Source organism: Lissotriton vulgaris, chromosome 4_1, assembly GCF_964263255.1.
Source record: "Lissotriton vulgaris chromosome 4_1, aLisVul1.2, whole genome shotgun sequence".
Classification (NCBI taxonomy): Eukaryota; Metazoa; Chordata; class Amphibia; order Caudata; family Salamandridae; genus Lissotriton; species Lissotriton vulgaris.
The window spans coordinates 908,960,921-909,033,009 of record NC_141691.1 but is presented as its reverse complement, the minus strand read 5'-3'; positions in this window follow the sequence as shown (position 1 = coordinate 909,033,009).

Sequence of the window (72,089 nt, the reverse complement as noted above, 5' to 3'; positions counted from 1 at the left end):
AGAATCTGTGACCTGGACCGGTATAGGTGGTGTAAAGACTGGGTTGGCTAGGCACGGAGCGTGAATTTCATTTTGGCTTGAGGCTCCACCTAGCGTAACTTGCTCAAGTTGCTCAAGTTGCTTCTCAAGATGTCAATCATTTGTTTGGAGTGCAAGCCGCTTTTGCACTGTGGCTTCCAGTATAGTTAGTGTATTAAGTTGCTTCCCCTCTTTCATGTCAGCCACTGGTGTAAGTTCCCTCGTTCTCTTATGTTCTTGCAGCCCAACCTGTCCTCTGGCATTGGAGTTGTGTACTTACAGAGCACTATCTCTGTTTGAGGTGAGAAGCTACCATGATGTGTGTATTCACTGATTTGCGCATCACCCGTGCCCTGCAGGGTGTGGTACCTGGCCCCCAGGGTGTTGTTACCTCCAGCCCTTCTTGCATCTCAGTTTTTCTGGGTGGTCCTTGTCCTTGTCCACCCTTCAAATATTTACTAGTTATAGGAATATCTACGCTTGAAGGCCGCCTCTTCCAATTTTTCGATGTAACAGAATCTTGACTTTGAATCGAGTATTGACACTCTCTTTCATGTTCCTTTGTACCTATGCACCCATGGCCCTTTGGCTTTATCTTTAGGTTTGTGTCTTCCTGCTCCTGTCTGCGTCCCTGTTCCTGCACATTTTGACTCTGTGGGCAGTCTTTTCAAGTCCCTTATTTGGCTCTTCTTTGCTTGCATGAGCTTCCTCTTCCACACTGTTCCCCTTCGCCAGGTTCAGCTGGCACATCTCTGTCCCCGCCTATGGTTGTTGCTTCAAGGGATAAGCCCTTCTAGGTTGCAGTGAAGTTGGCAGATTGCTTGTATTACGACTATTTAAAAAAGAGGCTGAGCCGACCTATTTAATAAATGAGAACTTCGTATAGATTTTAGGTTGAGAGCCAGATTTGCTCCCGGGGAATGCACTTACAGCCCCTCTAGCCTTGATATCTGATGAGGGTTTAGGACTTGTGAGCAGAGACAAAATCAAGAGAAGTTCTCCCTCCTCCTCCTCTTTCTTTCCCTCTTTTTTCCCCATACCATCTTCACTGACCTCCATTAAGTCCTTCTTGAATTTTGTGTTTGCTCTCCTGATGCCAACTGGTCCCTTGACTTCCCTTACCTCATTACTCAGCTTTTACTTTTTGTTTTTAGTTTTATTCTGTTGTTCTTTACTTCTTCTTTTCCCTTCTTTCTCTTTCTTTACCTTCCCTTATTTTTTCCTGCTCAACTCTGTGCAATATTTTCAGTCCGGCTGGTCCAGCCGACTGCGAATCCAGTAGGTGATGGTGGTGACGATGGTGAGATAAGGTGAGGACAGGAAATGGAAGATACCAAAGCTGTGAGTGGAGCGAGAGGGGCAGAAAGAGATAAGGGGAGGAACAGAGAGCAGGGCATGCTGGAAGCACTGCAAGCCGCACCTGACTTAATTGGGCCACCTCCGCGGGCTAGCTGGGCTCTTCACTCTGTGACCTCCTCTGGGGATGGTTGTGCTCTTCTCCTCACTCTCTCAAGGCCCCTATGAACTCTGCACTGCCCTTTGCACGCTGCTGCCAACTCTTCACCGACTCCTCACCGGCATCTCACCACACTGCACCACACCGCTCTACTCGGAGCACAATACTGCCTCTTGACTCCAGGTGTAATAGCCTCGGGCTTCAAGTTTTTGGTTGAGGCTGATTGCGGTGAACAAAGACACGCAGGAACCTGCCTCCATGCTCCGGCTCTCGCAGAGGAGTACTGCTCAGTTTCACTTTGGCCGGTAAGCAGTAAGCAGTGAACTGTCGCTTAGTTTCGGCTTGCTCTCACCACTTTTTCACCACTTCATCTCTCACCACGAGGCTCTCTCGGCTTAACACTGCTCCCATGGTGCTCCCAGGGTGCTTCTGTGGTGCTGCCCACACCGTCGTGCCGCACCGTCGTATCGTCTAACGCAGTGTGGTAGTATGGTTATAATGGCTATAGTTTTCAGGATGCGGCGCCAACTCGCTCCAGTGCAGCGCAGCACCTCTGCTCTGCACGCTCTGCTCTGCCTGCCTACTCTGCCTGCTGTGAACTGGAACCAGAAAGAGAAGAAAAGTCCTGTAAGTGAGATGGCCGTGGCTTTTGAGTCTCAGCCACGTCATTTGAAGGAAGTGAGTGACGTTCTCCTTGGAGGTACAGGTGGACCGGGATATGCACCACATGATGGGCGCCCGGCTCGTAAAAAGGACGAATTTAAAGACTCTCCCTGGTGCCGGAATACTATTAATTTGACATCTTAGCGAGCTGGGAGAGAGCTGTATATTTGTTTGCTCTACAAAGACACCAAAGGGTAAGCACTTACAGTGCTAGTTTTGATGAGTGGGGTGGGTCGTTTAAGCAAAGCCTGGTATCTCCATTTTGGCACGCCATTTATCTAGGTTATACTCAGCATCTTACATCCCGCTCTTTTTTTTGCACACAAACAGCTAGGCAGGATGAGAGAGCCTATCTGGAACATGTGCATTTGGGCAATGGAGGCGGGCTGTTAAATCATGGCATAGATCATAATGCAGGCCGATATTTGCGGCATGCCATATCTTGAATGTGCGTCTTATGTAATGGTTTCATTGACTTTACGCAAAGCCGTTACTGCATTTACCTAACTGATAAAAATGCCTATGCCTCATACCAATACAGCCTTATATACTCTAATCAACCGACATCCTACATCTTCTTTGCATGCACTCGGGGGTTTTGTAGCCTATGAACATGACTATGTAGTGAAAGTGTGTGATTTCACCGCTACACTAAAATAGAAACCACAATCTGAGCCCAACTCTGTGTACATTGTCTATTTTAGATATAACAAATGGAACTTTGAAGGCACTGATACACCAAGCCTGTTGATTCCTGATCACACAGTTTTTAACATCAAAGAAATTCACCCTTTGCACAGAAGGGTAAGTATCTCTAAAAGCAGATACTATTTCACTCTTTTTATAAAATCTTGATACATCATGTTTCTTATATTGCCTTACAGAACTGGTCTCAGGCATATATCTACACACCATCAGGGTGCTAAGGCGGCATCTTATTTCATACATGTTTGATATGCTTGTATCAGTGTCACATTGCTCGCCAACGACCTGATATACATAGTATGTGATCGAGGAGATTGGAGAATTCTCACCCTTACCATTATCAAGGTGACAGAATAGAAGCAAGTTGATTCTTTCTTTTCTCCTCCTTCTTATATCTGTTCTCTTCTGCTCTACTCTCATTTCAAGGTCTGGGTCGCTGTACTATCACATTATGTTTCCAATGATTGTTTATTCCACCTTTATGACAAGAAAAACAACATTAAATATCACTTGGGAGCACTGAGAATGGTGATTGGGACATTCCCGATTGAAGTATCACAGCTTGTCTCAAACTTGGGAGCAATAGTATATTGTGGCTCACTGGTTAGAGGAGGCAGACCTAGAAGCAGAGGTCAGCCCGGGACCAGGGTACAATTCCCGGCTCGGCGGGGTCTTGAGTCCTAAAATGTCCATGGACTTGACAATTCTCGCTCCGGTGCCTACTCGATTCACGGGTTCACACTCTGCGACTCTGGGCAATAGCTTGTTTAATCTCCACGACGGCCCCTCGCGGCGGGATGCCTGGCTTTCACCTTGTGGATACCCTGCCGGGGTTATCTCACAGGGGAATACCAGGACGGGTTCCCTAAGCAAGTGCTTAGAGACCGGTTGGTGATTTGCGCTATATAAATTCCTGTACATTTACATTTACATTTACATTGGATGCCATCCTTTCTAAATTATTTCTTTTTCGTAATTAAGCCAGCCCTGAGCATTTTGCAATTTTTTTTATTTATTTTCCTTTTTAAATTTACAGATAACCCCTTTTTCACAATTTGTTGACTTAATATTGATTGTATATAGTCCTGATGAAGGTGGTCGCTACTTCCACCCACCAAAATGTACATTGACCGACCATATGGGGGAAATCTTCTGAGGACAGCACATTAGTCAACATCATTGTGATTTAGTCAACCTACGTATTTTCCTGATAGTATATGTCAATTAGAGGAAACAGAAGCTCCAGAGGAATGTTTCTGTGTGTGAATGGTTTATGAGAGTGTGAGTCAATCGATTGATGAGAGAGATTGATGGATGTTTGCGTTTGGGGTTACTTATAAGAGGTTTATCTGTCAATTTTGTACATATATTTTTCGTTAGCCTGTAACATCTTTATGTTAAGAAATGTTTCTCTTTTGCCAGCTCCTTATATGTGTGTATTTTGATGTCTTTCAAAATGATTGGCAACTGAGATCAACTTCGCATGTTTAAAGAGATGAAATGTATTATATCTCTAGAAAAATACTATTAACATATGAAAAAAAACTTTTTAATAAAAAACGATACATTTTGTACTACATGTGTTTTAATGTTTCTATTATGTGATGATGTCCAGGTAAACAGCCTTATGTGGCCATTATAAAAATTATGAAGGCCTAGTAAGAGTATTGTTATACTTATTTTAGCAATGCCTCATACTCCATGTTAGCAACTGCTGGTCCCTTTGTATATAATTCTTCACAAAATACCTTGAACACTGTACGGACCTCAGGTGGTGTCTCAGCTAACCTGCCTTAAAGATTATTGATAGTGGCTACCCCCTTTCAACCACTTTTCACCTAAACTGTTGTGCTAGTCTTGCTAGAAGTTTGCCTGTAGCCTCGCCGTATTCATAGCATTCCTTTTTATGCAAAAGATTATGCCTGGCTACCTCCTTGATCCAATACAGATTGATTTTGGCATTTTAAACAGTAACCCCTGTCTGTAGTTCAGTTGTATCATGCTTTTTTGCAAACACTGTCTATGTTTCTCCTCGGTCTTCCTAAGTTCATCATTTAGGCCACGCATTGCATTCTTTTTCTGTTTCTGTAAAAATATTCCAAGCTAAGAGCCTCCCCCCTAATTCCTACTTTTAAAATTTCCTATACTTTCTTATTAGCAGCTGAGTTGTGATTAATCTGCAAAAATTGTTCTATCCAGTGGCTGATATGATTAACAAATGTTGAATCTAGCACAAGTTTTCTGTCAAAAGTGAAGGATCCACAAGATCTAGTAAATCCTGCTAGGGAAATCTTTAACCTCAATGGGTTATGGTCAAAGGAAACTCTGAGGAAAGTCTTTATCCTAACCTCTGCAGTCATGAGTCAAAGCTATAAAAAGATAATCTAGTTTTACCAGCTTATTATATGGAAATAAATAGAAGGATAAGCAAGGGTCCTGGGTACATAAATGTTGCCGAAACACCTATTAGCCTATTATCTAAAATAAATCAATTCAAAGCTCTTAATACCTTGGGTTTCCTCCCTTAATACTTGCCCCCTCCATCTGTGTATGTGACTCTTCTAAATGAATATTAAAATTCCCACAAAGTACAAGGGGTTTTGGCCAAGATGCAACTTCAACATTAAGGAAATCCAAGATCTGTGCCTCATCAATATTTGAGCCATATACCGAACATAGTATTAATTTAGTTGTGCCTATACCACATTCTGCAACCACCCAACGACCATACTTATCGACTAGTTTCCTACTCGCAGTACAGATAGCATGTTTTGTGAGGATAGCAACACCTTGACTTGACGTGCTTTGTTGGGTACAAGCTAGCACAGTATAGCCTAGTTCCGATAGTACTCTATGCTTCCCCAATGGGATATGAGTTTCTTGAATACAGACAATATTAGGCTACTTTGACGTTAAGTCCAGAACTACACTTAGTCTTTTATCCCTAACATTGAGGCCACATATATTATTAAAGCATATACAGAGAATATGCAGAGTCATCACATCTCCATCTTATTACAGCACAGACCACCCCTCCCTAATGAAGAAATCGAGGACAATTAACCCAACTGAAAACCATCTTTTGTCTGTGCTTTTTAAATTGAACATGAATTCAGAATTGTCTTGCTTGTTCCTTTTAGCAAAATGGCTTGTTTTCCCCCTGACACCCTCCCCGCAACACCCCATGCCCCCTCTACCTATCCCAACTCAATCCCTGACTCCATCGCTTTGTTGCGTGCTTATCTAGGTTCCTGATCGATACTGTGACCTTATGCCCCTATTCGGCTATAAATCCATTTATTCCCTATATTGGCATAACCGTTCAAGTGCGATTTTCTGAAAAGTCATCTCTGGCCTCACACGAACAGAGCCACATTCCAGCATGACTCTCTGCTACTTCCTTTGCGACCAATTAGTGCAATGACAGAGCAGCAGTCACTATCTGATATTCCTGGATAACACTCCGAGTTCTTCAACAAGATAAAAACTTAGCAAACCTGGAAATCCCCGCTTGCTATGTTTTGATTAGTAATGGAACTCTAATGAGCAACTGATAACTGTCACTTCCTAGTGACATCTTTAATTGACGTCTTATGTCCAGCAAACTTGCGTCAAACCCGGCACCTGTCAGGTATAAATATTACCAACGTTGCCTTAAGCAATGTGAGCTGAGAAAGATACGAGCTGCAAGTTCGTTCCCTGTTGCTGATGCTGGCTGCCTGCATGACCCTGTGTTGGTAAAAACTAGCACTCTGTCGCTGCAGCCTGCTATCCTGTGGTGGTGAAGCTGCTGATTACCATTATCGCCGCTACAGCGCGAACTATGGTGCAGTACGCTTAAGGAGCTGAAACAGCCGTCCTCTGCGAAGACATCCAGCTGATTCCAGCTGCCCGCGGACGCTGTCACCCCTCCTTCCTCGACGCGCTGAGAGAAGCCGCTGCCTTTCTCGTGCAGAGAAATCCAGTCCCGGCGCTTCCGGTTTACCCTCGCGGGTGACTGGGATATCGAGAGAGACCCCTGAAGGAGATACCAATCCTCCATCATTCTATTCAGAGGTATGGTGTTGACTAAACCCTTAGACGAGAATTCTTGAAACAAACCTTGGCAAAACCAACTTAACTTAAGCTACTTACTTACTCCCCCTTCTCACGTGTTAGGCTTAGGTCAGGCACACTGGGGTAGGCTTAGTTAGAAGCACCAGTTGAGTATGTTAGCCTAATGTATATATGACTGTATATATGTTTTATTACTTTTAAACCATTGTATGGCTAAGAAACCATATCAATGCTTTTACAGTTCTATTTCGCAATCCTTATCTTACTGTACGTACTTTTTATAATAACAGTTATTGCAATTGTGGCAATACATTTCTCTTGTACGAGAAGAAAGACTGTTCAATAAATGTTAACCCTTTATTGATAAACGCCCGTCTCTCTATTCTCTACATACTGTGAAAGTAAACTGCACTAGACTGACTGAGTGAAATCTATGTCTATTGTTTCACACGACCCTAGAGATCGACTCTTGATCTGAGGAGCAAAGTTGTCATGTTGCACGGTTGTTGGAAAGCTGAATCCCTTCTTGTCTGTGCCAAGGAAGCTGATCACTTCCTATGCAGAGAAGAAAGTTTCCAGTGACCTCTGAGCTAGTTGGTAACACAACCCAATTAAGTTTAGCATAGTCAGTGGAGGCCTGGAATATAAGCAGTTCCACGTCGATACTACTGTTTATGTTATTCCAATGCGCAGGGCCTAGTGGGAAACTAGGAACTACACTACATGGCGCCCTAACGTTTGGTAAGGCGATAAACTAACGCAAGACTTATAGAGTAACTCAGTCGTGCATATTTCACAGACCCCTTTCTCCCGTAAAATACTCCAATAGACGTCTGGAGTGGGTGAAAGGTTAAAATCCGCCCGACCTTAGTAGGAAGAGATTCCTATGTAAAGCTCTGGTTTATTCAACGTTGAAGGATACAGTGTTCCAAAATATTGTGCATCTAATCTTTGTCTCCTTGGAGACCTACTCTGCAAAAGCCTGCATTTTTTAAATGTCAGACAATGAAGAAGAAAGGGAAGCAGCTAGGCTGGCTTCCATACTAATAGAGGAGGACTCGAGTCTCCTACAGGCAGACCCGGATGCTATTATCATCCCGGTCCAGTTAAGAAGATCTATAACTTTAAAACTTATAGAACACGGACTGACACCTCAAGGTGGTACAGTAATTTTCGTGATAGAGGCTCACGAATATCGGCAGACAGAGGTATTCTATTCATGGATAAACTTTCCAGCGGTAAACGCTATAACACAAGAGTTTCACTATTACAAAATAGAGGAACCTCCGGGAGAGTACGCTCCTTTCGAGGAGGTTGAAATCCCACTTAAATTTCAAGAGCACCTGCTCTGGTTTAATGGCGCCCTAAAACACAATGATCACATAACTAGGCTCGGTCCACTAGGTAGACCAGGAGCCACGTGGCCGGTTCTAGCCAGCTACACACCACATCCTGACATTACAAGAATGTCTAGAGAAGAGCTGTTAGAACAGCTAAACACATTAATAAAAATACATAGGCAATTAGTCCAATATGTAATACGGACTGCAACAGTCCAGCCAGCTGTTAATACACCACAGCTGACCCCTCATCAGGGGAACACAAATAAAATTACACCACAGAACATACAGTCATGTCTTGGTAAAACACCCGTAAAACGGGAACAAATTCCTTTCTGGTTAGCCCAGAAAAGCACTCAAATAGAGGCAGTATTTCCTGATACTACCCCTATTGAGAAACACAGAATCTTGACCATCTGCCTTCCTATGGGAATCGCACCGCACGTGGAGGACTGAGACACTTGGGGTACAGCCTTTGCTTCCATTTACACAAAAACACACGGTGTTCCGTCTATGGCGGTAATACCAGAAGTGCTAAAACAGATTCAAAATGAATTCGGTCCAGAGCCCGCTTTAAATCTAGGTATGAAATTACTGAAAGATTTCAAGCAGGTCACGGCTATATTATTAGCCAACGTAAAAGGAGAAGCAGCATCTGTGGCGATCCGCCAGAAGTTGAAGGAAACAGATATAAAAGATCCTGTTGAGCTTGCAAAAATCATAGAAAAATGCTATGAAGAATTAGGTAGAGACAGCTTGGGTGGGAAACCAGTTAAGCCCCAACTGCTCAAAAATCCTGAAAAATTATTTATTAAAAATAATTTAAACACTCCTAAAAAGAGCTGGGATGGAAATAAACAATCCACTCCCAAGGAAAAAGTTTTCCAGTCCAGAGGAAGGTCTCCTCGACGGAGGGAAAGCACTCCGACTCGAGAACGCCAGTCTCCCCAGAGGGAGCCCTCTGAGAAAAGATATAACCTTAGAAATAGGGATAATCTGAAAAAACCTGATAGATATCAAAGTATTGATACACGTCCCTCTCGATCTTTTCCACAGAATTCGGAAAGAAGAGGACGGTCAGACCCAGGAGAGCACACCAAGTCCAAAGACAAGGAACCTGCTCAAAATAAGAAATCTCAATTTCAGAAAAAGAAGGTAGCCAGTATTAGAGTAATCAACCATGCCGAGAATACTGAGGACACAGTTGAAAAACGGGGAGTGGGCATTGACAATGTTGGACAGTGCAGCAGAAATCAGTATAGCGCGCAAGATCTTGATGAGTCATCTGGAGACAGTGGTTGCGTGCTTATCTAGGTTCCTGATCGATACTGTGACCTTATGCCCCTATTCGGCTATGAATCCATTTATTCCCTATATTGGCATAACCGTTCAAGTGCGATTTTCTGAAAAGTCATCTCTGGCCTCACACGAACAGAGCCACATTCCAGCATGACTCTCTGCTACTTCCTTTGCGACCAATTAGTGCAATGACAGAGCAGCAGTCACTATCTGATATTCCTAGATAACACTCCGAGTTCTTCAACAAGATAAAAACTTAGCAAACCTGGAAATCCCCGCTTGCTATGTTTTGATTAGTAATGGAACTCTAATGAGCAACTGATAACTGTCACTTCCTAGTGACATCTTTAATTGACGTCTTATGTCCAGCAAACTTGCGTCAAACCCGGCACCTGTCAGGTATAAATAATACCAACGTTGCCTTAAGCAATGTGAGCTGAGAAAGATACGAGCTGCGAGTTCGTTCCCTGTTGCTGATGCTGGCTGCCTGCATGACCCTGTGTTGGTAAAAACTAGCACTCTGTCGCTGCAGCCTGCTATCCTGTGGTGGTGAAGCTGCTGATTACCATTATCGCCGCTACAGCGCAAACTATGGTGCAGTACGCTTAAGGAGCTGAAACAGCCGTCCTCTGCGAAGACATCCAGCCGATTCCAGCTGCCCGCGGACGCTGTCACCCCTCCTTCCTCGACGCGCTGAGAGAAGCCGCTGCCTTTCTCGTGCAGAGAAATCCAGTCCCGGCGCTTCCGGTTTACCCTCGCGGGTGACTGGGATATCGAGAGAGACCCCTGAAGGAGATACCAATCCTCCATCATTCTATTCAGAGGTATGGTGTTGACTAAACCCTTAGACGAGAATTCTTGAAACAAACCTTGGCAAAACCAACTTAACTTAAGCTACTTACTTACTCCCCCTTCTCACGTGTTAGGCTTAGGTCAGGCACACTGGGGTAGGCTTAGTTAGAAGCACCAGTTGAGTATGTTAGCCTAATGTATATATGACTGTATATATGTTTTATTACTTTTAAACCATTGTATGGCTAAGAAACCATATCAATGCTTTTACAGTTCTATTTCGCAATCCTTATCTTACTGTACGTACTTTTTATAATAACAGTTATTGCAATTGTGGCAATACATTTCTCTTGTACGAGAAGAAAGACTGTTCAATAAATGTTAACCCTTTATTGATAAACGCCCGTCTCTCTATTCTCTACATACTGTGAAAGTAAACTGCACTAGACTGACTGAGTGAAATCTATGTCTATTGTTTCACACGACCCTAGAGATCGGCTCTTGATCTGAGGAGCAAAGTTGTCATGTTGCACGGTTGTTGGAAAGCTGAATCCCTTCTTGTCTGTGCCAAGGAAGCTGATCACTTCCTATGCAGAGAAGAAAGTTTCCAGTGACCTCTGAGCTAGTTGGTAACACAACCCAATTAAGTTTAGCATAGTCAGTGGAGGCCTGGAATATAAGCAGTTCCACGTCGATACTACTGTTTATGTTATTCCAATGCGCAGGGCCTAGTGGGAAACTAGGAACTACACTACAGCTTCCTCTCTCCTTCTATGGAGCCCCCACCATGAACCCAACCTTCAAGGCTTTTTCAATCCAAGAGATCTATTGTGATGGATTATGTTCCCAGTCAGACCCCTGTTACATATATTCGCAGTGTTTACCTGAGAAGAAAACTAAAGAAAGAAATAAGAACAAAAAATTATTACAAAATAATAAATGAATGCTCTTACCCACCCGCTTTACAAATTCATCAATACCGTTTCCCTCATCTTACTCTAAATATCTAGACATCTTGAGTCTTCAAAATGTTTTTGCCTTCGAATCAAAAGTGGAAAAATTGGCTATATCCATATATATAAATTTAAGCTCTGTGGGGTTGAGCATGAAAACTTGTGCCCCCTTATTCTGAAACGTTTGGATTAGCTGCCTAACTTGCCCTCACTTTTCTACGGTCATCTGGTAGTAATCTGGCATGAAAAAATAGTAATATCCCTTCCAGACCTTTTTCTACCTGGATGTGCCAAAAAGTATTTAAACAGATCAGCACTGCCCTACGTTTTGGAACCTCTTGGCCTGGTCGGTCATATAGTTTAAATGAGAACGATGAGCCCTCTGCACCTCACGGTCCGAAAACCATTGTGTTAAATCAGGAAAGGCATCTGTTAAGAGTTCCATGACATATTTGCGAACATCTGAATCTTTGACTTCCTCTGGATGCTCTAGTACCCTAAGATTGTTCCGACTCAGACAATTCTCCAAATCAGCCAATTTCCATTGAGTATTGTCTTTCTGAGATCTCAGCATATCTGTTACTGTTTTTTGTGCGGTTAGCTCATCTTCCAGTGTTGAGATTCGGTTCTCTTCATTGCCTATCCGTTCAGCAAATTCTGAGCATGATTTGCAATGTGACGAACAGCACTCTGAATTTTGCTGCAGGCAGTTTGGGTTCTTTGGTTCTCTGCCCTGGTCTCTTCCCTGTGTGCCATGATGCTTTGATAGATGACAGTGAGTGATACCTCTCCTGGCCTATCTTGAGCTACAGTGCTCGTCTGCTTCATTTCTTGGGGATTCCCCCCTGATAGCGTCAAGTTCGGGAGAGAATGAATAATCACATGAAAGACCACCTGTATCTTCACTTAGCTCCACCAATACAGGCGGACCATTCATCTGAACTTTTGCTGGCCCAGTGCCTTATATGGAGGTCTTTTCATCATCCAGACGTAAGCTACTTGACTCACTCCATCCACTCCTCAGTGAGTGTCCCCATGAGCTCCACTTGCACTTGTAAGACTCCTCCTCTCTAGAAGAATTGGATGGATACGATAAAGAGAATAATTTATCTCCAGAGTTTACCTCCTTCCCGCCTTTCAAACTGTCAGCTTGTTCAGCCCAGCGCTGACCCTGGCGGTCCATCCATAGGCGTCTTCGGAACCTTTTTGGCCACTGTCTTCAGAGGTGAGACCCTCACTGTAGCTGAGTAAGAGTCTTCCCTTTCCATGATAGCTTTTTTTCCCAGGCTGTTGGGGATCCAAGGGGGAACAAGACACTGCCTACAATGTTGTTGTTAATGCTCCCTCTATAGCCCCTGGGAACTCCCCAGCATTAATTAAATTAGACCCAGAAGGGTGTCTAACCACACTAATCTCTGTAACATTCTCTGTGGTAATCTCAGGCAGCAGTCTCTCATTTAACAGGGGCTACATCACTGCACGGCCAGTATACAATGGAGTATGCTTCTTAGCTAAATATTTGGCAACAAAGAAAGCACCTGGGGTAGACTTTTTCCAAACACCACAGAGTTTCTCTAGGTTATTCTCAGGTTTATTTGCAGAGTTTTCCCAGGTATGCTGTGACCCGCTTTCAGTTTTAGCCATACTCAGGGGATTTGATGAGCCGCGAGTCTTTGCTCCTTTCACAGTGTTTGGCAACATGATGATGTCTCAATATACAGTGCAGTGTACAGCTGAGTTCTGAATACAGAGAGAGCTGCAGGGAAGGCACCAGGGGTGAGCTACCCGGTAATTAATATGTAAAGTCACATGCACCCAGCACAAAGTGAATTATAGGCAGCCCAAAACATGTTAAATTAATATGCTGATGCATTGAGCAATCAGTTGGGAGAAGGCAGGAGGTCTGAGCAGGCAGAGAGTACTGCACTGCTGACTACTCGGTCGCCTTCTTGACAGCCCATTGTTACACCTTTGAAATCTTTATATATCTTTCCACTTGTGTATACCACTGCACCGGCTCGTCTTTTGGACAATTGAATGTAAATGCTTCTATATCATCTCTCTCCCAAGGAACATATATGTAGGTACCTTCAACTACTTCCCTTAACGGATATGCCTCTGCATCATTCAACTCATCCTGTTTGCTCTCTGCTTCCCTCTTTTTCTTTTCATGTTTGTTTGCCCATCAATGTTCAACTTCTCCGCATCCTTCTATCTTTGTAAGCATTTAACCAGTTCAGCAATGTGCAAAGGCATTCCTGTAATCCTCATATTTTCTTTTGTCTGATCATCCAATTCAACCCTATCACTACAATGCAAATTTATGTTGGTATTCAAGCCTATATATTATACCTTTTTGCAATCCCTGCCTATTTGTCATGTATCATAACAGCTCTAAGAGTAATCTCCGTACACAGGTAGGTCAACTCATTCCTTTGATATTGAAACAAATGACCAAACTCCAGGTAACCCTTGATTAGCTCGTCTAAGTATATTTTTAATTTAGGACTACACAATGATCTATCTTTTCTTGTCACTGATTCTTTTGGGGGTCCTGTGACTTTTACCCTTTTTTCTCTATTATCTCTTCAATCCATGCTGGTAAATATCCATCTACATTGCCAACTAAACCATTCTATACTAAGGGAGTTGTAAATACAAGGGTCCTTCCTCGATCCACTAGAGCTAGAACATTTTGTGGTGGTCTCCACAGAACTAACTGTGTGTTCTCGGTTGGAGGTACATTTCTACAACTAGTGTCATTAAGACTTGTGACCTTCTCTCAGTTTGGGGTGGTGCAATATCACTAGCACTTGAGGTGCAGCTGGAACATTATCAGTAGGAACCACAGCTGATGTTCATCTCACAACTGGTGGAGCAATTTGTAAAACCTGTATGAATGAATGCTCTTAATTTCATTTGATTCTTTATCAAATCACAGCCCGACACATAAAAATCCACTAGCCAATGGCAGCACAAAAGTACACCAACCGCCAGTCCCAGTGCAAAACACAATGATGTATGGATGTCTCCATGCAGCAGCTCACCCTGCTTTACAATTTTCTTCACATTCACACACATCTTTCAAATACCTTCTTTAAATAACTTCTTGTTTTCTCTTCTAATGGAAATTAAGGATAACAACCACTCAAGAAAATTCACCATGACAAGTGACTTCTCGACCAGCAAAAATTCACACAAAGTTATGCAGTTTCACCCATTTGAGCAATAAGACTCCACTAACATTATCAAGGATTAATCAAACACGGCACCTTGTCCCTAGTGTAATGATGAAAGTGATCGTATCTCACACTTCACATCTAATTCTTCTGCTATCAATTTTCAAAAATGTGTTCTAATCCTGGGATCTTTCAACTTCAACAAGTTCTGGTCCAGTCTCAATCTGTCCTAACTGGCTAGGAATACTCATAAATATTAAATCACATGTTTCTTCTCCAATGGAATCGCTCATCCAATTATGTCGTCAAATTCCAAAGTATCTCCTCTGGATTCCCACGGTAAACATCCATACCAGCATATAGTAAGACATTATTGCATATATTTGTATTATGAAGGAAGGTTCCAGTGAGAACCTTCTTACCTAATCTAAAAAATTAGCTTTATGTCTATTGTGAATACCAAAGAGAGACGAATATGCTGGGACAAAACAAGCAATACAATTCTAGTGAGGCATACATAAAATGTCTTAATCATTATTCATTCTAACAGTCCATTGTTTAGAATAAGTGATCTAATGTGGCATTATGAGGCTAAAGAAACATGAGCTTGAAGTCAGCACATTCTTAAGCAAAAATTAATGCTAGGCAAAGTGCTCTAAATAAATGTCTTTACATTTTGAATGTACATTTAAGCAAGCACATTTTCGCTATGTGTATTTACTTATGACTTATATTGCAACATTAGTAATGCATATTAAAAAGGATTCTTGTATTTTATAAAGTAGGCACATTTCTCTACATGTCATTTTGTATATGAAAACCTTTCTGCAGTATTTGTAAATGCATTCTAATATGGCCTGCAAGTCAAAATTAGATTTTTAAAGTTATTTCCCACATTATCCTTTCTCACTCACCAGTGAAGCATCAAGTCTTCTCCCAATCTTGTAGCCATCCCAATCGGCCCGAAGGCTCTAGCTACTCAGGGACATATTTGTGTAATTTGTGGCACAGGGCAGCACAGCAAGTAACCGTGCTGTACTACCCTGCATCACAAAGAAAGGGCAGGAGTGCTCCATATTTATTCAATATGGCGCATTCCTGTTGTTTCACCAGGTGCTAGCACTATTTTGGCAACCTAGCGCCAATGTAGGCACCTTCCTTTACAAAAACAATCCTCAGATGATATTTCTTCTAGTTTCACCTCACCTGGGGGACGTATATCTTTTTGGCTTATTCCCAGGTTTACAAGGTCTGGTAAATCTGGGAATGCTTCACAAACCATGGGAATTGTGAGGGAACAACCACAACAATGCTTATGACATGCCTCCCTTGCACAGAGTAATGCAACGCAGAGAGTTGTAATGCATTGCATTACTCCATATTGTTGAAGCCATTCAAACCCATGCAAAGGGGCTTTCTGGGGCTTCATAAATATGGCTCAGGGGTTTGCAGCATGCACATACCACATTGAGAGGTGCAATCATGACACAGAGCTTTCACAAATTTGCCCCTCAGGGTCACATTTATGAAAATAGTGGTGCAGTACTGCAAGACACCTAGCTGCACTGCCCTGGTCACTGGGAAAGAGGAGGAATGTACTGTATATAAGCAATATAGTGCATTTCTGTCCTTTTCCCTGGTGTTGTGACTGTTTCAGCAGTCTAGCCCCAACGTATCCACTGTTGAACCATGTTGAAAGCCTGCCTGTGTTCAAGGCAGGATGTTTTTGTGCAGGAATAGTCACCTTGCTGCACAAAAAACAATCCATAGAGGCATTTCCTCTTTGTATGTGTGCTGCAGAATACGCGCACATAGAAGGAGGAAAAGAATAGGGTAAATAAACATTTTTCGCCTCGTTAGACCTCACTTGGGGAGGTGTATATTTTTGGCATATTCCCATGTTTGCCAGGTTTGTTCAATCTGGGAAAGCGTAAAGAACATGGGCGTTGCATGGGAACACTCACCACAACATCAATGGAAGGTCACCCTTGCATAGAATAAGGCAACACAGGGATTTGTGATACATTGCATTACTCCATATTTATTAAACCATCCCAACCCACACAAAGTAGCTTCATGCTTCTTCAGAAATATGACTCAGAAGTTTGCATTGTGCATGTTTAACATTGACAGATGCAATCATGACACAAAGCTCTCGAAAGGAGGCAGGACACCACCCACATGCGTGACTGCTAGTGCGTTTCTCCCGGATACGGCACAGGAAGTGAAGGAGGAGGCTTGGAGGCTGAGAGGCTCAGAGCACAATGGCCGATTCAGCTGCACATTGCTGAGTTTTGGAAAAAAAAGAAAATGTGGGCACCGAAGGTTCACTGTGGCCGTCGCTTTGGCTGACCGATGTCGGCTCAGCCCAATGCAGGGGAGTAGAGTCTAGCCAAGATCGGAGTGCTGTATCAGATTTACAGAAACTGAAGGGCAGCAGTGGCACTCCATGAGGAATTGACATGGCTGCATGATAATCCAGAAGCAGACAATTGCAAAGAGGGATAAAAATGGCGCCAGCAGGTGAAGGTAAGGTCGTACCAGCAAGGGGGCCATGCTGTGCAAATTACTGGTCCTTCTCACATAGACATTCCTCCTATTTTTGATCCTGAGCTTTCACATAAAACTAAATACCCACTCGTTCTGCATAGCAGGTTCGCAGTAAGCAATGTTGGTCAGTTGGCAGCCACAGAGATGAAAGCGCATGGAGAGTATGTATAGAGACAAACCTGCCAACCACAACATTTTTTGTAACATGTCGATAGAAGCACAGAAGATAAAACAAAGATTAATGTTGTAGATGCGTTTCTATAAAAATGAACTAGAACCTATCAAAAGTTATGATGGTTCAGACTAGTGGGATCAAGAGCCAAAAATAGAGAGAGAAAAAGAAAAAAAAAAGGCAAAAAGGGAAAACAGCGTATCCCAGCAGTATGCGCAGACATAAGGGAAAGCCTATAAATACAAGCTCTCTGCCTGATAATTTGTCGGACGATCAGTTAATTCTTGTCCAAAGGCAATGCAACAAGGCCGTCTTGGAGAAAGCACCGGGTAACACTTGTGTCTTACGCACTGCACAACAAAGGATGGGTTTGAAAGTGCAGCAGCGGCTAGAAGCAGAAAGAACACAGACCTCAGATGCACAGGAGGCTCTGCATGAGCCTGGGACTGGTGGTAATCAAGAGGGTACTTTAAAAGTTATAAGAACACAGGGGATGAGTCTCTACACAGCAGGACTAAAAGATGGAAATATTAATACGGAATTAGGAGTCCTTCAGAAACCATTTACAGCAGAATTTCTCTCCACTCCCACTTGTTGTAAGCAGTACCCACTGTTCTTGAAATCATATTTGGCAATGATAGCCACAGTTACTTCCAGTCAGTAATTAGATTCAACATTAATTCAGGCCTCGCTGCCTCCAGCACCGCAGTTAGACAGGACTGCAAAGCCAATAGTCTAATCTCCACTCGCATTTATAGCCACAGATAGCCATGAGGAAGCTCTCCAAGATTCAATAATAGAAAGTAATCTGTCCAAACAGTTAGAAACATGTTTGAATTGATACAATCAGGAAACAATGAGCTACAGACAATTCAAACACAGGAAATTGCTTCATTGCATGCAAGGTTAGCACAAATTGTGGACACTATGGGTACACTTCCAGAATGCCTAAACAAGGCAGAAAATCGCATATCTAGCTTTGAGGATAATGCAATGACTTTTGAGAAGGAAATATCGCAAATCAGACAAAATACAGAGGCACTTGGAATCTAAGCTGCAGGACATGGAAAACTATAATAGAAGATCTAATCTACGACTAGAAGGTATTCCAAAAGCAGTTGAAGGATCTCTGGTGCGGGAATGGGTTGAATCTCTACTAAGAAAAGCAATTCCAGAATTAGAAGGGGATTTAACGATTGCCAGAGACCACAGAGTACCTTTCCAATGCTCAGTGAATGCAAAATATCCTCGTACCATCTTAGTGAACTTTGCTTACTTTCGATTAAAAGAAAAGATTCTTTCTAAGGCAATTGAAAAAAGAAAACTGAGAACACAAGAAGTTCCACATTTTTCAGACATGTCCGCAGTGGCAGTAAAGAGGCAACAAGAGTTTTTGTGAATGATTGACTCCTTTAAATCAAAGGGAGCACAGACAGCTCTTGTTCAGCAGTCAAAGCTAAAGGTTCTTGCAAATGGCAAATTTCCTCTGTTGGACAATGTGGTTAAAGTGCAAGAACTATTACAGCAGATACCAAGTCCATTGTAGCATTGTAAGAATGTATGACAAATATTTGTGGGATATACGATGAACATCAGTGTAGATTGAGATTAGCATACAGCTAGATTTTTCTCTTAGGAAAAGATTTGTTTTTTTCATGACAAGACATCAATGAATGTATGTGAGAGTATGTTAGTTATCCGGGATGGGGGGCAAGGGTTTGGAGGTATTGATTCCTCGAAAGGTGGAAATGCACAGGAGGGGCTGCAGAACCAAGGCACCCAGGGATCTGAATGGGGTAGAGTTGAGATGTGGGCCATTCTCCCACAGTCATGGAAAGGGGATGGTGGGAAGTCCAGGGGGCTTGGCTCACGGTTTGGGCAAGGGGTAAGTGCTGGAGAAAAAATGGGGATAGTTTGTTTGAATATCAGTATAAGAGTGTTAATGCTAAAGATATGAGCCAACATACGCCAAGAAAGGCTTGGTTTGCAGGAAAGAAAGAGTTTGGGGTTCTGCATTTTAAGTAATATGAACTATCCCTTTTTATATACGCAATTTGTTGTGCTTTGATAAGCATAGTCACTTTTCATGAATATTTACACATATTTATTTTCTTTTATTAGTCAACCTATGTACTGTATAAAAAATATCAACAGGTATTCAAAAATTGCTGATTATATCCTGATGTGTACTGATATCCTCATCAATATATGCACAGGCACTCTAGCCGCAAATTTATGACTGCATAATAAGTGACAGGAGGTGTCTAAAAAACATTGACTACACACAGGCCCATCACACTTTCTCTATTACTTTTGGTAGTTGATGACTTTCAACAAGCAAATGTACAAGGAATCAATAAGCATTCTGTCCTTGACTGCCAATGACTTAAATAATAAGATTAAAGCTCGGACCATAGAAGAATGGTTAAAGGGACTCGCCTAGGATACAGTATTGATTTAGGAAACACACTATGCAGATGGGGCAAAAGCTTATTCTCTGTATAGACAGTGGGCAAGTAATAGATTCTTCTCATCCGCAACTGCAGCTCATAGAGGGATAGCAATTTTTTAAAATAAATTCCTCCCTTTTCAGATCTCATATTCTCAAATCAATAAAGAAGGGAGATGGGGATTACTGAGTATTTAATTAATAACAACAGGTTAACCATCACCACAATTTATGAGCATATCGAAGATAACCTTGCAAGTTTGTTTGATCTGTATCACACACTTTTTGTTAATTCATGGATCAGTAATACTGGGAGGCAATTTTAACCAAGTTCAGGATCCGGCGCTGGATTCATCTTCCAGGGTATGGTAACAAAACAAACCACATTTAAAAAAAGTGTTATTGGAATGCATGCAGAAATTAGATTTAGTCTATGCATGGCTAAAACATGTTTCAGATAATATTGAATATTCATGTTTTGAGCCAAAAGTAAAAAAGCAGCTAGATTCTATTTGTTTTACATTTACCAATATTTAAGTTCAGTTAATTGCTCATATATTCAAAATAGCTTCTCCGATCATGCTTTAGTAAAATTGAAGATTTTAGGAATTGGGGTAGGCAAGCAATCTTTCAAATGGCCATTCGATAGAGTTTATTTCAAGGATGAAGATTGGTGAAGAGGGGCCGAAAATCAAAGAGAACGTTTTTTTCTACTAAATAAGGGCACATCTAAGGTAAAAAAAGGTTTGAGAAGCCTTTAAAGCTACAATTAGAGGATATACCATTTCCAATGACATAACAGCTAGGCATCATCAAAAGGCAAAAAGGACACAGTTGGAGTTAGAAATTGGTTATGCTAACGAGCAGTATATAAGGGAGAAAACAAATGTGAACAAATTGAAACTAGTAACAGCATGTAAGGGGATGCAAGATCTATATTACACTAAAATATATATGGCTAACTGTGCATATCTTCAGAGGGTTTACGAGGAGAGAGATTACTCAGGACATATTTAGCCTGTTAAATTAAAGATAGACAGGCAAAGAATAGAGTTACCACCTTGGTAGAGAGCATGACTAAACTCCGGATCTCAAATGGAGAACAAATACAGAAGGAGTTTTCAAAACACTATGAAGGGATCTATTCAGTTAATCAAGAAGGTGGTAAGCCCAAACTAAGAGAATTCCTTGGAAAATGTCCTGTACCAAAATTAAAGGAAAGACAAAGCCAGAGCATTGTGGCAGGTGTAGTGTTAAAAGAACTTGAACATACTGTGCAATCTCTGACCAATGGTAAAGCGTGCAGAGAAGACTGGCTACCAGTCACATTTTTAAGAAATGTAGTTCAATTTTAAATCCTGAATTACTAGTCTTAGCTAACCAGATCCTCTAGAGGGGAGATGTACCAAGCTCTTTCCGGAAGGCAGTAGTAGTTTTTTAAATGGTAAAGATGAGGAGGATGTGAACTCCTATAGGCCCGTTGGCCTCTTAAATACTGATTACAAAATATGAATTGATTTTACTAGCTAATAGAATAAACAAATGCCTTGAGTCAATTATACATGCAGACCAGTGTGGTTTTATAGTAGAGCGGCAACTGTCTTTCAATACAAGCATTTTAATCGAAACTCTAGATTATTTTAGCCAAAACAAAATTACCCCACACATAATGCTATTAGACGCTGAGAAGGCTCAAAATCTGGTCTGCTGGGAAAGTCTTTTTTATATCTTAAAAATTTTGGTTTGCATGACAAATGTATTTGTGAGATCTCTGAGTACTATAAAGGGGCATAGGAGCAAATTATTATCAATGCAAATAAGATTGGTAACTGTAAAGTTAGCAGAGGCACGAGACAAGGTTGTCTATTATCTCCAATACTTTCTGCTTGCTTCATAGAATCTCCGGGTATAGAAATATGCTCTACTAGCAGCTTGACATCCCCGTTCCCAGGAATTTCCAATATCAAACTATATGCGGATGATATTGCCTATTTTTAAAACCTGACCTAGAAGTTCCAAAGCGAATATTTGATAATTTCCATGTTTATCAGCTAATAGGAGGGTACAAAACAAATAAATCTAAGACAGAAATACTGATTGGGAATAGCTGGTAATGGAATTTCGCCCACTGGTCAATGCTAGACCCAAGGGGTATCTGGGTATATATGTTTCTGCAAACGTCAATGACCTGTATGCTTTAAATTACGTCCCTCTAATAAATAAGATTAAAAGCCTGTTTGCTAAATGGAATGGTCCTTTCAATATTAGTTTGGCTGCTCTTATCTGTAGGATGATTATACCCTTGTGCAATTTTCTATATTTAGCTATTCCAAAAGAAATGCAAATGACATATTTCAAGGAAATGTAAAGGATAATTTTTGTTTTCGTCTGGGCAAAAAAGACAGCAAGACTTTCTATAGACATTTTATCGAGAACCAGCAACGAAGGGGGTATATCAAACCCTGATTTAAAAGACTAATATTTTGCAAACTTTGCACATACTATGATGAACCAAGTCCTTAACTATTAATAGATATGATTGAAAAAAAATATTTAATTCATCAGGAGAATTAGATCATCGGTTTTATGCGTTTAAAGAAAAAAATGTTAGGTACTAAACCCTCCAACTGAATTTTAAGCATAAACAACAGATGTACCGCTGCTACACAATCCCCGATATTAATGCAACAACACTACTTTTGGACATTTACATAAGGGCATACCCGTTGCTAGATAAGAGTGAAATGGTCAAATGGATGAATCAGGGCTATGGTAAAATAGAGGATTTTTAGATATAAATTGGAAACATTGGAATGAAATAGAGTCTTATATCAAATACTGCAAAAAAACCTATGCAATGGTCGTTTAATATAATTAAACATTTTTTGCAGAAGTTGAATTCCATTCTTATTACACAAGGGACTTAGCAAAGTTGATATTAAATCCTAAAACTGGTAAAAGAGTTAGCAGCTGGGCTTCGGTACTACACAGCTAAAAAGCAGTGCATCCTTATACAAAAGTGCAAAACAAATAGCAATTAAAGAAGGGTTTGAAATACCGCCTGCAGCCTGGGATCAGATAAACAAATGTAACTTCTCCCTATTGAAAGCGACCAAATTAAGACCGATGTAATAATACACTAAATGGCACCTATAAAGAACCCCGGACTTTCTCCATAAAATAAATCCCAATATCACGGCTAACTGTTTTTGTTGTAATTCAGAAGGAGGTGGGAATTGGAAACACATTGTATGGAGTTCACCAAGGCTCAGTGGATTCTGGGGAGAAATCAATCAGTATTGTGTTAACGAACTGAAAGTACAACAGATGTTAGATAAAGAGACAGCTATTTTGAATATTCACCTGATTTAGCAGTAGACCTATTAAATAAATGAATGTACATAATGGTGTTACTAGCAAGATCTTTAATTCTTCAAAGGTGACAAACAGATTAAATTCCAACCTAACAACAATTACATTCCAAATTAAATAAGAATAAAGAGGCTGGAAAAAAATATGCACTAAAGTCCGGGTTGAATAGGAAGTTTAAGAAATGATGAGAATTGCTAGATTAACTATTATTGTGCCATTTCTCATTGGATGTTGAAGTATGAATGTATAAAACAGGGAGATATTTATATTCTTCTCATATTCTATGTATTTGTGATGGACATGGGGAACAAGCATGATGATCATGGCTTAGAAACTCTAAATGTGTTCGACGATTGGTATTGTGCAATTTGGCATTTAATATGTTGGAGCCATAATGTATTTATTATTTATTATGTATTTATGGTATGGAGGAACTATTCCCCAAAAAAGAAATAATAAAAAAAAAACATTATTCAAAGCTCTCACAAATTTGCCCCTGGCAGGCATATTTATGAAAATAGTGGCTCAGGGCAGCATAGCAAGTCACCTTGCTGTAATGCCCTGCGTCACTGGGAGAGAGCAAGAATGCACTGATTAGAAGCAATATGATGCATTTCTTTCCTTTCCCCCTGTGCTGGCTCCTTGGTGAAAGGCTGCCTGTGTTGTATGTTGTAAGCAGGATTGGTTTTGTGCTGGAATGGGCACCACACAGAGACGTAGCTAGAGCTTGTGACACCCGGGGCTATCCGTCAGATTGCTGCCCCCTGGGCGGGTGCTGGGGAAAAAGGACGGCAAGCACCTGAAAGAGGTCCGAGAGACATGTAGTATCGCCGCTCATAGTTACCTCGATCATGCAAGTTACATGCGCATACATGACATGGTCCAGTTCTAGACAGCCCCCGTCCCCAAAATAGTGTCGCTTGGGGCGGACTGCCCCCACTCAGCTACGCCGCTGAAGAAAAAGCAGAAGGAAACTCAAAACTCACATCAGTGCTACCTACCCTGTTTGTGACATCTCACTCATAACATCACACCTTGTGCAGGACCCTTTTCCCCCGTCCCCTATCTGCCCTGTCCATGACATCTCTCTTATTACATCTCAGCATGTGCAGGACCTCTGTTTCTTACCTGTTCTATTCATGACATCTGATCCGTGACTTCACAGCTGGTGCAGGACCCCTGTCCTCTGGTCATATTCAAGCCACCTACCCATCACGTGCCCTGCTTCTGTGGCATGAACACCTACTCCGCTAGGCATAATCTGCGATTGTAGAGAACTGGTTTTAGGGTTTTCTGCTCTGGTTAGACTTACAGGAACCCCCTCCCCGCTGCCTCTCATGACCTTACCTGGGTCCTGCGGCACCCACCGGGGCTACCCTCATCCTTGGTTTAAGTGTCTGCAAACCCTCTTTAGTATCCACCTCTCTCCGTGACCCAGCATCACTCTGTGAATGAGTTCTTGTTCCACAACACATGACCTTTCTTGTCTACCTCACAGATGTCAGTTACAAAGTGCGCTGTGCCGAATGCTGAGTCATCCTTTGCTACCTCAGAAAAAGGTGAACTTTACTCGCCGGTGGAGGAAAATGTCCCCTTGGTATATCACTATGAAATAAACCGAGTACCACATGTCATTTACTGTTCCTAGAAAAGGTAAGAGGGTGGTATAAAGCAGCACAACGATATTTTTTCTAGCTAATTTCTCCCAAGAGGTATTAAGTTACAGTGGCTATGGTAATGTTGCTGTCCTGTGATGTTTATCCGCCATACGATACTGAATGAACAAGTGTCATGAACACTTGAACATTGCTGAAACATTGTCTAATTCCTTCTTGGTACATCGATTTCTAAGGTAAACAAGAACAGTTGGTTTTAGAAATGCTTGTTGATAAGCGCCTGTATTATTGTTGAGAACAATGCTTGTTGTTGGCTTTGGAACTGCTGCCCCACATGAATATTCATGAGGAGCACGTTGGACAGGTGCTCCAAACCGACGCAGCGCCACACGTGCACAGAAGCCTATAAAAGGCTTACCGGCTTCAGGTTAGACGCTTCGCTTCAGAGAAGGCAGAGCGTCACGTCAAGAGTTCCGGATTTCTTCGTCCAGCCCCGCCCGTCGGCTTGAACTGCGAGCTCAGCCTGCGGGTTCCCAGCCCAGAAGCCTCTCACCTGCTGATCTCATGAGGATCCTGCGAGTCTCTGGGATTCAGCGATCGGAGGTTTGTTTTGTCCCTTCCAAGGATTTCCCGGCTCCCTGAACTCCGTCAAGAGTGAGTCTTTTCGACTTCCGGTTTCCGACGGAACGGTGTTCTCGTCGGACCAATTGGTCCCACATCATTCCCGGTCCCCGCATGACAAGTGCATCCAATCAGAGACAAGTAAGATTATTTAGACCATAGTAGACTACGGCTGAAGGAAACAAACCTTGCTAAAAACAATTATTTCGAACTATTGATCTTGTTGAAGACTTTCTTTAAAAGCGAACTGTTTGTGAGTTCATTAGAGACAATAAGGAGTGTAGCATTGACTTTTAACTGCAGGGCCAGAAAGACACACTGTTATTTTGGAGTAATATGTGCAAGGCTGTGTAGATTGGAATTCTTGTCTGTATTCTTTTCTTTATTTTTAAACCAATCGACCCCAGTTAGCAGACTCACGCATTACTGTGCAAGTTAAGGCAAATTATTGCATGCAAGAGTTCAGTGCCTGTTCTACTAACCAGTTCAAAAGAATCTAAGAGTCAAATCCAGAGAAATGCAGATTGTTTACCTGACTCCTTATTTGTTTAGGATTTGTTGAAAGCACGATAACGCAAAGAAGTGCCTTAGAGCTTGCACATAGAAATATTGGAGTGGGCTTAGCTCTTGGTTGGTATGTATGAATGTTAAGAGATTTCTGAGTTCATACTTTAGAGAGTTGTGGTTACAATTGTTAGGATTCTTACAATGTCTTTGTCTTTGAATGCAGTTTTTAGCCTTAAATTGTGATTCCGCAATTCACCAGAGAAGCCCAGAATACTTCAGGGGAAACTGACAGAAATCTCAAAGAAGAGATCCTGTGTTGTGTTTCTCTCTCTCTCACTTTCCCATCCCCATCCACTACCCTTCTCCGTCCCCTCTTCCCTTTCCCTTTGGGGATCAATTGGTTGTGTCAAGCGTTAACTTCCTTGGCACACTAGTTGGTTCTTAGAGGTATTGGGATTAGTCATCTTCAAGAAGGAAAGACCAGGACTCTTGCAGTGGCACTTCATTGCAGAAAGAGAAGCCAATCAAACCGTCCAAGTTTCCACTTGTAGTTGACTAATCTCATGGAGGATATGGAAGCCTCTCAGTTGGTGGAGTTAGTACGCAAAATGAATGATGAGATTCAAGACCTGCGTCTTGAAAATCAATCCCTTAGACAGGAACTAGACCATACCAGGGGGAAACTGGAAAGCACCAGGGATGGGTTTACTTCTTGGAGAGACAAAGGAGACTTAAGGCGACCTATTCTGTCACCACCTAAATTTGGGGCCCCATTTCAGACTCAGAGTTCAACATCTGGTTCTGGTCAAAATCAGTCTGCCCAAATTACAGTTGTTTCCCCACAGCCTGTCCCTTTAGCCAACCCTGAACGTTTTACTGGGGATACTTCACATTTTCAGACTTTCATGAGTCAGTGTCAGTTACACTTCTTATGTAAACCTCATGTTTTTACTTCTGACACTACTAAAGTAGCTTTTATCATCTCCTATTTGGGAGGTGTAGCTGCTAATTGGGCCATGCCTCTAGTAGATAAAAATGATCCGTTATTGAATAACTTAACGCATTTCAAGAATGCAATGTCTAGACTATTTGCTAAGCATGTTTTCTTACAAGCTTCGGATAACGAGTTATTAAGTTTGCGTCAAGGTTCTAAAGATTTAATTTCTTATGTGACTACCTTTAATCGGTTGTTAGCTGAAATACAGTGGCCAGAAGATAAAAGGATATCCTTGTTCTATCGAGGACTTAGGGAGGAGTTAAAAGATTCCCTAGCACAAATTGTAAACTTACCCGATGATTTTACTGAGTTCCAAGATCTAGTGGTCAAGTTAGACCATAGGTTAGGAGAGAGAAGGACTGAAAGGCCAAAGTCAGATTTTAGAACTTTACATTTTAAGTCAGAAAAGAAAAATTATGAAGATAAAAATGCTCAGGTAGAACCCACGCAGAAAGGGGGGATCAAAGGACCTTTGTCACAGGATGAAAAAGATAGGAGAAGGAAAGCCAATCTATGCCTATATTGTGGAAAAGCAGGTCATTATGCCAAAGAGTGTCCCTCTAGACCAGCTAAAAAGAAACTTATGGCTACAGTGCCAGAATCGTCTCAGGACTCGGGAAACTAGATTTCCCGAGGGAAGGAGAGATCGTTCCTTCGGGAGATACTGAAAACAAGATCTCACAGTATTTAACTAATATTATCAACCACGTACCACGACATTTCACCATTAGAGTAGTCTTGATTCTTGCTAATCAACAAAAACATAGTATTCCGGTGTTGATTGATTCAGGAGCTACTGGGAATTTCTTTGACTTGGAATTTGCTAGAAAATTAAATCTTATGAAAGTTCCCAAGAAGGAACCAGAACCAGTTCGAGCAGTTGATGGATCAGCACTTTCATTAGGTCTCATTAGATTCCATACGCAACCTCTGCTCCTATTGTCTGAAAATGGTCATACTGAGTTGACTGTTTTCGATCTCATTGACACGCCAGCTTTTGGAGTCATTCTGGGAATCCCCTGGTTAGAACTTCACAACCCAAAAATCGATTGGGTGAAACGCACAGTAACTTTGGACTCAATATTTTGTAAAACACATTGTTATCAAGAGCACAGGGATCCCAAACAACCTCTGTTCTGTGCTGTCTCCCAATCGGATTCGATAGAGTTACCGCTCGAATTTCAGGATTTTTCTGATGTTTTTGATCCAGTAAAAGCTACCACCTTACCACCTCACAGGGTCTATGACTGCAGGATAGATTTAGTTCCTGGAACTGTTCTACTCTGCGGTCGCATTTATGCACTGACTGAACCAGAAACTCAATATCTACGAACATACCTTGACGAGCTTTTGGAATTGGGCTTTATTCGCCATTCCACCTCTCCAGTCTCTTCCCCGTTATTTTTTTTTAGCAAAAAAGACTGGAGACTTGAGGGCCTGCATCGATTATCGTGCAGTCAATAAGGCTACAATAAAAAATCGATATCCGCTACCTTTGATACCAGTGCTTTTAAACCAGGTAAAAGGGTCAACAGTTTACACCAAATTAGATATTCGCGGAGCATATCACCTAATTCGCGTAAAGGAGGGTGATGAATGGAAAACTGCCTTCCAGATCAAGTTTGGTCTTTTCGAATACACAGTGATTGCCTTCGGCCTTTGCAACGCCCCAGCAGCATTTCAGTATTTTATTAACGAGGTGTTGCATGATCTTTAAGGCATCTGTGTCATTGTGTACATCAATGATATTTTGATCTTTTCTAAAACTCCGGAGGAGCATGTGCTACATGTCAGGTCAGTCTTACAAAAGCTCCGAGAGAACTCCTTATTTGCAAAACTGGAGAAATGTGTGTTCAACACTCCCAAGGTCGAATTCCTAGGTTACTGGTTATCCCCTGAAGGTATTGTTATGGACCCTAAAAAGGTAAAAGCAATTCTGGAGTGGCCAACTCCTACATCTATCAAGGAGGTGCAAAGGATACTAGGATTTGCCAACTTCTATAGGAGGTTTATCTCAGGATTTTCTGGAATTGTAGTACCAATTACTAGATTGTTACAGAAAGGGAAGAAATTTCAGTGGAATGCTGAAGCAGAAGACGCGTTTAACATTCTGAAAAAAGCTTTCACTTCTGCGCCCATATTGAAACACCCAGACCCTGATAGACCATTCTTTGTCGAAGCAGATGCTTCACAGACAGCAATAGGAGGAGTTTTGCTGCAAAAAGATGTAGACACTGGAATTTTTCATCCAATAGCCTTCTACTCAAGAAAGCTATTACCTGCAGAGCAAAACTACACAATAACAGAACGAGAACTTCTGGCTATCAAGGCAGTGTTCCAGGAGTGGAGACATCATCTCCTGGGAGCAAAACACACGGTAACGATCTTTTCTGATCATAAGAATCTACAGTTCTACTCCACTGTGAAAGCTTTCACACCTCGACAGATGCGGTGGTTACAGTTCTTTAGTGAATTTGATTTCGTAATCACTTACCGACCTGGAACCAAACAATTACTATCTGATACTCTATCACGTTTGGTTTGTAATAAGCATGATGAGTTGGATAAGGGTGAACAGAGTATCATTCCAGAGGAAAAAATTTGCGCAGAAATCTCTCAGGGAGATTTCTTATCCTTACTCAAGGATCAGACAAAAGAATTGGACCAAGAAGTTTGGCTTGCACGAAAACAATCTACAATATCTGAAGGATTGTTTTATCATAAAGACAAGATATTTATCCGTAAAGAGGATCTGAGGAAGCAAGTGATTAAATGGAATCATGATTTAGCTATCGCAGCCCATCCTGGCATAAATAAGACAGTTGAGTTGTGTCAAAGGCATTTTTGGTGGGAAGGTATGAAATCTGACGTCCAACAATACGTTCAGGCTTGTCCTGTGTGCGCTCGACAAAAAAATTCTCATTCCTTTCCTATGGGTTTATTGCAACCTTTGGAGGTACCTCCGAAACCCTGGCACACTATCAGCTTGGATTTTATAACAGACTTGCCAAAATCTTCTGGTATGACTACTATTTTAGTAGTGGTAGATCTGTTATCAAAAATGGGACATTTCATTCCTTTACAAAACTTCCTTCGGCAGTGGACTTCAGTAATGTGTTTTTGACCAACATAGTTAAGTTACATGGTTTACCACAAAAAATCATCTCAGACAGAGGTCCACAGTTCCTGTCTAAATTCTGGAAACAGTTGAGTAGTCTGTTGGGAATAGATTTGGCATTATCATCAGCTTTTCACCCCCAAACTGATGGCCAAACAGAAAAAGTTAACCAATATCTGGAACAAAGTTTGCGCTGTTTAACCACAACCCTATCCTCTGAGTGGACAGAAGCCTTGCCCCTAGCGGAGTTCACATATAACAACACAATACACTCAGCTTTAGGTTGTTCTCCATTTTACTTCCTTACTGGCCAACATCCCAGAACTCTACCAGTAATATTTCCAGAAAAAAGAACCAATATGCCAGCAGTTTCTGAAAGGTTGGCTAGTTTACTGAAATTCCAAGAAAATGTTAAACAGACTTTGATAAAACAAAAGGTTAGAATGAAAGACTTTGCAGATAAACGTAGAAAACCAGCACCTAATTATAATCCAGGAGATCAGGTTTGGCTATCAACCAAGAACATACAGTTGGAGGGACCTAGGAAACTAAAACCCTGTTTCATTGGCCCATTTTCCATTGAAAAAATAATAAATCCAGTCTCGGTTAAATTGACCCTTCCTCTAGAGTATAAAATACATCCTGTTTTCAATGTATCTCTAATCAAACCTGTTCATCCAGACACTCGTCCTGATGCACCACCACCCCCAGTGATCATAGGAGATCACGTAGAGTATGAAGTCAAGAAAATCCTAGATTCTAGGCGAATTAGGGGGCGATTACACTATTTAATTGATTGGAAGGGTTATGATAGCTCAGAAAGATCCTGGGAACCAGAAACCAATGTACATGCTCCCCGTTTGGTTCGTTCTTTTCATGCCTTGCATCCTGATAAACCTCAACCCCTGAGAAGACCTTTGGGGGGGGGGGAACTGTCATGAACACTTGAACATTGCTGAAACATTGTCTAATTCCTTCTTGGTACATCGATTTCTAAGGTAAACAAGAATAGTTGGTTTTAGAAATGCTTGTTGATAAGCGCCTGTATTATTGTTGGGAACAATGCTTGTTGTTGGCTTTGAAACTGCTGCCCCACATGAATATTCATGAGGAGCACGTTGGACAGGTGCTCCAAACCGACGCAGCGCCACACGTGCACAGAAGCCTATAAAAGGCTTACCGGCTTCAGGTTAGACGCTTCGCTTCAGAGAAGGCAGAGCGTCACGTCAAGAGTTCCGGATTTCTTCGTCCAGCCCCGCCCGTCGGCTTGAACTGCGAGCTCAGCCTGCAGGTTCCCAGCCCAGAAGCCTCTCACCTGCTGATCTCATGAGGATCCTGCGAGTCTCTGGGATTCAGCGATCGGAGGTTTGTTTTGTCCCTTCCAAGGATTTCCCGGCTCCCTGAACTCCGTCAAGAGTGAGTCTTTTCGACTTCCGGTTTCAGACGGAACGGTGTTCTCGTCGGACCAATTGGTCCCACATCATTCCCGGTCCCCGCATGACAAGTGCATCCAATCAGAGACAAGTAAGATTATTTAGACCATAGTAGACTACGGCTGAAGGAAACAAACCTTGCTAAAAACAATTATTTCGAACTATTGATCTTGTTGAAGACTTTCTTTAAAAGCGAACTGTTTGTGAGTTCATTAGAGACAATAAGGGGTGTAGCAGTGACTTTTAACTGCAGGGCCAGAAAGACACACTGTTATTTTGGAGTAATATGTGCAAGGCTGTGTAGATTGGAATTCTTGTCTGTATTCTTTTCTTTATTTTTAAACCAACAGACCCCATTTAGCAGACTCACGCATTACTGTGCAAGGTAAGGCAAATTATTGCATGCAAGAGTTCAGTGCCTGTTCTACTAACCAGTTCAAAAGAATCTAAGAGTCAAATCTAGAGAAATGCAGATTGTTTACCTGACTCCTTATTTGTTTAGGATTTGTTGAAAGCACGATAACGCAAAGAAGTGCCTTAGAGCTTGGACATAGAAGTATTGGAGTGGGCTTAGCTCTTGGTTGGTATGTATGAATGTTAAGAGATTTCTGAGTTCATACTTTAGAGAGTTGTGGTTACAATTGTTAGGATTCTTACAATGCCTATGTCTTTGAATGCAGTTTTTAGCCTTAAATTGTGATTCCGCAATTCACCAGAGAAGCCCAGAATACTTCAGGGGAAACTGACAGAAATCTCAAAGAAGAGATCCTGTGTTGTGTTTCTCTCTCTCTCACTTTCCCATCCCCATCCACTACCCTTCTCCGTCCCCTCTTCCCTTTCCCTTTGGGGATCAATTGGTTGTGTCAAGTGTTAACTTCCTTGGTACACTAGTTGGTTCTTAGAGGTATAGGGATTAGTCATCTTCAAGAAGGAAACACCCGGACTCTTGCAGTGGCACTTCATGACAACAAGTGTCCACTTCTAGGAATGCCTATCGAAACTCATGGGGGTATATTTAAAAGAGCCCAGACCACCTTCATTTTACTGCCTAAATCTTGCACTTGAAAATAAGTTCTGACCCCCCTTACTTCTTTTTATAGGACTTGTGAACTGCCACTCACCAAAGATACTTTCCTCCACTACGAAACCCGTTTATGCTCCCTCTTACCTCACTCAGCCTCCAGTACTCCACAGTGGTGGCAGCCATGTTCTCTATGTAGGGGTTGGTTCTCTTCTGCTGCAGCCGCAAATCCCCCAGCACTGCTATTGCCACAGACTCCACTCCTCACAAGAGCACATAGCAGTGTTGCCAGATTTTGGTACCCGGCCCAAGCCTAATGTTGTCCAAGTTCAAGCCCAAATTCAGCCCAACGCAGACCAGTTTCAGCCCAAACACCAGCCCAAATTTGCCATCCTCAATTCATGCAAAATCAGCCTTCGGGAAATATTTTACGCCAAATCAAAATTTCTATTCAATATGCATATAGTGGGAGGAGGTTCAATGGGCACCTATGCACTTCTGCAATCATGTCCCAATTTGATTAGTAACTACTGATTTTAAGGATCGGTCCCTATTAGGACCTGTTACTTTGTTCACAAAAAATCCAAACCTGAACCTGGCACTGATGAACAAACTTTGCAAGAGCAGACTATTTCCTATTTTAGTGAATTGTTTCAAAGCACAATGGAAACCCAGTTAAGCAATTGGTCAGGGACCATAGGTACATATACTATTTCAGAAACAGTGGCCCCTAGACAGTTAGGAATAGGCGTGAGAAATAAATATAGATCTAATGATTTCTATATTCTCTGTCCAGCCAGACAGGATTTAATACATCACATACTAATGTAGTCAGTTTAACTGTACAATGTCATGTGGGACACGGCCTGTGTCACAAATTTGCCCCTCAGGGTCACATTTATGAAAATAGTGGTGCAGTACTGCAATACATCTAGCTGCACTGCCCTGGTCACTGGGAAAGAGGAGAAATGTACTGTATATAAGCAATATAGTGCATGTCTGTCCTTTTCCCTGATGCTGTGACTGTTTCAGCAGTCTAGCCCCAACGTGGCCACCGTTGAACCATGTTTAAAGCCTGCCTGTGTTCAAGGCAGGATGCTTTTGTGCAGGAATAGTCACCTTGCTGCACAAAAAACAATCCATACAGGCATTTCCTCTTTGCTACAGAATACGCACACGTAGAAAGAGGAAAAGAATAGGGTAAATAAACACTTTTCTCCTCGTTAGACCTCACTTGGGGAGGTGTATCTTTTTGGCATATTCCCATGTTTGCCAGGTTTGTTCAATCTGGGAAAGCGTAAAAAACATGGGCGTTGCATGGGAACTCTCACCACAACATTCAAGGAAGGTCACCCTTGCATAAAATAAGGCAACACAGGGATTTGTGATACATTGCATTACTCCATATTTATTAAAACAACCAAACACACATAAAGTAGCTTCATGCTTCTTCAGAAATATGACTCAGAAGTTTGCATTGTGCATGTTCCTCATTGACAGGTGCAATCATGACACAAAGCTCTCGAAAGGAGGCAGGACACCACGCACATGCGTGACTGCTAGCGCGATTCTCCCGGATACGCCCCAGGAAGTGAAGGAGGAGGCTTGGAGGCTGAGAGGCTCAGAGCACAATGGCCAATTCAGCTGCACATTGCTGAGTTTTGGAAAAAAAAGAAAATGTGGGCAACGAAAGTTCACTGTGGCCGTCGTTTTGGCTGACCGGTGTCGGCTCAGCCCAATGCAGGGGAGTAGAGTCTAGCCAAGATCGAAGTGCTGTAGCAGATTTACAGAAACTGAAGAGCAGCAGTGGCACTCCGTGAGGAATTGAAACGGCTGCATGATAATCCAGAAGCAGTCAATGGCAAGGAGGGATAAAAATGGCGCCAGCAGGTGAAGGTAAGGTCATACCAGCACGGGGAGCCATGCTGTGCAAATTCCTGGTCCTTCTCACATAGACATTCCTCCAATTTTTGATCCTGAGCTTTCGCATAAAACTAAATACCCACTCGCTCTGCATAGCAGGTTCGAAGTAAGCAATGTTGGTCAGTTGGCAGCCACAGAGATGAAAGCGCATGGAGAGTATGTATAGAGACAAACCTGCCAACCACAAACATTTTTGTAACATGTCGATAGAAGTACAGAAGATAAAACAAAGATTAATGTTGTAGATGCGTTTCTATAAAAATGAACTAGAACCTATCATAAGTTATGGTGGTTCAGACTAGTGGGATCAAGAGCCAAAAAGAGAGAGAGAGAAAGAAAAAAAAGGGAAAAAGGGAAAACAGCGTATCCCAGCAGTATGCGCAGACATAAGGGAAAGCCTATAAATACAAGCTCTCTGACTGATAATTTGTCGGGCAATCAGTTAATTCTTGTCCAAAGGCAATGCAACAAGGCCGTCTTGGAGAAAGCACCGAGTAACACTTGTGTCTTACGCACTGCACAACAAAGGATGGATTTGCAAGTGCAGCAGCTGCTAGAAGCAGAAAGGACACAGACCTCAGATGCACAGGAGGCTCTGCATGAGCCTGGGACTGGTGGTAGTCAAGAGGGTACTTTAAAAGTTATAAGAACACAGGGGATGAGTCTCTACACGGCGAGACTAGAAGATGGAAATATTAATACGGAATTAGGAGTCCTTCAGAAACCGTTTACAGCAGAATTTCTCTCCACTCCCACTTGTTGTAAGCAGTACCCACTGTTCTTGAAATCATATTTGGCAATGATAGCCACAGTTACTTCCAGTCAGTAATTAGATTCAACATTAATTCAGGCCTCGCTGCCTCCAGCACCGCAGTTAGACAGGACTGCAAAGCCAATAGTCTAATCTCCACTCGCATTTATAGCCACAGATAGCAATGAGGAAGCTCTCCAAGATTCAATAATAGAAAGTAATCTGTCCAAACAGTTAGAAACATGTTTGAATTGATACAATCAGGAAACAATGAGCTACAGACAAGTCAAACACAGGAAATTGCTTCATTGCATGCAAGGTTAGCACAAATTGTGGACACTATGGGTACACTTCCAGAATGCCTAACCAAGGCAGAAAATCGCATATCTAGCTTTGAGGATAATGCAATGACTTTTGAGAAGGAAATATCGCAAATCAGACAAAATACAGAGGCACTTGGAATCTAAGCTGAAGGACATGGAAAACTATAATAGAAGATCTAATCTACGACTAGAAGGTATTCCAGAAGCAGTTGAAGGATCTCTGGTTCCGGGAATGGGTTGAATCTCTACTAGGAAAAGCAATTCCAGAATTAGAAGGGGATTTAACGATTGCCAGAGACCACAGAGTACCTTTCCAATGCTCAGTGAATGCAAAATATCCTCGTACCATCTTAGTGAACTTTGCTTACTTTCGATTAAAAGAAAAGATTATTTCTAAGGCAATTGAAAAAAGAAAACTGAGAACACAAGAAGTTCCACATTTTTCAGACATGTCCGCAGTGGCAGCAAAGAGGCAACAAGAGTTTTTGTGAATTATTGACTCCTTTAAATCAAAGGGAGCACAGACAGCTCTTGTTCAGCAGTCAAAGCTAAAGGTTCTTGCAAATGGCAAATTTCCTCTGTTGGGCAATGTGGTTAAACTGCAAGAACTATTACAGCAGATACCGAGTCCATTGCAGCATTGTAAGAATGTATGACAAATATTTGTGGGATATACGATGAACATCAGTGTAGATTGAGATTAGCATACAGCTAGATTTTTCTCTTAGGGAAAGATTTGTTTTTTTCATGACAAGACATTGTATGTGAGAGTATGTTAGTTATCCGGGATGGGGGGCCGGGGTTTGGAGGTATTGATTCCTCGAAAGGTGGAAATGCACAGGAGGGGCTGCAGAACCAAGGCACCCAGGGATCTGAATGGGGTAGAGTTGAGATGTGGGCCATTCTCCCACAGTCATGGCAAGGGTATGGTGGGAAGTCCAGGGGGCTTGGCTCACGGTTTGGGCAAGGGGTAAGTGCTGGAGAAAAAATGGGGATAGTTTGTTTGAATATCAGTATAAGAGTGTTAATGCTAAAGATATGAGCCAACATACGCCAAGAAAGGCTTGGTTTGCTGGAAAGAAAGAGTTTGGGGTTCTGCATTTTAAGTAATATGAACTATCCCTTTTTTATATACGCAATTTGTTGTGCTTTGATAAGCACAGTCACTTTTCATGAATATTTACACATATTTATTTTCTTTTATTAGTCAACCTATGTACTGTATAACAAATATCAACAGGTATTCCAAAATTGCTGATTATATCCTGATTTGTACTGATATCCTCATCAATATATGCACAGGCACTCTATCCGCAAGTTTATGACTGCATAATAAGTGACAGGAGGTGTCTAAAAAACATTGACTACACACAGGCACATCACACTTTCTCTATTACTTTTGGTAGTTGATGACTTTCAACAAGCAAATGTACAAGGAATCAATAAGCATTCTGTCCTTGACTGCCAATGACTTAAAAATTAAGATTAAAGCTCGGACCATAGAAGAATGGTTAAAGGGACTCGCCTATGATACGGTATTGATTTAGGAAACACACTATGCAGATGGGGCAAAAGATCTGCTTATTCTCTGTATAGACAGTGGGCAAGTAATAGATTCTTCTCATCCGCAACTGCAGCTCATAGAGGGATAGCAATTTTTTAAAATAAATTCCTCCCTTTTCAGATCTCATATTCTCAAATCAATAAAGAAGGGAGATGGGGATTACTGAGTATTTAATTAATAACAACAGGTTAACCATTACCACAATGTATGAGCATATCGAAGATAACCTTGCAAGTTTGTTTGATCTGTATCACACACTTTTTGTTAATTCATGGATCAGTAATACTGGGAGGCAATTTTAACCAAGTTCAGGATCCGGCGCTGGATTCATCTTCCAGGGTATTGTAACAAAACAAACCACGTATGAAAAAAGTGTTATTGGAATGCATGCAGAAATTAGATTTAGTCTATGCATGGCTAAAACATGTTTCAGATAATAGTGAATATTCATGTTTTGAGCCAAAAGTAAAAAAGCAGCTAGATTCTATTTGTTTTACATTTACCAATATTTAAGTTCAGTTAATTGCTCATATATTCAAAATAGCTTCTCCGATCATGCTTTAGTAAAATTGAAGATTTTAGGAATTGGGGTAGGCAAGCAATCTTTCAAATGGTCATTCATAGAGTTTATTTCGAGGATGAAGATTGGTGAAGAGGGGCCGAAAATCAAAGAGAAAGGTTTTTTCAACTAAATAAGGGCACATCTAAGGTAAAAAAAGGTTTGAGAAGCCTTTAAAGCTCAAATTAGAGGATATAACATTTCCAATGATATAACAGCTAGGCATCATCAAAAGGCAAAAAGGACACAGTTGGAGTTAGAAATTGGTTATGCTAACAAGCAGTATATAAGGGAGAAAACAAATGTGAACAAATTAAAACTAGTAACAGCATGTAAGGCGATGCAAGATCAATAGTACACTAAAATATATATGGCTAACCGTGCATATCTTCAGAGGGTTTACGAGGAGAGAGATTACTCAGGCACATATTTAGCCTGTTAAATTAAAGATAGACAGGCACAGAATAGAGTTACCACCTTGGTAGAGAGCATGACTAAACTCCGGATCTTAAATGAAGAACAAATACAGAAGGAGTTTTCAAAACACTATGAAGGGATCTATTCAGTTCATAAAGAAGGTGGTAAGCCCAAACTAAGAGAATTCCTTGGAAAATGTCCTGTACCAAAATTAAAGGAAAGACAAAGCCAGAGCATTGTGACAGGTGTAGTGTTAAAAGAACTTGAACATACTGTGCAATCTCTGACCAATGGCAAAGCGTGCAGAGAAGACGGGCTAGCAGTCGCATTTTTAAGAAATGTAGTTCAATATTAAATCCTGAATTACTAGTCTTAGCTAACCAGATCCTCTAGAGGGGAGATGTACCAAGCTCTTTCCGGAAGGCAGTAGTAGTTTTTTTTTTTTTTAAATGGTAAAGATGAGGAGGATGTGAACTCCTATAGGCCCCATGGCCTCTTAAATACTGATTACAAAATTATACACTGATGTTACTAGCTAATAGAATAAACAAATGCCTTGAGTCAATTATACATGCAGACCAGTGTGGTTTTATAGTAGAGCGACAACTGTCTTTCAATACAAGCATTTTAATCGAAGCTCTAGATTATTTTAGCCAAAACAAAATTACCCCACACATAATGCTATTAGACACCGAGAAGGCTCCCAATCTGGTCTGCTGAGAAAGTCTTTTTTATAACCTAAAAAATTTGGTTTTCATGACAAATGTATTTGTGAGATCTCTGAGTACTATAAAGGGGCATAGGAGCAAATTATTATCAATGCAAATAAGATTGGTAACTGTAAAGTTAGCAGAGGCACGAGACAAGGTTGTCTATTATCTCCGATACTTTTTGCTTGCTTCATAGAATCTCCGGGTATAGAAATATGCTCTACTAGCAGCTTGACATCCCCGTTCCCAGGAATGTCCAATATCAAACTATATGCGGATGATATTGCCTTATTTTTAAAACCTGACCTAGAAGTTCCAAAGCGAATATTTGAGAATTTCCATGTTTATCAGCTAATAGGAGGTTACAAAATAAATAAATCTAAGACAGAAATACTGATTTGGAATTGCTGGTAATGGAATTTCGCCCACTGGTCAATGCTAGTTCCAAGGGGTATCTGGGTATGTATGTTTCTGTAAACGTCAATGACCTGTATGCTTTAAATTACGTCCCTCTAATAAATAAGATTAAAAGCCTGTTTGCTAAATGGAATGGCCCTTCCAATATTAGGTTGGCTGCTCTTATCTGTATGATGATTATACCCTTGTGCAAGTTTCTATATTTAGCTATTCCAAAAGAAATGCAAATGACATTTTTTAAGGAAATGTAAAGGCTAATTTTTGTTTTCGTCTGGGCAAAAAAGACAGCAAGACTTTCTATAGACATTTTATCGAGATTCAGCAACGAAGGGGGTATATCCCACCCTGATTTAAAAGACTATTATTTTGCAAACTTTGCACATACTATGATGAACCAAGTCCTTAACTATTAATAGATATGATTGAAAAAAAATATTTAATTCATCAAGAGAATTAGATCATCGGTTTTATGCGTTTAAAGAAAAAAAATGTTAGGTACTAAACCCTCCAACTGAATTTTAAGCATAAACAACAGATGTACCGCTGCTACACAATTCCCAATATTAATGCAACAACACTACTTTTGGACATTCACATAAGGGCATACCCGTTGCTAAATAAGACTGAAATGCTCAAATGGATGAATCAGGGCTATGGTAAAATAGAGGATTTTTAGATATAAATTGGAAACATTGGAATGAAATGGAGTCTAATATCAAATACTGCTACAAAACTATGCAATGGTCGTTTATTAAGATTAAACATTTTTTGCAGAAGTTGAATCCCATTCTTATTATGGAGGCAAGGGACTTAGCAAAGTTGATATTAAATCCTAAAACTGGTAAAAGAGTTAGCTTCTGGGCTTCGGTACTACACAGCTAAAAAGCAGTGAATCCTTATACAAAAGTGCAAAACAAATAGCAATTAAAGAAGGGTTTGAAATACCGCCTGCAGCCTGGGATCAGATAAACAAATGTAACTTCTCCCTATTGAAAGCGACCAAATTAAGACCAATGCAATAATACACTAAATGGCACCTATATAGAACCCCGGACTTTCTCCATAAAATAAATCCCAATATCACGGCTAACTGTTTTTATTTTAATTCAGAAGGAGGTGGGAATTGGACACACATTGTATGGAGTTCACCAAGGCTCAGTGGATTGTGGGGAGAAATATATCAGTATTGTGTTAACGAACTGAAAGTACAACAGATGTTAGATAAACAGACAGCTATTTTTGAATATTCACCTGATTTAGCAGTAGATCTATTAAAAAAATGAATGTACATAATGGTGTTACTAGCAAGATCTTTAATTCTTCAAAGGTGACGAACAGATTAAATTCCAACCTAACAACAATTACATTCCAAATTAAATAAGAATAAAGAGGCTGGAAAAAAATATGCACTAAAGTCCGGGTTGAATTGGAAGTTTAAGAAATGATGGGAATTGCTAGATTAACTATTATTGTGCCATTTCTCACTGGGTGTTGAAGTATGAATGTATAAAACAGGGGGACATTTATATTCTTTCCATATTCTATGTATTTGTGATGGACATGGGGAACAAGCATGATGATCATGGCTTAGAAATTCTACATGTGTTAGACGATTGGTATTGTGCAATTTGGCATTTAATATGTTGGAGCCATAATTTATTTATTATTTATTATGTATTTATGGTATGGAGGAACTATTCCCCAAAAAAGAAATAATAAAAAAAAACATTATTCAAAGCTCTCACAAATTTGCCCTTCGCAGGCATATTTATGAAAATAGTGGCTCAGGGCAGCATAGCAAGTCACCTTGCTGTGCTGCCCTGCGTCACTGCGAGAGAGCAAGAATGCACTGAATAGAAGCAATATGGTGCATTTCTTTCCTTTCCCCCTGTGCTGGCTCCTTGGTGAAAGGCTGCCTGTGTTGTAGGCAGGATTGGTTTTGTGCTGGAATGGGCACCACACAGAGGCGTAGCTAGAGCTTGTGGCACCCGGGGCTATCCTTCAGATTGCCGCCCCCTGGGGGGTACTGGGGAAAAAGGATGGCAAGCACCTGAAAGAGGTCCGAGAGACATGTAGTATCGCCGCTCATAGTTACCTCGATCATGCAAGTTACATGCACATACATGACATGGTCCAGGGCTAGACAGCCCCCGTCCCCAAAATAGTGCCGCCTGGGGCGGACTGCCCCCACCCATTTACGCCGCTGAAGAAAAAGCAGAAGGAAACCCAAAACTTACATCCTACCCTGTTTGTGACATCTCACTCATAACGTCACACCTTGTGCAGGACCCTTGTCCCCAGTCCCCTATCTGCCCTGTCCATGACATCTCACTTATTACATCTCAGCATGTGCAGGACCTCTGTTCCTTACCTGTTCCATTCATGACATCTGATCCATGACATCACAGCTGGTGCAGGACCCCTGTCCTCTGGTCATATTCAAGCCACCTACCCATCACATGCCCTGCTTCTGTGGCATGAACACATACTCCTCTAGGCATAAGCTGCGATTGTAGAGAACTGGTTTTAGGGTGTGCTGCTCTGGTTAGATTTACAAGAACCCCCTCCCCCCTGCCTCTCATGACCTTACCTGAGTCCTGCGGCACCCACCAGGGCTGCCCTCATCCTTGGTTTAAGTGTCTGCAAACCCTCTTTAGAATCCACCTCTCTCCGTGACCCAGCATCACTCTGTGAATGAGTTCTTGTTCCACAACACATGACCTTTCTTGTCTACCACACAGATGTCAGTTACAAAGTGCGCTGAGCCGAATGCTAAGTCATCCTTTGCTACCTCAGAAAAAGGTGAACTTTACTCGCCGGTGGAGGAAAATGTCCCCTTGGTATATCACTATGAAATAAACCGAGTACCACATGTCATTTACTGTTCCTAGAAAAGGTAAGAGGGTGGTATAAAGCAGCACAGTGATATTTTTTCTAGCTAATTTCTCCAAAGAGGTATTAAGTTACAGTGGCGTATCTGTCTCGTTTTAGGACTTGTATGCAACGGAGGGAGGACTAAAGCCATTGAGCAGCTTTGACTTGCCCTCCTTCCATTGCCAACAAATTTTGCTGTCCTTTGATGTTTATCCGCCATGCAATACTGAATGAACAAGTGTCCACATCTAGGAATGCCTATTGAAACTCATGGGGGTATATTTAAAAGAGTCCAGACCACCTTCACTTTACTGCCTTAATCTTGCACTTGAAAATAACTTGTGAACTGCCACTCACCAAAGATCCTTTCCTCCCCTATGAAAACCCGTTTAAGCTCCCTCTTACCTCACTCAGCCTCCAGTACTCCACAGTGGTGGCAGCCAGGTTCTCTATGTAGGGGTTGGTTCCCTTCTGTTGCAGCCGCAAATCCCCCAGCACTGCTATTGCCACAGACTCCACTCCTCACGAGAGCACATAGCAGTGTTGCCAGATTTTGGTACCCGGCCCAAGCTCAATGTTGTACAAGTTCAAGCCCAAATTCAGCCCAACGCAGACCAGTTTCAGCCCAAAAACCAGCCCAAAGTTGCCATCCTCAATTCATGCAAAATCAGCCTTCAGGAAATATTTTACGCCAAATCATAATTTCCATTCAATATGCATATAGTGGGAGGAGGTCCATTGGGCACCTATGCACTTCTGCAATCATGTCCCAATTCGATTAGTAACTACTGATTTTAAGGATCGGTCCCCATTAGGACCTGTTACTTTGTTCACAACAAATCCAAACCTGAACCTGGCACTGATGAACAAACTTTGCAAGAGCAGACTGTTTCCTATTTTAGTGAATTGTTTCAAAGCACAAGGGAAACCCAGTTAAGCAATTGGTCAGGGACCATGGGTACATATACTATTTCAGAAACAGTGGCCCCTAGACAGTTAAGAATAGGCGTGAGAAATAAATATAGATCAAATGGTTTCTATATTCTCTGTCCAGCCAGACAGGATTTAATACATCACATACATATGTAGTCAGTTTAGCTATACAATGTCAAGTGGGACATGGCCTGTGTCCTACTACCAAGTATAGACAGTTGTGACATCCATGAAAGGTAGGTGTCAGGCAAGGGAAAACACTGCATACAATAACATTTTCACAGGCTAATAAATTAAAAATACACTATTGTGATATCTTCATATGATATAGTCAGAAACATATAGTATATATGGTGTCCACGACGTTTCGATCCCTGTGTTTAAAATGAAGGACATTATTATTCATGCCTGTTTTACATTTCGTTAACAACCAAGGATTGCAAAATCGAGGCAATGGTTAATTTCCATAAACGACTGAGGGATGTGAATGAAGAATAAATTGCAGTAGTATTAGCCACTGCGAGTTGCTGAACGGCAGCTAAAATGTAGAGCCGCATGATGAATGTAGCCAGGTCCTAAATTGTGGTCCAAGCCTACATTCAAGAAATTGCTCCGGATGATAGTCATCTGGAGCAATTTCTCGACTGCAGGTTTGAACCTCAATTAACCATTGCCTCGATTTTGCCTCGATTTTGCAATCCTTGGTTGTTAACGAAATGTAACATAGGCATGAATATTAATGTCCTGAAGATGATCCCTTCATTTAAAACACAGGGATCGAAACGTCGTCAACACCATTTACACTATATGTTTCTGACTATATCATATGGAGATATCACAATAGTGTATTTTCAATTTATTAGCCTGCGAGAATTTGATTGTATGCAGACTGTTTTCCCTTGCCTGACACCCACCTTTCATGTATGTCACACCTGTCTATATGTGGTAGTAGGACACAGGCTGTGTCCCACTTGATATTGTACAGCTAAACTGACTACATGAGTATATGATGTATTAAATCCTGTCCGGCTGGACAGAGAATATAGAAATCATTTGATCTATATTTATTTCACACGCCTATTCTTAACTGTCTAGGGGCCACTGTTTCTGAAATCCTATTTCAGTGAAGTCAAAATGCTGTAAAGTTGAAACTCTATGTCATGAAGCTCCTCAAACAGGTAATTTAATGCATTTCACTGATCTTGCAGGATTAACATAACACAATGATGCACATATATAAAGTAACCATCCTGGCATTAAAGCTATTTCAGAACACCTTATTTAGCAAGCTGAGATTAGAGGCCCACTCCCTCCTGTTAAAATGTACAAAGGCCAAATAGGAGAGTCAATTATTCTTATTGCTGCATGCCCTCCACTTCGGTCTTTCACCATGACCATCGACTGTGACACTAAAAGTTAAACAGAACCTACATCATTGCTGTTGTGTTTCAACAAAGGCTAGACTAAAGGCCCCCATCTTGGCAAGAAGCAGATGGGTTTACATGAGGTCCAAATGAAATCAACTGAAGCAGACAAGAAAAAGATTTCTTTCCTCACACCTTTGAAAAAACCCTCCCCCAACATCTCAACATTAATGCTCTCTTAAGTCGGATAACACTGTCATTACTCCTCTTGTCACAGTCAGTTCCATTCCCCTTCATCATTCGCACTGTCGGTCTCTCATATCACCATTGATCAGTGAAAACTCATTAGGCTGTGCGACTCCTTTAAACCTATCAGCCACTCATGGCTGTAAGCAGAGCAGCTCCTGAAACTGACTTTGCAATGGATCACTAATGGCTCTATATCCAGCTACTTAAATTTCAAGGCAAAAGCATGGATCAATTTCTCAATAATGCTCAAAGTGTGAACATTAATATATACACCTATCTCAATAATGGCCATAAAATAAAACCTTAAGGTAATCTATGTTAGCAACGCAGTTCCTGTTTACAGTACAGAACACTGTGTTAACGACGCAGATGTATACAGTTCATCTTCATTACATCTTTCATTACATAAGAGTATTTTCTGTTTTTTAATTTATGAGTAATATTGGACCCGATTCACAGAAATAACTTAAGACAAAATCCTAAACTTACTACCATTTTGGTATTCACAGAAGGCACTTACTCATTTCGGTATTCACAGAAGTTAGGAGTCCTAACTTTAGGACTCCTAAATACCTTCTGTGAATACCGCAAGTCTTAAAGTTAGGATTTTTCTCAGTTTAGGAGTCCTAAAGTTAGGAGTCCTAACTTTACTACTCTTAAACTGCTCGATAGGACACTGAGCTGATTTAGATCCTGCAATGCCTATTCTCATATCTTATCTTTCACTTGATCTCTGGCCAGTTTTTGGGCTTTCCTGCATACTTTAATAATTTCTACATCCTTGGGATTATGTTTTAGTGCGTTCTTAGGAGCCTTACGGATTTCGAGCAGTCTGCGTCAAACCATTTTTCCCCATTAGGGTCTCCTATTCTATCTCACCCCATTAGATTTTCTGTATTCCGCTTTACAAAGTCACCAAAAGCCTCTATTATCACACTGGCCTCTGTATGGTTATCAAGACATAGTTTAATATCTTCTTCACCCTCTGTGTATAGCTTGGCTAAGAAAGCCTCTGGCATTATCTTCCTCCACCTAATTTTGCGGGCATGATCTATTGGTTTAAAATCCCTATTTGATAAGCTCTTTCTCTCAGCCCCATGGAAGACCAGCTCCCCCAGCATTTCTAAAAGCAACAGATTATGATCACTGTAACATCTCGAAGTGGGGTTTACTTTTATTATGTTAGGAAGCACAGGAGCAGATAACAGAATGAAATCTATGGACGGGCCACAGTCCCTGCCAATAAAAGATGGAACTGATTCCATCTCACCAGTATACTCAAGACAAAATTGAATATTTATAGCAAGTAAACTCTCAAATTAATAACCTTGGGCAGAATGTTGAATTTGAGCTGAGGGAAAAGAGGCATCCCAAGATCCCCTACCTTGAGTACAATCAGTGGGACAGAGAAGTGCATTAAAATCCCTCATTACAATAGCCTCAGTTGGGGCAACTTTTCTCTCCATAATGCTCCAGAAAACCCTCAAGAGCAGCAATATGCTCACTATCGTTTTCCCTACAAAAATAAATATAAAAGTTAATTACCACCAAAGTGGGAAGTTTGGAAAAAATGAATTCCACTGATAATAAATGGGAGGAGGGACAGAACAACCTCTTCATCATGCAGGCTAATTTGAGTGATATCAAGGTAAGCAGGCCTCCCTTTGCACTCCCTGTAGGCGAGGGGGAAGCAGCTTTATAAATAGGGATGAAATCATCCAAAACAAAAGAATCAGACATATCACATGTTTCTTGTAGTGTGATAATATTACAGGACCTTATTGTAGTCAACTACTGCCCCTCATCTTTTTTTGCCCGTATTCCAGCAATATTCCAGGACATTAGTTTAAAGTTTATTGGACCAGGTTGAGAAGGGACAGGCTTTAAGGCAGTATTAATGACCTCCAAAGATGATGGTGAGGACCCTATAGTGTCCACACCCTAGTTTGGGGCCAATTGTCAATCATTGCTATCTAGATCCCTCAATGGGGCAAATCTATTTGCAAGGGCAATAGCTGTGTTCACGTTTGGGCATTGTAATGGCCTTGCTGTTAAAATACCAAAGTATGTGCTCTGAAGCCTTTGATATGGTACACCTGTAGGATAGAAAAATTGAAGCAAGACGACCTTAATTTCAGTTTTAGACTCTTGTCTATAATAACTGTGAACTTGGCTTTTGCATGTGTCAGGTGCGTTAAATTATCCAAGATGCAATCACCCCTCCTGAGCCGCTCATAAATATGCCCCTCAGTTTCAAGGCCCTGTTCTACCTGGCCTCTGTAAACATTTTCTGCTCCAGACCACTCTATCATTCTCACCAGAAGGACCCCCTCCAGCACACTGCTGGGTTGCTTAGAGGAAGAGTGCCCTCTTCATTGTCGAATATGAAGTTATCTGGTTCCTGGCACCACTATAGGTCACGTGACTCTCACTGCACCTGTGTGGGGATCACCATCTTGGCCACAGGTTTCATCCCACATGTTATCCATGTGGGCTCACCCTCTCCATGGTCTTCACCTCAGAATCCTTGGTCTCTATTCGTGGTAGGGTATGGGCAGTTATCTCTTATATTAGCGGCATCCCATGGTCCCTCTTGGGGTCAGGAAGGTGGGGTTTAGGAGCAGGCTACCAGAAATGGCCCTCTCCATGAACAGCTGGCCATGGTACCCTCAAAATGACCCTCTCTAGAAAGATTCTGAGGGGGCATTACAACCTAAATTTTACATATTATAGAGCAAAAGAGGCATATTACAGAACTTATTATGTCATTAGTCAAAAAACTGTTTAGATGTTCCTAGCAATGCCATACACATTTCTTTTCTAGCAGAGCCATACACAATAGTTTATACGAGTTATGATTTAAATCCAATAGCGATGGGATGGTATTTAGATTCTTTTACATTTGTGTACTTTAAGGAGATGATATGCAGACAGTTGAATAGCTTTGACTTATGGGATGAGCCATCTCAAATTTTGGGGAGATGTTATTTTGGACCCAGTAGTGGCCAACCTGCACCCTTCAGCTGCAGTCCTGCGCACAGTTGTTCTGGTATTCTAGACACCTTTGAGTTTGTGGTCGCTTAGTATGTATAGGATGTGTCTAAGTATGAGCTACGGTATTATCCAGTTTCTGACCAACATTGGGGCTCTTAGACAAGAGGAGGGAAGTGTGCTAACGGAACTCATTGAGAGACACAGGGCTGCTGTGATGTTCATGGATACAACTGGTGGCACATAAATTGGGACTGCAGGTTCTGAGGACCATGTTAGTTAGACGCTGCACGTTTATGGTAGGAGCTAGCTGGCAGCTTGGATATGCACTACGGTGAGTATCTTTCCTGTTTACAGTCAAATGCAGGCCTTTTTGCTCAGTTGAAAATGTTGACAAAGGTGCTGAATGTCGCAGTATCAAGGCCAGTAGCATCATCTTGCATATAAATTGACCCACAATATTACCTTCCAATCTAGGGGCCTATTAGGATGGTGGTCGGAAAACTACCGCAACCGCCATGGAAGCAGAAAACAACCCCCCGCCGGGACCGTGGAAAACACGGCCATCAAATTAGTATCATCTGCTAAAAAACACTGACCGCGGCGGAACCGGGCCAAGAAAAACTGCCCATAGCGGGCGGTGATGTCCAAAATCCATCCGCCACAGACTGATACGCTGTGAAAAAACACCAACCTGCTGCAAGCATAGCGGAGACACCGCACGGGAAATTAGGATATCCCCGATGGTCGTGCGGTAAGTTCCGCTGTTTCCGACCGCCGCGGTCGCACACTGGAATAAATGGGAGAGCCAGCAAAAGAGCTGCAGCATAGCAATCCACTGTGGATGATCCGTGGAAAATATGGCGAACAAAGCTAAAAACCCACAATAAGGCCAAACAGTGCACAAAGCAAACTAGCCATGCCCCAAATACACAAAACACATCCCTATGACACAAACACATGACAAAATGAAAAATACTATTCCCAGGACAACACACACAACACACCTGACAGTAATACCCCATTTGGACACACTCACATAGCTGAGTATAAAACCAGCACCTTCCCTGACCACAATCCTTTGAAATGTTTCAAGACTGAAGGCCACTAACCCTCACAACAAAGGATAGGCAAAGCAACACACCAGCAATACCCACACCAAACACAGCACCACCACCACTTCCACACCTGCCCCACCAACCCCCTAGCACATCATACACCATACACATCACTACCACACCCACCACTCACACCCCTGCACCCCCAAAAACTTTGCACACCACACACCATGTCAACACATAAAATGCCCAAATTCACAGAAAGTGAGTTAACAGTCCTGGTAAATGAGATAGTCAGAGTGGAACCACAACCGTTTGGTAGGCTGGTCCAACAGACACCATTATCCACAAGGACACAAATGTTGGTCCAGGATAGACCAAAGGGTCAATGCAGTAGGGACCACCCCGCAATCCAAAAAGGAGATCATGAAGCAGATGCATGATCTGAAGAGGGTTGTCAAAGAGAGGAGAAGCAAGAACAGTGAGCTGGCTGACATGACTGGCGGTGGGCCTCCCATTCTAACAAAACCATTCACACCATGGGAGGAGAAGGTGCTTGCCATACTGCATCCAGAGAGTCTCACAGGAGTAGCTGGGGGAGTGGAGGATGGTAAGTACAAATAAATGACTATCACCACACTGATATGTACTGTCCTGCTCAACTACAAAGCTAGACTACCTAGGACAAATACCATTCATCTGCACCATACACTCACAAAAACATGTCTCACAGATCCAACATTCACACACTCTCATTCACCCCAAATGTAGCCAGCAACATTACCATGGGGCATGTGTACAGGCAGCCAGCACTACAACTCCCACCTTGCCCCCTGTCCCACACCCCAGCAGGATGGAACACCCCCCACCCAGAAGCACTTGGAAGCCATTGCATTGTTCACCTTCACCCAACAGGCAGGTAGCCATCTTCTATGGGAGGGCTGTTTGGTGGTGGGAGGCCTGTACCACAACTCCCACCATGCTCCCTGTCCCACATCCCAGCAGGATGGAGCACTCCCCCACCCAGAAGCACTTGGAAGCCATTGCATGGTTCACCTTCACCTAACGGGTAGGTAGCCGTCTTCCATGGGAGGGCTGTTTATGGGTGGGAGGCCTGTACCACTACTCCCATCATGCCCCCTGTTCCACACCCCAGCAGGATGGAGCACTCTCCCCACCCAGAACCACTTGGAAGCCATTGCATTGTTCACCTTCACCCAACAGGTAGGTAGCCATCTTCCCTGGGAGTGTGTGTGTGTATGTGAGGCCTGCACTACTACTACTCCCACCATGCCCCCTGTCCCACAAACCCAGCAGGATGGAGCACTCCCCTTTCCCCACCCACCAGTATGTGTCAGTCATTGCATCAGCCTCATCAAATTACCAGGTAGGTAGTCACCATCCCTGGGAGTGTGTGTGTGTGTGTTTGTGTGTAAGGCCTGATCTACTATTCCCACCATGCCCCCTGTTCCACACCCCAGCAGAATTGAGCACTTCCCCACCCAGAAATACTTGGGAGCCATTGCATTGTTCACCTTTACCTAACAGGTAGGTAACCATCTTCCATGGGAGTGTGTGTGTTTGTGAGGCCTGCACTACTACTTCCCCCATGCCCACTGTCCCACACCACAGCATGATGGAGCCCTCCCCCAACCCCACCCAGAAGCACTTGGAAGCCATTGCATTGTTCACCTTAACCTAACAGGTAGGTAGTCATCTTCCATGGCAAGGCTGTTTGGGGGTGGGAGTCCTGTACCACTACTCACACCATGCTCCCTGTCCCATACCCCAGCAGGATGGAGCACTCCCCCCACCCAGAAGCACTTGGAAGCCATTGCATTGTTTACCTTCATCTAACAGGTAGGTAGCCACCTTCCCTGGGAGTGTGTTTGTGTGTGAGGCCTGCACTACTACTCCCACCATGCCCCCTGTCCCACACCCCAGCAGGATGAGGACTCCCCCACCCAGAAGCACTTGAAAGCCATTGCATTGTTCACCTTCACCTAACAGGTAGGTAGCACGTCTTCCATGGGAGGGCTGTTTGGGGGTGGGAGGCCTATACCACTACTCCCACCATGCCCCCTGTTCCACACCCAAGCAGGATGGTGCCCTCCCCCCACCCCACCCACCAGCATGTGTCAGCCATTATATCACCCTCATCAAACTAACAGGTAGGTTGCCATCTTCCATAGGAGTGCTGTTTGGGGGTGGGAGGCCTGTACCATTACACCCACCATGCTCCCTGTTCCACACCTCAGCAGGATAGAGCACTCCCCCACCCAGAAGCACTTGGAAGCCATTGCATTGTTCACCTTCACCTAACAGGTAGGTAGCGAGCTTCCCTGGGAGTGTGTGTGTGTGTGAGGCCTGCACTACTACTTCTACCATGCCCCCTGTTCCACACCCCTGCAGGATGGAGCACTCCCCCACCCCACCCACCATCATGTGCCAGCCATTACATCACCCTCATCAAACTAACTGGTAGGTAGCCATCTTCCATGCGAGGGCTGTTTGATGGTGGTAGGCCTGAACTACTACTCCCACCAGGCCCCCTGTCCCACAACATCATCAAGATGGAGCCCTCCCCCCACCCCACCCAATAATTGATGGAAGCCATTTCAAAACACCAAACAAACTAACAGGTAGAAAGACATAACATTTGGTCTCATTACACCACTGAACAGGATGTACGCCTACACCACGCACACACAGATGTGTCACATTGCAAAGCTAAAAGTTAGCACATAACAGGTAAGTAGCCAGTACATGCACCCACACATTTGTAACAACCAATATGGCACCATATGACAACACAAGCCATCTCGTTGCACTAATATGCACACCAACTCCATTGCCATGCACAGTGTGCACACAGGTAAGACAAGTAGACTGTCACAGCTACCAAAGTGTGACACACCAATGCACATGTAGAATAAAGTCTGATTACAATCATGCACAGCAGTCCTTGACATGTGCATCACCATGGGGCCAGAGCAACAAGGACCATTACAAATTTAAGAAAGCTTGTGTGATGTTATGAACCAAGATATGCACATGAAAGGACAAATGTATGCTGGAGATGACAACGGCCAGTCTATGGCCAGATGTAACGTCTGCCAGGTCAGAAAAATCTACAAACAGTCCTCAATGAAATACATGTTGTGCCAGACCCTAGATGACAACAGGTCCCTGCAATCATAAATTCAAATGGGGTCCCATGGAATGCATTGACACCTCACACCATGGACAAGTAATGCATGTACCACTGCATCATGTCAGGAGGCACAGTAGTGCACATAGCAAACAATGTGATGATCAGTCAATTGTGTAGTGTACAAACAGTGGATGACACACAGCTAAAACAAAGCTTGTGGGGTGCACTACAATAACCATTTCTCATCTGATCCACAGGTGACCAAGAACTCGCTGTAGAGGTCAACACCAGCAAACTGCAGAGCCAGACTCCCCTCCGGTACATGGACTCTCGGATTTTGACTCCCAGGATTCTCTGGACGATGAGCTCGATGCCGGCCCGGGAGCTACAGGTCCCAGGACCCCATTCCCCCCACCACATTTGCTGCAACAACAACTTCACTGCAGACCCCTGCTGTTACGGCCTGCGTGTCCACCACCACCAGTGTCGCCTGCAACACCCAGAGGATGACCACCCCACACCACCAACTGAGGATGGCAGGAAGAGGAAGCAACCAAGGGGCCATCCTAAGAAGAGCCTGGGAGTATCTGGAGGCAAAGCACCTACAAAATGCCAGTCACAGAGCCAGCCCTGAAGGCAACCCTCTTCACCAATGCATTGACCATTTGGACAGTCCTTCCCCACACTGCCTTGTGAATGGCATCTGTCTGTTGGACTGGGTGACCACATCAATGCGGCAACTACTCTAATATCTCATTTAGCATGACTGTAAACTCACTGCTCCACCACCACCTCAATGGAAATATACACCCCCTGTCAACATGTCAACATTGAAAATAAAAAACCTTATGCACATGTTGTCTTGTCAACTCCATCTTTATTGCAGAATCTACAGTCTTCAACATGTCCATAAGGTATCAGGAGTATGTACTGTATGTAGGCAAGGATGAGTTTAAGGCACCTAGGGGAACACAACAGAACAACACTCACTGGTGTGGGTGTGTCATCACAGATATCACTCAACGCCTACCATCTAATAAGCCAACATGCAGGCGTCACAATGGGCAACAAGTGTCAACATACACGTTCCGTATATGTTCCAAAATGACATGTCCCAGAAACATTGCCACCCACTGCTGAGTCTACAACTGGCTGTTGTTACAATTCTCACATACTCCTTCACAACAACAGCAATATCATCAGACAATGGGTAGGTTGTACATTGTCACCTACCTTCAAGTGAAGTAGCGGGTGATGAGCTGTTGACACAAGTCGTCACCTTCCTTCTCTCCACTGTCCTCATCACTGGAATCAGGTTGGTGTGCAGGCGGGGGCCTTTGGTCTGCATCATCATCCAGAAGCAGAGGAATCTCCTTGCGGATGGCTAGGTTGTGGAGCATGCAGCATGCCACTACAATTTGACACACCTTCCTGGGTGAGTATGCCAGTGCACCTCCGGTCTTGTCCAGGCAGCAGAAACGTGACTTGAGCAGACCCAAACTATGCTCCACCACACAACGTGTCCTTCCATGGGCCTCATTGTAGTGGAGTTCAGCCAGGGTCCTGAGATTCGTCAGTGGGCTCAACAACCAGGGACGGTTGGGATATGCAGAGTCACCTAGGTATGACAAATCGACATTGCAATGTTGCAGAGGCAGAGGCCAGCAGCTCGCACCCCCAGCAAGCCATACAACTAGACATACTCACCCACAATCCATGCACGCTCAGGAAGCAGATTAGCCATCAGCTGGGGCACAATGCTGTTCCGCAGGTTGTAGGATTCATGGGCTGAGCCTGGGAATCTGGCACACACGTAGGAGATTATCATATCTGCCAGGCACACCACTTGTATATTTATGGAGTGGTAATGTTTGCGATTCCTGGAAATGTGCTCACTTGCCTGTGGTGGCACAAGACCGACATGTGTGCAATCAATGGTACCAACAACATGGAGGATGTGCCCAAGGGGATAGAAGTCTCCCTTCACAGCTGCCAATTCAGCACCCCTGGGGAAATGGATATATCTGTCCTTGTAGATCATCATGGCGGACAGAACATCACGCAGCACCATGCTGAACATCGGTTGTGACATCCAACCAGCACTGGCCACTGTCTCCTGGAACAATCCAGTGGCAAAAAAATTCAGGGCTGCCATCACCTTATAAGTTGGGGTGAAACCTGTTGGATACTTCCGGTGAGGCTGCAGGCGGGGCTCCAACATATCACCAAGGGTTTTTAGGGTGGCTCTATCCAGACGGAATTTCTGGATGATCACCACATCCTCCATGTCCTCCAGCACTGACAAGTGACAAAGTAGATTTGGCCTCCTCCTAGCTGAAATGGAAGTGGACACATGTCAATGCAATCCATCATGAGATAGACACAGCATATCACATTCTGGATGACACAGTGACAACCATGACTGACTCAATAATTGAGGGAAACACCAGCTTACATGTAGGGACGAGTTAAGCTACACAAAGGCACACCTCTTAAATTACAGTACACAAGTACCTCAGACACCGCATAGGTCAATGTGGTTGCACGTAGTGATAGGGCCTCATTTCACATGTGCACGCCTGTGAGCATGCCATCTAGCAAATGTGTTACAAATCAACACCACTGTCTCATATTTAGCTGCTTGACCTGTCACACCTTAATGCATCATTTAAACCTGGCACACATCTACAAGACATTGACCACAGTTGGTGCAGGAATGACAATTGTGTCTATGAGCAGACATAATAGGCCGTGCAAGAAACTACATCATACAGTGAGACGAGCCTTGCTGTGATCATCACTGCACCTCAACAAACTGACATGTGTACACATTGTGGAGTCCACAACACTGTCCTGCCTCATCGACCATCAAATTCATAAGTGCCATGGGAGGGAGTACAGGCCAAGGTATGACACACATACACAAACATGGCATTTGTAGTCACCAGTGAAGTCAATGGAACATTGGCATCCTGTGCACAATGATGAGCCATTGACCATGTGGCCAGTGTGCACTGTTGATATGTGCCAGATGGCCATTGCCATTGTATGGCACGCAAATTGCCGTAACTACCGCCTGACCCCAGCGGTGTGTCACCAGCAACCCCCATTCACACAGGTGCTGTAGTGATTGGCATGGAGACATGCCCAAATGGCAGTTGGCATGCTCCGGCATCCAAATCGCGGTGCCTCATGTGAGTGTATGGCACCCAAATCGCGGTAGCTAACACCAGGCCCCAGCGGTGTGTCATCAGCACCCCCCATTCACACAGGTGCGGTAGTGATTCGCATGGAGACATGCCCAAATGGCGGTTGGCATGCTCCGCCATCCAAATTGCGGTGCCTCATGTGAGTGTATGGCACCCAAATCGCGGTAGCTAACGCCAGGCCCCAGCGGTGTGTCACCAGCACCTCCCATTCACACAGGTGCGGTAGTCATTGGCATGGAGACATACCCAAATGGCGGTTGGAATGCTCCACCACCCAAATCACGGTGCCTCATGTGATTGTATGGCACCCTGGCCCCTGCTGTGTATCACCGCCATGGATCACGCCCAAAGCCAATAGGAACGATGATTGCGATGGCATGATGCAATTTTGAAAATCGCGGTAGGCGTGCTCCGCCACAACGCGGAGGCGGTCATTGGATGCTTTTGAAAGATGCACCAGTGCGGTAGCTACTGTTTGGCCCCTGCGGTGTATCACCGCCATGGATCATGCCCTAGAGCCAATAGGAACGATGATTGCGGGGTCATGATGCAATTTTGAAAATCGCGTTAGGCGTGCTCCGCCACTGCGGAGACGGTCTTTGGGTGCATTTGAAAGAGGCAGACCTGGACCACCAATTGCTGCAGCTTGGAACCTTTGTAACGACCCCAGGGACTATGTATGTGTGGGAGAGATCCTCACATCTCCACTTCTCCCAGAGCCTGCTGCCAGAGACCCCTAACCTGCTGCTGCTGCCTCCAGGGACTGCTGTCTGAGACCCCTCATCTGCTGCTGCCTCCAGGGACTGCTGCCAGAGACCCCTCACCACCCAATTCCACCACAGTTCCATGCCCACAGTGATGGCAAGGCCAGAGAAGGTCTGTGAGAGTCCATTTACAAGCGAGGAGCTGGAGGTTCTGGTGGACGAGGTGCTCACAGTACCCAAGGCTGTTTGGTGCCCCAAATGTTGTGGTACGTCCTCTAAAGTGGAGGTGTAGGGCAGGGGGGCACACATGTAGTTGGACTGATGCAGTATGTACCTGAGAGTGTGGGTTTGTGTCATGCACTGCCAAACATGCTGTCTCCAGGGTGTAGGTAGTTCATGCAGGAGTCAGGATAGTGATTGCTTGGCTGAATGGCTGTGTGTGCCCCTGTTGTCCATCTCAGTGTGAGCTCAGATGGCCAGCACAGTGTCCACCCACAACGACAAGGACACATCACTTCTCTTCACTTACAGTGTATTTCCTAAGTATTTTATCATTGAACTCCAGCTATGCGCCATCTCAGCCCTGTCGATTGCACACGACCGGACTTGTGTTGAGGAATTTCTGTTTGTGAGTCCATATTCCTCAATGCAACACCCATAACACAGTTATTGATTCACAGGGCAGGGACATTGAATGCTGTGCAGTCTTTGACACAGTGAATCACCCCCAGACACAGGTTCATATGTATAGTATGTGTTGCTCAACCCAACAGTGGACTGGAGATGTTGGCAGGCCACATAAGGGGGGCAGTGCTGGCATCCTGCATGTGTGTGTGAGATGTGCAGGGACTGTGTTTCCTCTCACAACTGCATGCATTCACATCAGCGTATCCCATGCAGATGTCCCATGTGAGAGGTACCCTAGTCTCTGATGGTCATATCATTGAATTTGTAATTAGTTCGTATCTTGCTGCTATACTGATAGATGTTGGAACATTACACTGTGTCACTGGTCATTTCCTCCTCTTGTCTCCCATGCCTTCAGCTCAAGGTATACCAGCGCAAGACCGTGTGGAGGTCCATTGCAGCTGGCAAAGAACGTGGCAGAGATGACCTCGGGGCTGCTTCCTCACGCTGGGCGTTTGGCATGGCGCAGCATGACACCACTAATGGGCTGCATCTTGGCGGGGACTCAGTCTGAGCTGGATGCAAGTTTGAAGGAGCATGAGCAGCAAGTCAGGGGTGAGTATTTGGGGAGGGTGACTTTGGCTGGGAGTGGCTGCATGTGTTCAGAGCCTGTGCCGGTGCTGTCCTATGTGATGTTGGTGGTATGTTGCAGTGGCATGTAAGTGGCTGCTGGGCTGGGTGCCAGTTTAATGCATTTGCCCTACCTATACTTACAAAGGTAATTTTCCATGCTGTGCATTTCCATTGGAGTCAGAGTTGTGCTCTTCAGGTTTTTTATGCATTGGGGTAGTCTGACGAATCACATTGGGAGGTAACAGCAGTGTTCACAATCTAAGTGTGAATTCATCAATGCGTCCATTGCATGCACCCAGATTGTGGAGTCCTAAACATCTGACAACAATGTGCACCAATCTTTGTACCCCAAAGTAAAACATGGTGGGTGGCATGGGCTCATCGCCATAGTTGACTGTAATGTTGTTGTCTGTGTCTGTGTTGTCCCCTCCTGTTCCATCCAGATCTGTCAGTGGCAACAAGTGGTGTGCCCCATCATGTCCCTAGGTGTGCACAGAGGTAGCAGGGTGTTGCGCTGTGTGGCCATCACATGGCTCAATCATGACTAAAAATCTGGGTTCCACACACTGTTTGAGTCTATATAGTGAGTTGCCGCAATGTGATTGCAGAGGGTGGTGTGTAACATGTAGATTTGGTCAGCTTTTGTAATGAATTGCTTTCATAGGTTAGTTCTGTTGCCGCCACTGACCTGACCATACATCTCTCTCTCATTCAGAATCTCCGGTGGTGATGGAGGGACAGGAGCTGGACACCAGTGGGGGTAAAACTAGCACAACAGCTGCACAGGAGCCCAGTGACACAGATGTCACCAGTGCTTCAGAGGGGGACCGAAGTCTGCAGGAGGAATCCCAGCCTGAGACGCAAAGTACCACATCATCTGATGCCAGCGGGGATGAATCCATGTTGGCGGGCACAGGGAATGGAGACCCTGCATCATCTTTGACCACGCAGCGGCCAGTGCCCACCCTCCCAGCCACTTCCTCTGGTGCTGCCAGTGTCTGGGTCAGTAAGAGGGGATGAGTTTCCTTCACACCTGGCACAGCTGCCCCTGCCCCTCTACCCCCTGCTTCCATCAGTGCTGAGTCTGTAGAGCTTTTGCACCAGCTGTGTGTAGGCCAGACAGTTCTTCTCAATGCCTTCATTGACTATGACAAAAAATTGGCCCAGGCGGTTGCTTTCATGAAGGGCATACATTCAGATGTGGGTGGGCTGCACCGTACTGTCCAGGCTGTGTCCTCCACAGTAATGTGTGCCCTTCAACCAGCACATACTCCCAGTCCAGCTAAAGAGCAAGGCCACCCAGGAGACCAAACGCAAAAGCCCGTCAGGCAACAACAAGGCCCAAAAAGCGAAGAAGCAGACCTCAGGCTCACATTCCTCAGAGGTATACCCAGCTAAGGACCCTCCTGTCCCTAAAGCATTTCGCAAAGAGAGGCATGCAGTATCTGTGCCCACTGAGAAGGTGGTGCATGGCAAGGGTACACCTAAGAAGGGCTCCAAGGCAGATTACCCCACCTCTCACATTCCAAGCGCAGTGAAGCAGGGAAAGGAGGGCACAGTAGGGGTCACACCTGGCAAACAGGGGCTGGAGGGTCAAAGGCGTAGCCAGGCGAAGCATTCCCCGGGATCGAGCATATCCCCAGAGGGAGTGCCAGTGTCTGCGCCTGTGGCAGCTTTGTTAGTGTGCCTGTTGTGTCCACACACCATTTTCCATTAATCCCAAGACAGGGGAGCCAATTCGAATCCCCAAGAAGTGGAAAGGAACCCCCCCACAATCTACCAGCCACACTGTGCCTCACATCAGCATGACTCCACCTCCACGTGCCACTACACCACCTGGTCCAAGCAGCCCTCTGGCTTGTCAAGCCACTGATAGCTCTACCTAAGCAGGGCCGCTCTCTCCCCAGTGAAGTACTCCTACTGTCGCCACCACACAGCCAGCTCCCAGTCTGCCTGACAGCCAAGTCTGAGTGGTAGTCCCCCTCACACACCTGTCTCTCACACAGGTGGACCTGTACTGCACATTGTTACCCCCTGTGTTACTGACCATGTAAAAGTACAGTCGCACACATTCCCTGTGCAGTCTCTCATGGACTCGCTCTGCACTTTTCCCTGGCCACTGGCCTTGCTGTTTTGCCCTTGCCTGTGCAGCCTCTCATGAACTGGCTCTACACTTTGTCCTGGACACTGGCCTTGCTTTTTCGCCCTTGCCTGTGCAGATTTTCATGTACTCACTCTGCACCTAGGACTGGCCACTGTCCTTGCTGTTTTGCCCCTGCCTGTGCAGCCTCTCATGTACTCGCTCTGCACTTTGCCCTGGACACTGACCTTGTTGCTCTTTGCTGTGTTGGACTATTCCCTGTGCAGCCTCTCATGTACTCGCTCTGCACTTTGCCCTTGGCACGGGCCTTGTTGCGCTTTGCTGTGTTGGACTATTCCCTGTGCAGCCTCCCATGTACTCACTCTGCACTTTGCCCTGGACACTGGCCTTCGTTTTATTTTATTTTTTAAAGAGTTTTGTATAGCGCAAACTTAACCCTAGGGTATCAGAGCACTTCATATTATAAGATGTTGTTTCAAGATACATCTTTTATAACAGACATTACACACTGTTATTAGGTAGGTTAATATAAAGTCATAACATTTGACCTAACAATACATATATTTAGACATATGAGGTAAGTATTTAGATACAACTTGAAATCACATATACAGTCATAACTGTTAACCTAACCATATATATATAAATAGACATATGAGGTAGGTATTTGGATACATCTCGAAATCACCGGAGTACTAGGATTTCTAGTACCTAATAGTTCTGGAGTGTAGTTTCTCTATGCAATCTCCCTCCCTGAGACCGTTAATGTTTCTCCCCAGTATCTCTGGTGACTTTCTCTTTTAATTACTAAGCTGTTCTGTTTGGTGACATCCACGTCACGGTGCAAGTGGAGATCTGTCTTGTATATGGTAGGAACTTACTCATCAGGAAGATCTTGGTTTCCTTCTTAAATGTTGCCTGTTTGAAATTTTCCTAATGTTTGGAGGGAGTGAGTTCCAGATTCTGGGGGCTGCTCCAGAGAAAGCTTGATCATATGTTTTCTTCTTCTGGAAGATGGGTGGTCGCAGCAACAGCTCCTTGGCACTCCTGGCAGGTCTGCTTCCTCCTGATAACACAATTTTCTTGGCCAGGTATCCCGGTGTATTGTGATGGAGTGCTTTGTGGGTAATGCATGCCATTTTTAGTTGAATCCTGGCTTCAAACGGTAGCCAGTTTAGCGCTTTCAAGTGTGGCGAGATATGGTCGACTTTCCTCGAACCGGAGATGAGTCTTGCAGCTGCATTGAGGCATGCTTTTAGTGGTGTTGTGGAAATTTTTGGTAGCCCTGCTAATGTTGTGCATCCATATTCGATCCTCGATATAACCAAGGATTGGACTGCCATTTTGAGATCCGTCGTAGAGATGAATGGTTTCACTTTTCTAATGTAGTTTAGATGAAAACGGACACTTTTTGCCATATTTTTGATGTGGGTTTTCATGTCAAGGTTCTCATCTAGCATGATTCCTAGTGATTTCACTATTTGCCCTTGCCTCTGCAGATTCTCATGTACTCACTCTGCACCCTGGACTGGCCACTGGCCTTGCTGTTTTGCCCTTGCCTGTGAAGATTCTCATGTACTCACTCTGCACCCTGGACTGGCCACTGGCCTTGCTGTTTTGCCCTTGCCTGTGCAGATTCTCATGTAATCACTCTGCACCCTGGACTGGCCACTGGCATTGTTGTTTTGCCCTTGCCTGTGCAGATTCTCAAGGATATGCTGTGCTCCCTGAACTGGCCACTGGCCTTCCTGTTTTGACCTTGCCTGTGCAGCTTCTCATGGACATGCTCTGCATTTTGTGCCTTGCTCTTCTCTACTGTTGGTGCCTATCTGTGCAATATGTGAATAAAGACAGTTAATCACATTGTCTATTGTGTCAGTGTCCTTACTGAATAAAGTTATTTTAGTGTGTGTACATGGTTGACAGTGCCCCATGCTCTGTGTGCCACTTCAACATTGCCAATGTCTTTGCTTGCCTACTATTTTTTTACAGGGGTGACAGGGACTTCAGTTCTTCATGACACTGATACTTGTGGTGTCTATGATGTCAATTTTACATGTGATGTAGTTGTCATTTTCATGATTTGTAAATGTTGGCTAGATTCTTCATGTGTCAGGTTGGGGGGCACTGTCAGAACAGAGTGTGATTCTGTCCACAGGTTTGCAGGCAGAATGGCCAGTGTCATCATGTATGTGTGCTATTCCTTTATGTGTGCACAGCAGTGTATGTGTGTAGTCATCTTGTGATGGTCAGTCATCATGGTCCCATAGCCTACCTTAGATGTCTGCTCATGAGGAGTCAAGAAGTGTGCAGTGTGAAGGGTGTGACTTTGTAGGGAGTGTTGATGTGTTTGTGCCCCTGCATTGTCAACTACACACATGTGTCACCCAGGAGTTGTGTGCCTGTTGTTTGGATTGTTCAGCCCTGTGGATGTGGTTGTATGCACATGTGTGAGTTGTATGTTGTGCACTGTGCAGTGTGATGGTGTGTCCATGCAGTTCTGTCTGACTCCCACCTGTTGTTTTTGTCACTTGTGAGTATGCAGAATGTGTGACTGGCAAGTCAGTGTTATGTTTTGTTGATCATCCATGTGTTTTTATACTGTTTGTTAGACTGTGCAGACCTGCTGCTCCAGACTGCCATTGTGGTTGTGTTTTCTCATGTATTGCTGTCACATGGTGCCTTTTTGCCTCCAGTATGGCATGTTATGTGTGGTGTCATGCCATCCCCTATCTGTACTTCAGATGCCTATTCATTGGGGGTTTGAACTCCCTCTGTTTGTGTATGGTGCACTCCTGCAGTACACTTCACTTAGATGTCAGCTGTCACCTTGGTTTCTATGTGTGTGTACCTCCTCATCACTTCATTTGTGTCACTGTGCTTTGTGAGACAGTTCTTTGTCCTGGAGCAATGAGCCAATCAGTATATTTCCCCAATTGTTTACTTGTGATGTTCTTGTGCTGTTTGGCAGTCATGGTTGCTCATCTGTTGTTCAACTGTGTGTGCTGCCCAGTCCTCTGGTCAAGTTGATTCCACCGTTGTATCTCAGATTTGTGCATCTTGTGTTGGATGTATGTGTGTTGGCTGTGGTATTGCTTCACTTCCTGGGTGTGCTGTTGTCTTTGGGCTGTGCTGATTTGTGTTGTGTGGGTTGATGTTGTGTCACTCATGTATGTGTGTGACTGGTATGCTTGGTGTGCACACACTGCTTGTTGTGCGTGCTGTGCTGTGTGTATGTTGCCTGGTGTGCATCCCCTGATGTCCTGCAGTGTTTACTCTGATTTCTTTGCATGTGCATTTGTTGTTTGTTTGATGTGGCTGTTTTGTTCTGTGATGGTGCACTTGTGTGTGCTGTGGTATGTTGTCTGTGCATTGTTCCTGAGTGATTAGGTTGTGCACTCCTGTTGTGTCTGTGCTCCCAATCCCTTTCCACAGTTTGGCAGCACAGGGCATGTCTGTTTTTGTTGTGGTTCTTTGTCTGTTTCTGTTGGGTAATGTGCTTGTTGTTTTTATGCAGACATTTGTTCTGGCATCCTTGTGTGTGTGTGTGTGATGTTTGTGGCTACACCCAGGGTGTGTGTTTGTTTGTGTGTGTAAAGACTGGCAAGTATTGCCAGCCTTCAGTGTGTTTGGCATTGGTGTTGTGTGCTGCTAGTGTGAGGGGGGTATGTGTGTACATTCCTCCTGGTGTTTGCGGTCATGGTGTATGTCAATGGGCCCTGTGTGTTGTGCTGCTGGTGTACTCCTGTGAAGTGGTTGTATGCACGTGTGGCTGTTCACAGTTTGACTTCAGGGCCTTCCTTTCATCCTTGTGCCTATACATGGTTTGCCTTGCTGTCTCGCTGTGTTATTGCACTGTGGTGTCTGTGGTTTGACTTCACTGACTGTACCAGCCATGTGTAGTTTGATGGTCTGAGGGGTTGTCCTGTGTTCCTTGTCTTTCATGTGATGTCCACATGCTTGTTGTGTGTCTCCATGGCCTTCCATTTGTGTGCATCCCACTTTGGCTTTCCAATTTGTTGTGCTCAATTGCTCTTGGCATTTGGGGGTGTGTATACGTCTGTGTGCCAGTCTGTGGCATGTATGTGTGACTATGCAGGCTGTGTGTCCATTTGTATGTGTGTTCCTTGTAAGTGTTCATTTGGTACTTGTACTCATTTTTGTTTCCCTGAGTGTGGTGGTGTTGTGGTGTGTGTGTTTCCCTGGCCCTGTGCTACTGTGCTGTGTGTTGTGTGTTCCTGTGCAGCCACTGCTGCAGTGGCTGTCTCCCTTGTTGTTTGTTGTGTGGTGGCATGGCATGTGCCTTAATGGGTTGTGCTAATGTGTGTTGGGAGAACGTGTGGCCCTGTGGTATTTGTACCTTGCCAATGCCTTTGGCTGGCGCTGCCTACTGCATTGTGCCCATGTATTCCCTTGTGTTCACCGCTTCGGTGACGTAACCGGGACATTGCTGCAAGATCACGGTGTATGTGTATCCTGGATGCGGAGAGGTGACTTGGTGGCAGGTGGGTCATGTGTGGGTGTCCTTGTGGATGTGTTCCTGTCCCCACCAGGGTGTCTAATGTGGGTTTGGACCCTGTGTCAGCCCAGGTGTTGTGTGTTGTGTTTGCGTAGTTGCGTACCTGCGGTGGCGTCCGCTGCAGACCATGAGTTGCTGGTGATGTAGCAGGTACAGCACCAGAAAAACGTGTAGAGCTGGGTCCACGGTGGTTGTTACCGGTTGGTGTGGACCTGGAGTCTGGTTTCGCACTCCGCTGTCGTACTTCCGGCATCCTAATTTGTGGAGCGGGCGGACGTCATTCCGCACAGCGGTGAGTCTCCATTGCCTTCCACCTCTGCGGCGGCAGGCGCACTTTGATGGCGGTGCGCGTCGCACCGTGGCAGACGGAAAATGGTCTATGTCAGAGTCAGTCAGAGTACTTTACAACACGCACACTGACAATGAATCACACTAGTGTGTAAATCAATGTGTAGGAAATGTTACATAAGACAATGAGGACTACAAAATGTAGGCATCAAATGTCATCCATAATGGTATGCATTTTAAGAGTGCTTGGTCTGGAGAAGCACAAACTCATGATTTAAAGCATGACACAGTGGTCTGACTTTACAAGTAAGCATTTATTTCTACCGAAACAAATCCTTTTTTAGCAACCTTAAGATAACGAAACACTAGGAAAGAAATAAGATTAAAAATCTATGTTTTGCAGTTTGCATGGAGCTTCTTCATGCCAGTTCTCAGCTCACTGTGCCATATTAGAACCATTATAATTTATAAAGTGCAAGTAACACAAGGATCTCTGTAACAAAGGCACTACCTATTGAGCTATCTATGTAAAATACCAGTCTGTGATATGCATATTACATGTGCTTTGGAGCAAGCACATTTACCCTCTGAGGCAAGAGAACTGGGAACTTAAGGAAAAATCTGCACCACTGTTGAAATACCATATGCTATATAGAAAAAGAAGGTGCTATGTCCAGACACGTGATTCCCACACGGGCCTTGAGGAAGATAGGAAACCTACCACCCAGGAAAACAAATTTTGAAAACAGGACAGCACCCTTCAAGAGTTATACACCATTACAGAACAATTGTTGAAGATGAATATGCAAATTTTCTGTTTTTGATAGTTGCGAATAGCCAATAGCTATTCGCAACTATCAAAAACAGAAAATAAAGAATAAAAACCGAATAAAAGAAAGGAAATCAAAATCACAATTTTTATGTGTCTTATCTGAATATTTGGGAAAACCTATATTTTGTTTATTTGCATATTCATCTTCAACAATTGTTCTGTAATGATGTATAACTCTTGAAGGATGCTGTCCTGTTCACATTTACCCTCTGCACTGCTTGATGATGAGTCAAAACTGCCACTGAACAAAACTCAGATCTCTCCAGTGGGTATATTAATCACCAGAGTTATCTTGACATTTTTATTCCTGCCTGAAAATTGCTGGGCATACAAGGAACTCAGCGGGTGCTTTTAAGCTCATTAGATGTTTCCAAATACAGCCCCCCCCTCAGCATCTCTGTGCTAGTGTTGTGGCATCGGTAGGGTCACACTGCCCTAAAGCCAGGCCTGACATTGTTGCAGGTACCCAAACAAAACATTTCCAGATTGGGCCTTGCATTTTAAAATGACTCATAATTATACTAAGTGAAGATTGCCAGTGTCAGATTGGGATTCAAAATAGCCCTGGCCATTATTAGCAAATCAGAGAAGTTAAAAAAGTAGCCTACATTTGCAAGTCAGGCAGTTTTGCACTCTTATAGACGTGCTGTATAGGTGTTATGCAAGGTAGCACAGACTGAATGCATTTTACTTTTTGCAGGCAATGTTTGAGGTAGCATAAAAAAAAACAAGTTAAAACCAACCCTCCAGACCATAATATAGGCCCACAAACAGCTCCACACTCTGACCTATCAGAACAGTCCCTCTGCACTGCCAAATTGCATTACAGAGCAATAAGCAATTCATATTGATTCAGGATTTAAAACGGCTGAATATGGGTCGTGTTACTTTCGACCACAGTTAATTATTTTTCAATGTCTATTCATTTTTAACAATTTATTTTCAGTAGATTCCTAAACACAATCCGACAGAAACGTTTCACGCAGTTAAACTTGACTCGTGTTTCAATTTCATACAGTTCCACAACACTTCGTGCACTAAACATTTTTCTAGGCAGTGGTTATAACCGTATATTTTCGCTCGGTCAATCCCGTAGATTGCATTCCATTTACTGCACACAAAAATCAACATTTAAATAGATTATTCACAAGTTTTATTTTCTTTCCCCGCATGACACTCACCATGCAAAAGGCTCCATCAAGCATAACCTCTATATGCAATGTGCAGTTCTGCTGTTCACTCTATTTCCAGCTCCAGCAGGGCGTGCCTGGTACTTTTTCATTGAATCGTGTTCCCTTGGGCAGAAAAGTGAGCAGAAAGAGGATAGAGGCTATTCAACAGATGTATGATGGAACATCGCATGCTGTTAAATGCATGCCTTTACAACGCGGTAGTAACTACGCAAGTGCCATTACAACCCATTACCATCACAATGCAACATTTTACCATGCACATGCCTTTACAAAGCATGCCTTTACAACAAATTTCATTGTAAGAGCATTGTTGGCACAGTCATATGCGTGATCAAGTTTACGTTTGCAAATATAAGTATTTTATAGGTAAGTATAAACACTTTATATATATATGTATTTTACAGGGAAATATGTAAACTTATTATATATATATATACATATATATATATATATATATATATATATATATATATATATATATATATATATATATATATATATATATATATATATATATATATATATATATATATATATATATTACCTACTGGCGGTCGCCAGTAGGTATATATAGTTAGGATTTTTTCCCTATGGGATTTCTGAAAATTCTATGTCTAATAACTTTGGCGTTTGTGGACGGAATTGGCTGAAATTTTCAGGAAAATGGCACATTTTGTTTCTGAGCAGCCCTTGAAAATTTGGGGGGGTTTTGTGGAGGGGGGGCCGAGAAAAAAGGGGGGTCCCAAAACGCGTTTTTTCCATGTTAATTTCCATAGGGCGGTTGGACTCACTTTTAGCCCGAACGGCTGAATGGATTTGCACGAAACTTGGCAAAATTGTAGGGACTGTTAGCCCGATGTGCCTTTTCTAGGTCTCAATATATGTGCTTCAGTGGATTTTGAGAAATTAACGTTTAAATCAAGATATATATCTGTAACAGCGCTCCGGGCAGCGATCCGGTTAGCGAACCTTTCGCGTATCGGAACTTTGCGATGCGAAGCTGATTGGCCCTCCGGTGTCTGTCAACATTCTAAACAGTCCGGAGCGGCCGCCATCTTGTCTCTCGGTAGGATCGAGAGACAAGAGGAGGCCAAAACAAAGGGGGAAATTACCATAAGGGGGCATAGTAGATCCTCGTTGACCCCCTAGGTTTTATGTGGAGGTTTTAAAAGGGCCTAGGAGGGTCCAAAAAAAAAAATTTTTTTTTTGCGTGGTAAGCGCCAAGTTCGCGAACCGGAAAGCGTTCTGGGCAGCGAACTTTAAGGATAAAAGAATGATAGACTTTTCTAATACTGTATGTTAATTATTTGTTGTTTTTGTTCGTTTTTTTATTTATTTATTTATTTTGATTTAAAAAAAAATTATTTATTATTTTCATAGTTCATTAAAACTTCCAGCATTATATCATCTGGTATCTCGTCAAACATGGATGTTTCTGTCTCTTGTAAGGTTTGAATAAATTGTTCGTCAAAAGATTGATCCATAAAATCTTCATCCACATTTTCTTCAGTTACAATGTCTTCGGATGTAATCTCGAAGGAAACATTAGTTTTTTCTTGCTCCCCTTCCATTTTTTTGCTGTAAATTGCATAAAAAAAATAATTAAATTAGAAGAGTTAGGGCACTGTTGGGTTTAAGTTCAGACAGGTAGTTCTGTTTTTTTAACAGTGAACTTAAAGTAAGTAAATTCATAATTATAGCAGAGAAGTGTAAGTCAATCAATAAATATAACAGAGGAGTCTATCTGTATCTATAACTATAGCAGGGGGACAGTAAATAATTATCAAAAAACGTTTTTACAAATTAATTTAAAGTGCCACTTACAAATTATCAATTTAATTTACAGGGAGGTGAAAAGGCTCTTGAAATGTAGTTCAGGAAGTAGTAGTCAAAATGGCTGTGTTTCCTTCTCTTCCTTTATATATATTCAGGTACATAACCAATCAAATGTCAGGAAAAAAAAATTGAAAATGAAAGTAACATTTTCATTGGTTGTCAATTCCAACACTTCAGATGTGTTTTGTGAAGTAATTTACCTCACGGTACTTAGAGAGGTCTACAGGCTTAATGGCTAAATGGAATTTCAATCAAATTTGTGAAAATGAAAGGGATTGTTATGTAGTATGAGCTAATCTATATTTGGTGAGAGTGTCTCTAGTCGTTTTTCTGTAAATTACTTTCCCACCTTTTTTTAGGACCGCTTTCCGGAAAGCGGTCCGGTTAGCGAACCTTAAGCGTCACGGGAGTCCACCATTTTGTGTTTCGGTCGCATTAAGATACAAGATGGAGGGCAAATAATGTTTAGAATGGGTAGAAGGGGTCATGGTAGACTTATCTTGACCCCCTAGGTTTTCTGAGGGTGGCTGAGGAGGCTTATATGTGCGGAAAAAAAACATTTTTTAAAAAAATCCGCGAGGTTAGCTTTCGGTTAGCGAACCGGGTAGCGCTCCGGGGAGCGTATTTTGTGGAAAATTAGTGAAAAAAGTTAGAGAAAAATAATAATAATTGTGAGTGATCAGATGTAGGGTAGCTCTGAGAAGAGCTTTTGGGTTTATGGTACATTTAGGTACTTATAAGTAGGTACCAATGCACAGTCTTAAATTCAGAATGAAAATTCTGTTGCCCTCATCTGAGAAGTGAACTCCATCTCCTCTGTAGATATCTTGCATGTAGTAACGCAAGTTATTGTTGTACAGAGAGCCCATTCCATGGTCTCTCATGTAAGCTGAAAGCACATATCTTATTTGCATCCTGAAACAATCATTTAAAATGTTAGACACAATTTTATGATGGCTTTACATCTTTTTTGCGCTGCTATTGCATCACTATTGTGAGACATTAGCAGTGCAAAAGAAGCACCATGTTCCAAAATAGGCCTCAGTTCATCAACATCAAGATACAGTTTGTTTAAAATATATATGTTTAGGATTGTGTAGGGGACGTAGAGAAGCAGAGGCTTCTGTAAATGTCAAAGTTGTTGAAAAACTGTTTGTTCTTGAACCTTTTCCCTTGTCTTTTCTAATTTTTAAATACATGTTTTAATGTTTTTGGAAATGTTTGTTCTCTCTTTTACAGATTGAAAGTATGAAATTTTTTTTTTAAAAAGGTAACAAGAATTATAAGGTAAATGTTTTCTACTCTTTTTACCCGCAATGCACTGCTGATGATGGCACTGACCATGTCATGAATGATGTAATAAGAGGACATGACTTACTTCATTGGTAGGCCTTCACATGCATTATCTGCTCTGTATTCTTCAACAAGTGTAAAATTGATCTGTAACCCTGAGTAGGTCTCACCTTAAACAAACCTCAGGACAGATCACACCTTATCGTCATCCTGAATTAATAAATAGATCTATTAAACAGTATCTCTGGTTTACTCCCTATAGCTGTCTTTCTTTTAACATTACTCTCTGTTTACTTCCCTTATACTAACTCTTCTTTTTTTAAAAAAAATATTTTTTTGGTTCGCTTCAAGTTCGCGAACCGGGCAGCGAACGGGAAAGCGAACCAAAAGAAATAGAGCTTGCCAGAGTGATAAACATTCTAGCAATTTTATTTGAAAGGGGAGGTAGTTCTGAAAAGAACTTTTTTTTTTTTGTGTTTGTTGTTTTGTTGTTTTTTTTTTTTTTTCTGAACATTTTTTGATTTTTTTGTATTTTTAGAACAGTTTTATGTTTTTTTTGTGTTTTTTATGGAGGGGAAACAACAAAAAAACAGGCATTGAAAAGGGCTCAACAGGAGCAAAAAAAAAATTACTGCTTGGGTGGGTTAGGGCACTTATGGTTTTCGTACACCATATTGATCAAGTTCACGCTCATGTTCCCATATGAGAGCATAGCACCACAATATATACAGGTAAACTTCATATGTTTGAAATTTGGCTGAATGTTTGGCACAGTTTCCTGTGCCTCTCTTCCTGTCAAAGATATAGTTGACGTAGATCTGGCCACAGGAGTTGTCGGGGGATTATCTTGTAGGTCCCTTAACTCTGCCCGGCTGTAGTTTAAGGGATGCCACCTGGCCATACGGCGATGCATAGTATAGTTGCCCATACTATATTTTTTCTCTGTGCCTCTAGACAATCTGTATTTACAGATGAGGCAGGTGGCATATTTAGCATTGACCTTCTTGTCCCCTGGAGGGATGGAAAAAAACTGCCATATGAAACTTGTTTTCCTTCTAGAAACACGGGGCAACTCCTGTATAAATTCTGGTTCATCTCTATCCTCTTCTTCTTCTTCCTCCTCTTCCTCCTCTCTGTTGGAGATGAATTGACTTGGTGGTCCTCTCTTCTTATGAGGAGGTGGAGGTGGTGGTGGGGGTGCACCAGCTGCAGCAAGTATAGAAGCCATTGCTGAACTCCAGGAAAATGGTCTTTCTCTCACCAAGATGAAAGTCAGAGTGAGGAAAGAAGGAGGGGTTTACATGATTTGGGAAAAGCAAAAGTTCTGAACCAATGAAAAGTGTTATTTTTAGGTCACATGACCTAGTCATACATCATTTGGAAACCAAAAGTGAAATGAACCAATGAAAAGTTTGATAAACAAGTCACATGACCTGTTCCGCTTACGTTACGCGGTGCGCGCCGCGTCCCGGATCGTTTCCGGTTCGCGGTCCGGAGCACTTCCGGGAGCGCTAACGCGGCGCGTCATTTGACGCATTACGCGACAACGTGATACGTCGCGCTTCCGCGACGCGTCACAGTTGCGCTAACGTAACGTTTACCGGTTCGCGGACTAGGTCGCGGCATCAAGATGAGCTAACGGAAAGCTTCCCGGTTCGCGAACTGGAAGCGAAGAAAAAAAATATTAAAAAAAAAATTGTTAATAAACATCTAAAATATATTTTAAGATTTAAAGAAGAATACATTTTACAGTTACAGATGTTAGCTTTTAAAAAACCAATGAAATTCACAGAAAAAACCATAGGTTATAGACCATATATAGTTAGGAATTTGCATTTACAAAACCTTGAAAATTCACTGAAAAAACCATAGGTTATAGACCATATATAGTTAGGGATTTGCATTTACAAAACCTTATTTTACTCGCATAAAACCATTGAAATTCCATATATAGTTAGTTGCGCTAACTATATATCGCGCACCCGCAATCCACTGCTGATGATGTCACATATTACATCATTCATGACATGGTCAGTGACATCACTGATCTCATTTGACATGACTGATCATATCACTGATGATATCATTCATGTGATAATACCATGAACCTCTTCAGACTCTAATATAACCTTAGATACAATCAGTGTAAACAGACAGTCACAGACTGTCACTCATCCATGGAGTTACTCACACACCTAGTCAGTTATGCAAAAAATCAATCACACCTCCATTTTCTCAACTATACAGTTATACACACCTTACTTATTCAAACATATAATAACACATATTTACTCTCTTATACAATCCCTGATACATGTTCACAATGATCCATACAGCCACTCACACATTCACTGGCTCTTATGTACAGTTATTTATATATGTCAACTCTCACATGTACTGTGTTTTACATATGTACTTACTTTGACATGTAGCACTGAGATATCCATTCACTCACTAATACACTCATGCCCAGTCAACCGCCCATACAGCTGTTTCCACATGCACTTTTGAACCCATACATATAGTGAATCAACTACTCACACATCTATGTACAGAGTCACACACCTCCCAGCCACCCATACACACACACTCAGTTTCCCATACAAATACTTGGACAACCAATGAATAACCCATACAGTTACTCATATAGCTACTGATCAACATATGCAGCAGTTTGTAGAACAACAGATATAATGATGCACAAAATAAAACCCAGTCACTAACCCATGCACTTAGTGAGACACATTTAATCACTGACTCATACAGTCAGTCATGCACCTACTAAATCCTTCATCCAGACACTTATACATCCACTCATTCTTCAAAATATAAGACATATTTTAACTTTACAGAAACATACAGTCACTGGATGTTGTGATCAGTGATGTCATCAGTGATGTCACTGACCATGTCATGAATGATGTAATATGTGACATCATCAGCAGTGGATTGCGGGTGCGCGATATATAGTTAGCGCAACTAACTATATATGGAATTTCAATGGTTTTATGCGAGTAAAATAAGGTTTTGTAAATGCAAATCCCTAACTATATATGGTCTATAACCTATGGTTTTTTCAGTGAATATATATATATATATATATATATATATATATATATATATATATATATATATATATATATATATATATATATATATATATATATATATATATATATATATATTTTTTTTTTTTTTACCCCAAATGCCTCCTCTTTCCAGAAGTAACCCAGGACACCCGGAGTTTGTT